We start from the raw sequence: 72089 nt of genomic DNA on the forward strand, positions 1-72089 counted from the left end.
ATAATTAACCTATTAGATTCCTAACGGGTCTTTTATTTAAGCCTAAGCTTTGACCGGTTAGTTTTAAGAATGATACGGTTTACGCACGATTAAGCGAAAGACCGGATAGAATGTGATTTAGACCCGACAAGTTTGAATACTTGTATAATATGGGTATACTAAATACATTCTGGATTTTGAAATAAAAATGATATCGTTTGACCCGTTTCGGTCAATTTACGCAAACTAGTTACGTAAACCGAACCGAACGCGAAAAGGGCGATACGGGTAGGCCAATGATTCAAATGCAAGTTCCCTGAGATAATATGCTTAAAATATGATATTATATCAGTAAGTTATGTTCTATATTGCCCGGAATAATTTTAAACCCAATTTATGCCTTAGAAGGGCATTTTGGTCATTTAAAAGATAATAAAAGAGTAAAATTAGAAATTCTGAGTTCGGGTCTGGTTCATACAGTAAATATACTTAATATAACATATTATATCAGTAGGGTATGACCCATATACCAAATTTATCATTTAAAACCAAACTATGCACCGTAGGGGTATTTTAGTAATTTCACAAGGGCTAAAAATGCCAAACTGGAAATCTGAGTTCATATACTTATACTTACTGTTTTATATGAAAATAAGCTAAACACATCAGTAGGTATAGGTCTTACATGTTTAAAACAAGTATAACGCTTACTATGCGCTTAAAACGCTAAATATGCGATTTAAGGGCGTTTTCGGGTTTTCAAATTAAATCAGAGATTTTTATATTTCCAGAATACTTAAAATAATGTATTCATCATATAAAATCAGTAGAAAAAGGTTTCGGGTCAAAAGGAGGTGTAAAACTCATTTTATGGCTAAAACGGTCAAAACCGACATAAGCCGAAATGACTAGGTGATCTAGGATCCGTTCAGCCAAAAATTAATTAAAAATCACCAAAATTCCCAGAATATTATAATACACCAGTTGGTAAAAAGTTTCGTATCAAGACGTGGCCAGAAACGGGTTCTATGCGAAAAGGACCGTTTATGTAAATTTATAATATAGTTTTACGCTAATGGCCATAACTCACAATCTGGACCACCAACTTATCCGAAATTTTCGGTGCAAGTTCATATATTAAAAATAAAGATTTCTATCCTTTCACTCTTCCAAAAATCCCGTTTTAAATCAAAAAGGGCAAAATAGTCAACTTTATGCATAAACCGGAAACATGCATTCGAATAGGCTAAGCATAGACTCAATCAAAGAAAATTCCAGAAAGTTTAACTAAAATAAAAATAGTCAAAATACTTTCCAATACAGATCTCGAACATGCATGTACGAATCCGAATCGATAGTCTACGAAATAATCGTTTTACTAGACTTTCGATCCCGATTCGTGGCTATACTATAGATTGTCGAGTTGATGATGATTAGAACACATTCTTATACGTATTACAAGTTATTTTTTTAATGATCAATCAGGTTGCATGTCATCTATATCATTAATCATGTCATTTTTCTCAAAAATCGTTTCTGTTGACTTTTTAGAAATAGGTTTGACTCGACATTTAGCATGCATGTAGTGGGAATCAGATAGTACCCTTTAGAGGGTTTGTTTCCCACATAAATACCAATCTATAACAAGTTTCAATTCGAGAAATGACTGATAGGAATCCGTTTAATCGGAAAGTCAAAGGTTATGAACACCCAGTTTGACTTTTATCAATAATCACAACAAGAATGGATTAAAGAACGAATTGAAAGCTTACAAAGGTCCTATAGGTGTTTAATGAACACTAGAAGTCGGCCTTGATGATCAGATTATCTCCAGAGAAGCTTTGAGAGCTCTTGCAAGTCTTGGTGTTCTTGTTCACAATTGTAAATGCCAAGAAATGAGATGAATTCGGATTTAAAGCAGAGTTTTTGAGGTTTACTGTTGATGTAGGCATGCAAGGCTTCTAATTGGAGCATTTGGAGGCAAGATACAACTGTAATGCACTTGAATTCGGACTCAATTTGACCCAAAACGAATTTCTGTTCGCTGGGCAACCCACGCGGCCCGCTTGGGCTTTCCCAGGCGGGTCGCCTGACCCTGGTTCAGCCAAACAAGTTTCATATATTGACAGTTTTGACCCCTGAACTTGTACGCGATGTTTCGGCTACTTTTCTCGACTCGTAAACCCCCAAACTTGGTTTTTAAGAACCTTAGGACTTTTACCAACATGGTAATGCCCTCGGATAACTTTGCGCTCAACCGAAAAAGCCCTGAAATTCGACGTTGACGCTTTTAGTCCCTTAAGTACGGTTTTGGCCATAACTTTCTCATACGTTAACGAAACTTCATGAAATTTTTACCACATATTCTAGTGAGTATATTTTAGCTATACAAAGCTTCGGGTCTGCCAAAAGTTCACTCAGAGGTATAAATTAAACATGTTGACACTTTTGGCCCCTATAGTTTACAATACTTCACTTTTGTGCAATTTCCGCGTCGTATGATCCATGAACCATCCGTTAAAGGTTATAAACATTATGTGGGGTTATCATAGAGCCTATTTATCCATTGTTGACACTTTGGACCCTTACGTTCCATAGTTTTCACTGTTTGTCACTTTTAGTCCCTCTAAAGTATGTTTTCACATAACGGAACCTTATGACACGTGTCAAGACATTATTGGACGAAATTTTTCGAGGTGTTACATCCTCACCCCCTTAAAAGAAATCTCGACCCCGAGATTTATTCAAACAAATGGGGATATTTCTCTTGCATCGTGGATTCCACTTCCCACGTGTATTCGGGACCTCTACGGGCATCCCACTTGACCTTAACAATAGGCACGTGCTTCCGTCGAAGCTTCTTTACCTGTCGATCCTCAATCGACAAAGGTTTTTCCACAAATTTTAGACTTTCGTCTTTGTGTATATCTGTATGCGGTATAACCAGTGAATCGTCAGCGAAACACTTCTTCAAATTACAGATATGGAACACATTATGAATAGCACTAAGCTCTTCAGGCAAGTTTAACTTGTAAGCGACTGACCCGACACGTTCGATAATCTCGAAGGGTCCTATATATCTCGGGCTTAGCTTGCCTTTCTTCCCAAATCGCATTACACCTTTCCAAGGTGATACCTTAAGTAACACTTTTTCACCTACATCAAAGTGAAAATCTTTGCGCTTAGGATCCGCATAACTTTTCTGCCTATCCCTGGCAGCTTTCAAACGATCACGGATCTGAACGATCTTGTCTGTCGTCTCAAAGACGATATCCGGTCCAGACAACTGGACATCTCCAACTTCTGCCCAACAAATGGGCGATCTACACTTCCTACCGTATAGGGCCTCAAAAGGCGCAGCCTTTATGCTGGAATGGTAGCTATTGTTGTAGGAGAATTCAATCAGTGGTAAGTTCTTATCCCAACTACCACCTAAGTCGATCGCACATGCTCGAAGCATGTCTTCCAGAGTTTGAATAGTACGCTCACTCTGACCATCGGTCTGAGGATGATAAGCCGTACTAAAATTCAAACGAGTGCCCAACGACTGTTGGAAACTCTTCCAAAAATGTGACGTATATCTAGTATCTCTATCAGAGATAATAGATATAGGTATACCATGTAGCGCTACTATCTTATCGACGTATAATTGAGCTAACATATCTGAGCTATACGTCTCTTTGATGGGTAGAAAATGAGCTGACTTAGTCAGTCTGTCTACTATGACCCATATGGTATCATTTCCCTTTTTCGTTTTCGGCAACTTGGTGATAAAATCCATTGTCACCATTTCCCATTTCCACTTGGGAATTTCAGGTTGCTGAAGCAAACCTGACGGCTTCTGATGCTCAGCCTTGACTTGCGCACAAGTCAAACATTTGGCCACATACTCGGCCACGGACTTTTTCAAACCAATCCACCAGTAGTTTGATTTCAAATCCTGGTACATCTTATCAGCTCCAGGATGAACGGAATATTTAGAGCTGTGGGCTTCCTGGAGGATAACATCCCGAAGTCCTCCATATACTGGAACCCATATTCGTCCGTTTAGTCGTAGCATTCCATCCTTGTCGTGGGATAACTGCTCCTCAGTTACTCCCAACTTTTCTGCAGGATAGTTAGCTTCCAGCACAGCTTCCTTCTGTGCAGCTAACACCCTTTCATTCAAGTTATTTCTTATCTCAATGCGCTTGGTATTGATTCTGATTGGCTTCACCCTTTCCTTTCTACTTAAGGCGTCGGCAACCACATTTGCCTTGCCTGGATGGTATCTTATCTCACAGTCATAATCATTGAGAGTTTCCATCCATCGCCTTTGACGCATGTTCAATTCCTTCTGATTGAACAGATGCTGAAGACTCTTGTGATCCGAATAAATTATGCACTTGGTTCCATACAAGTAATGTCTCCATAACTTCAAAGCAAATACAACTGCACCCAATTCCAAATCGTGGGTGGTGTAGTTCTTCTCATGCACCTTGAGTTGTCGAGAAGCGTAGGCAATGACTTTGCCTTTCTGCATGAGTACACAGCCCATGCCAGTATGTGATGCATCACAATACACCACAAATTCATCTATACCATCGGGCAACGTCAACACTGGCGCATTGCTCAGCTTCTGCTTCAGAATGTCAAAGGATTCCTGCTGCTTAGGGCCCCAATCAAACTTAATCTTCTTACGGGTCAACGAAGTTAGGGGCGCAGCAATCCTTGAAAAGTTCTCGATAAATCGCCTATAATATCCTGCCAATCCGAGGAAACTGCGAATCTCGGTAGGAGTCTTCGGCTCCTGCCAGTTCATGACTGCTTCTACTTTAGCGGGATCCACCTGGATACCACGCTCACTTACAACATGTCCAAGGAATTGGACTTCTCGAAGCCAAAATTCACACTTCGAGAATTTGGCATAAAGCTTCTCTTGATACAGAAGTTTGAGAATACAACGAAGGTGTTTCTCATGGTCAGCTTGGCTCTTCGAGTAGATAAGAATGTCATCAATGAAGACGATGACGAACTTATCTAAATAAGGCTTGCAGACGCGATTCATGAGGTCCATGAACGCGGCTGGTGCGTTTGTGAGCCCAAACGGCATCACTAGGAACTCGTAATGTCCATAACGAGTCCTAAACGCGGTCTTGTGTACGTCTTCGTCCTTGACCTTCAACTGGTGATATCCTGACCTGAGGTCAATCTTTGAGAAGTAGCTTGCTCCTTGCAACTGATCGAACAGATCGTCGATCCTGGGTAACGGATATCTATTCTTGATAGTGACCTTATTAAGCTCACGATAATCGATGCACAGGCGCATCGAACCATCCTTCTTTTTAACGAACAAGATTGGCGCTCCCCAAGGAGACGAGCTAGGTCTAATAAAACCTTTGGCTAAAAGCTCATCCAACTGCGTCCTCAACTCCTTCATCTCCGTTGGTGCCAATCTGTATGGTGCTCTTGCTACAGGTGCTGCACCTGGTATGATATCTATCCGAAACTCTACTTGCCTATCTGGTGGCAAACCAGGTAGCTCTTCAGGAAAAACTTCAGGATATTCCGAAATAACAGGAATATCTTCAATCTTCGGCTTCGGCTCATCCATGGCAACTTGTGCCATATAAATGACACATCCTTTCTGCATGCACCTGGATGCTTTGAGCATGGACACTTGCTCAGGCAATCCATGCTGGGTATCTCCTTGAATAGTAAGTGACTCACCAGACGGAGTCTTAACTATTACTTGCTTTCTATTGCACAGAATCTGGGCTTGGTTACTCGACAACCAATCCATGCCTATTACTATGTCGAATCCAGCTAACTTAAAGGGAAGCAAGGATAGCGAGAAAGAATGATTCCTAATGGATATAACACATCCATCTAGAACAGTCGAGGCGGTTTCTAAGGTTCCATCGGCTAATTCCACCTCATATTTCACGCTTAAGGTTTTAACAGGAAGGTTCAACAGTTTACAAAACTTATCATCTACAAACGACTTATCAGCTCCTGGATCAAACAAGACTCTAGCAAAAACATCATTTACAAGAAACGTACCGGTAATGACGTTATCGTCAAGGACTGCTTCCTTTGCGTCCATTCTGAAGACTCTCGCATTAGTCTTCTTCCCTTCCTCGGCCTTCTTTGCAAACTTTGGACAGTTGGGCCGAATGTGCCCCTTCTCGTTGCAACCAAAACAGGTTGCATCCTTCATTTTCTTGCAATCCACAGCTTTATGATCTGTGGACTTGCAGATTCCACATCGTTTCTCTGAAGACTGGGATTTCGTTTCTAACCGACACCTCCCAAAGTGGTGCCTCCTGCAGATCTTGCATCTGGGTTTCTCACCCGACTGATGATCACTTTTCCCAGACCCCGACCCTTTCCTGTGGTCGTTGTTCCCTCTATGTCGCTTTTCAGATCTTCGTGAGGTATCATCCTCACGTTTCCGTTTGTTCTCCTCAGAGCTCTTCATAGCTCTCAATCTTACCACGTCTTGAGTGAGGGAGAGGGATAGGTCTGCTACGGATCTAAATGTAGTAGGTCTTGAAGCTTTGACGCTGGCTTTAATCTCCGGTGCCAGACCCCCAATGAATCGAGCAATCCTACGCGGCTCCGGGGTCACCAAGTAAGGCACTAAACGAGACAGCGTGTTGAACGTAGTAAGATACGCTTGACAATCGAGGTTCTTCATGACTAAGGATACAAAATCCGATTCGATTCGCTCGACCTCGTGCTGCGGACAGAAGTTCTCTTTAATCAGGGCCACAAACTGTTCCCATGACAAACCGTACAGTGTGGCCTTACCGGCAGCTTGTAGGAGTGACTTCCACCATGCTAACGCATCTCCTTTGAATGACTGGGACACGTACTTCACGACGTCCCTATCAGCACACCCGCTGATATCAACCACAGTATCCATCTCGTCAATCCACGTCATGCAATCGACGGCTCCCTTTTCCCCAGTGAAATCTCTGGGCTTGCAAGATACAAAATACTTGTACGTACAGGACCTGCTGTACGTGTCATGTTTCAGCTTAATCTCCTGCTTTGGGACGCTGCTGTGGTTGGAGGAATGATTATCATCCTCAGCTTTCTTTGGCTCACTCTTTTTAGAAGGAGGCTTACTATGAGCCTCAGAATGAGTCTTGGGCTTTGCGTGCGTTTCTGTTCGGGTCCTACTCCGAGTACCACTAGATTCCTTGAACTGCCGATCCATAGCCTTGGCGACAGCATTATCTATTAGTGCTTGCAATTCTGCACCGGTAACGTGAATCTTTGCATTATCTGAGCGTTCCCCAGAATGACTGTTGGTTTCTTCCGATTTGGCCATCGTAGCTTTAAGCTACAATAAAGGACAAGGTCTTATTTAGAACCTAACAGTATTATCGTTCTAGACGATTTATTAACCATGGTATCAAGAACCTTAGCAGTTAATTTAATTAATTTCATTCAGGCTCTTATTAGCAATCAAGGAATGAAAATATATATATTGGCACCATAGGCCTAGTCACATGGACAATCACTAAATTATAAAATTTAGATTTTTATAGGATTATAAATTGTATAATTAAACAAATAATCCTTTACTAGACAGAGAGTCATAAACCACAACTGTCACTATATAACATAGTTATAACCCGTAGGTATCAAGTCATAAACAGACTTGTGTACAGATATAATCTGTAGATAATTCATTTCTTGGCAGGGAGTTATAAACCACAACTGCCACTATATGACATAGTCATAACCCGTAGGTATCAAGTCATTAATAGACTTGTATACAGATATAATCTGTAGATAATTCATTTCTTGGCAGGGAGTTATAAACCACAACTGCCACTATATGACATAGTCATAACCCGTAGGTATCAAGTCATTAATAGACTTGTATACAGATAGAATCTGTAGATAATTTATAAAAAAAAAGGGTGGCTTGTGTGATTTTACAGATCACGCTTAGCCAGAATGTTAACATGTTCTCAGATGTTAACAGGGAGTTGAATCCTTTCAACCAGGTTTTACCATCAGGGCCAGGCCTATTAATAAGGCATTCAAGCTAGGTTATACCTTACTAAGATTCTTATAAAATGGCAAATCAAATAAAGATTGATATTTTCCATTATTTTAATATTATATTCATGCATATAAATAAAATGATAAATTCAAATTAACCATTTTAAATTTCCAACAAAGTACTAGTACATATTTGCCCTAAACGGGACTTTGAAATAACATGGATAACATGAATAACATGAATAACATGCCCGCGCAGGGGCTAAACAAATAACAAAATAAAGTAAAGCAAACCCACGCAGGGGCCAATAGAACAGCATACCCACGCAGGGGTAGAATAAGATAGATATACCCACACAGGGGTAGAGTACAAGGATAGATGTCCACGCAGGGACATGAGTACATGAGACAATAATCGAAGGATTCAATGATCCCTCTTGCTCTTACCCTTGAGCAGGTCAAACACCTTCTTGAACATGCCACGGTTGTGTCGGCGATCATTCTGCAATTCCCGTCGCATGCTATCAATTCCATGCAGGATTTCCTGAACCTGCGGTGGCGACATCATAGGCGCCGGTGGCGGTGGCTGGTACTGCTGCGGCTGCGGCGGCTGGTACGGCTGCGGCTGTGGTAGCTGGTACGGCTGCGGCTGTGGTAGCTGCTGGTAACCCGGAGGGTAACCAAAAGTAGACTGCCCAGCAGCCCAAGTGTCTCCCAACGGACCACTAGGAGGGAGTGAGCTGTAGTTCACAACTTGCCAGTAAGGGTCACCTGTGTAATCATAACCCTGAGGGAATACATGCTCGAACGGATTGAACTGAGCGGCACTAGCATAAGCCGGAATCGGCTCTCCATAGTTCTGCGGCGGCAGAGGCGGGATCGGTATAGAGGTAACCTCCGATACGGGATGCTGAGACTCCCCTGTCTCGGACTCCCCGGGAAGAGACGTGTAGCGGCTGCTACTAACACGTGGAGGGGTGCCTATGCGAATCCCTCCGCGCGTAGACATGCGCGCGTTCCTCCTCGGCCTCTGAGGTGGAGGAGGTAAAACTGGTGGCGGCGGTGGTGACGGAGTGATCACGTCACGCCATAGGGCCTCAGATAGGTCCTGCGGTAGAGGCGGCTGCTGCTGAAGCTGCTGCGAGTGGTGCTGCGAGTGCACCGGTGAAACCTGGTGAGACTGAAGCATCGGAGAGTTGTGGCTGGGGGTGAAATACCAATCATGCTGCTTGAATCTCTCCTGAAAGCTGTCCCCACCATTGTAGGGTGATCCCCTAAATGGCGACCCATCCGATATCTCAATCGGATGGTTAGGCGTACCTGATGGCGGTAGCGAGGGGTCCGTATCCTCGTCGACGTCCATCTCGTGACCACCAGAAAAGTGGTCCTCCGGTCCAAGTGGGTTATGACCCACTGGCTCATCCGCAAAAGCATTAGGGTCATATAAACCCTGGTAGACTGGCGCTGGATACTGGTGCGGTGACTGGTGCAAAGGTATGTAGGATCCATGCGAACCATGGGGCCCGTTCTCCGAGTGGGGCCCAAACGAGTGGGGTAAAGACGGTGAAGTGCTGGCGGACACCGAGTGTCTAGCAGGCTCGGCGAAAGACCTCCAAAGGTCGTTGGCGGCTGTGTTGTGCGTGGCGGATGGTGCTCGCCTATGTGAGGGCCCTGCCTCATGGTCGTGGGTAGTAGCAAATCCTCCTCGACCTCTCATTCGCGGCGGCATAGTGATCCTGTCAAAAGTCAAACAAGTTGCACAACAAAATATATAAGACAATGCAATAATAAATAAAAATAAATTAAACGAAAAGTTGAACATTCCTAAGTTCTTTGTCTAGACTCGAACATCGAGGATTGTGCAATTGTGTAACTGAGATTAAACACATTAGGATAGTGTTTAATTCACTCAGCGTTGGCTCTGATACCAACCTGTCACACCCCCCATCTCCACATGTCACCGGTGGGCCCGGTGTGGGGTACAGTGACGTAGTTGGCATCGTCATAGACAATCAACACAATATAATAATGCACAGCGGAAGCAGAATAGAAACATTTCATCTTTAAATAAAGTGCAATAATAAATATCACAGTAGTTGAAATGGATCCACAGGCGGATCAAATAAAAATAGAAATAAATAGTTCAACAGATAATTGTCGTCCGAGCTTGCGAGACTATAGTGGACGCTCTTAGGGAACAACCAGCCTATTTCCGTATAGTACCTGCACTTAATCTTTTGGGAAAAATACGTCAGTTTACACTGGTAAATACAAATCGACTGACTCATTTTGAAAATGATTGAAAATTGATTTAAATGCACAAGGCATAAATATTTTTATTAACTTGGGATAATTATATAATATAAACTTGTGAACAAATTACATGCACTTATATCTTTGGTGGCCCGGGATCTGCTGTCCGGGCTAAGAATTAAATGACACACCACATTAAAGAGTTATACACGACGAGTGTACGCCTACACCCCGTGCTCTGGTCGTGGCCATCTCGTAAGATAATGCCAAGGATATCCGGGACACGGTCAATAACCCCCCAAAGCCTTTAAGTAAGACAAGACTGTTTAAACGAAGTCGCACAAGCTATTCAAGACTGTACACCCATAAGGAGCAGGACTTGTGCGCCCGATCAAGCGGTATTTTAAATACCGTACCCCAAGCCCGTATAGGGAAAATAAGTCAAAATGTATTTACCTGAGCAAGTATAAGTCACAAATGATAAGTGTTGGTAGCTTTTACCGGGCCTCCTAATCTGGAACAAAGGTTTATAATTAACCTATTAGATTCCTAACGGCCTTTTATTTAAGCTTAAGCTTTGACCGGTTAGTTTTAGGAATGATACGGTTTACGCACGATTAAGCGAAAGACCGGATAGAATGTGATTTAGACCCGACAAGTTTGAATACTTGTATAATATGGGTATACTAAATACATTCTGGATTTTGAGATAAAAATGATAACGTTTGACCCGTTTCGGTCAATTTACGCAAACTAGTTACGTAAACCGAACCGAACGCGATAAGGGCGATACGGGTAGCCAAATGATTCAAATGCAAGTTCCCTGAGATAATATGCTTAAAATATGATATTATATCAGTAAGTTATGTCCTATATTGCCCGGAATAATTTTAAACCCAATTTATGCCTTAGAAGGGCATTTTGGTCATTTAAAAGATCATAAAAGAGTAAAATTTGAAATCTGAGTTTCGGGTCTGGTTCATACAGTAAATATACTTAATATAACATATTATATCAGTAGGGTATGACCCATATATCAAATTTATCATTTAAAACCAAACTATGCACCGTAGGGGCAATTTAGTAATTTTACAAGGGCTAAAAATGCCAAAACTGGAAATCTGAGTTCATATACTTATACTTACTGTTTTTATATGAAAATAAGCTAAACACATCAGTAGGTATAGGTCTTATATGTTTAAAACGAGTATAACGCTCACTATGCGCTTAAAACGCTAAATATGCGATTTAAGGGCGTTTTCGGGTTTTCAAATTAAATCTGAGATTTTTATATTTCCAGAATACTTAAAATAATTTATTCATCATATAAAATCAGTAGAAAAAGGTTTCGGGTCAAAAGGATGTGTAAAACTCATTTTATGGCTTAAACGGTCAAAACCGACATAACCCGAAATAACTAGGCGATCTAGGATCCGTTCAGCCAAAAATTTATTAAAAATCATCAAAATTCCCAGAATATTATAATACATCAGTTGGTAAAAGGTTTTACATCAAAACGTGGCCAGAAATGGGTTCTACGCGAAAAGGGCCGTTTATGTAAATTTATAATATAGTTTTACGCTAATGGCCATAACTCACAATCTGGACCACCAACTGATCCGAAATTTTCGGTGCAAGTTTATATAATAAAAATAAAGATTTCTACTCTTTCACTTTTCCAAAAATCCCGTTTTAAATCGAAAAGGGCAAGATAGTCAACTTTATGCATAAACCGTAAACATGCATTCGAATAGGCTAAACATAGACTCAATCAAAGAAAATTCCAGAAAGTTTAACTAAAATAAAAATAGTCAAAAATACTTTCCAATACAGATCTCGAACATGCATGTACGAATCCGAATCGATAGTCTACGAAATAATCGTTTTACAAGACTTTCGGTTCCGATTCGTGTCTATACTATAGATTGTCGAGTTGATGATGATTAAAACACATTCTTATATGTATTACAAGTTATTTTTAATGATCAATCAGGTTGCATGTCATCTATATCATTAATCATGTCATTTTTCACAAAAATCGTTTCTGTTGACTTTTTAGAAATAGGTTTGACTCGACATTTAGCATGCATGTAGTGGGAATCAGTTAGTACCCTTTAGAGGGTTTGTTTCCCACATAAATACCAATCTATAACAAGTTTCAATTCGAGAAATGACTGATAGGAATCCGTTTAATCGGAAAGTCAAAGGTTATGAACACCCAGTTTGACTTTTATCAATAAACACAACAAGAACGGATTAAAGAACGAATTGAAAGCTTACAAAGGTCCTATAGGTGTTTAATGAACACTAGAAGTCGGCCTTGATGATCAGATTATCTCCAGAGAAGCTTTGAGAGCTCTTGCAAGTCTTGGTGTTCTTGTTCACAATTGTAAATGCCAAGAAATGAGATGAATTCGGATTTAAAGCAGAGTTTTTGAGGTTTACTGTTGATGTAGGCATGCAAGGCTTCTAATTGGAGCATTTGGAGGCAAGATACAACTGTAATGCACTTGAATTCGGACTCAATTTGACCCAAAACGAATTTCTGTTCGCTGGGCAACCCACGCGGCCCGCTTGGGCTTTCCCAGGCGGGTCGCCTGACCCCTGGTTCAGCCAAACAAGTTTCATATATTGACAGTTTTGACCCCTGAACTTGTACGCGATGTTTCGGCTACTTTTCTCGACCCGTAAACCCCCAAACTTGGTTTTTAAGAACCTTAGGACTTTTACCAACATGGTAATGCCCTCGGATAACTTTGCGCTCAACCGAAAAGCCCTGAAATTCGACGTTGACGCTTTTAGTCCCTTAAGTACGGTTTTGGCCATAACTTTCTCATACGTTAACGAAACTTCATGAAATTTTTACCACATATTCTAGTGAGTATATTTTAGCTATACAAAGCTTCGGGTCTGCCAAAAGTTCACTCAGAGGTATAAATTAAACATGTTGACACTTTTGGCCCCTATAGTTTACAATACTTCACTTTTGTGCAATTTCCGCGTCGTATGATCCATGAACCATCCGTTAAAGGTTATAAACATTATGTGGGGTTATCATAGAGCCTATTTATCCATTGTTGACACTTTGGACCCTTACGTTCCATAGTTTTCACTGTTTGTCACTTTTAGTCCCTCTAAAGTATGTTTTCACATAACGGAACCTTATGACACGTGTCAAGACATTATTGGACGAAATTTTTCGAGGTGTTACAAGGGATAACGGGAACATCTTCAAATACCACATCAGAAGTGTCGTCACTCTTAATGAAATCCAAGGCATACATAACTACAAACAACAAACAGACAGAACATAAGACATAAATTAAGAAAAACACAAGAAAAGTGGAGAAGAAAATGCATACCCGTGTCATTCCTCATCAAAACCGGATCCCGATTAGCCTTTTCCCATGACTTACTAACCCCTAACAAGACTAGCAAATGCTCAGGAAAGGGACGAACCCTTGAAGGGCATTCCTGAATGGCTTTCAGAAAAGCATCATTCAAATCGGATTCAAGGGGTTCCGGTTCATTGAGAACAGCATCCGGGTGCTTCCACACCATCTTGAAAGGGACAATAGAGTCAGAAACCCAGAAAAAACGGTCCTTCCAGGTACCAAGGGTGGTAACCATGGAAGAAATAAGGCAAGCATCGACCTTGGACGTTTCAAAGGTGAACCAGTCACCGTTCTTGGCTAATCGAAAAAATTGGCAAAAAAGCAAAAGCGAAGGATCATAACCAAGGGCACGGCACAAAACCTCGAAATGTAAAACCCTAGCCATACCCTTTGGATGAATCTGACCTAAGGAGACTCGATAATACTCCAATAAGTTCAATACAAACAGGGAAAACGGATGACGGAGGTTCGAAAACTCAAAGTGACGGCAATAAAGAGCAATAAAACCAACCGGACATTTGTCAATTGAAACATCACACGCAGGAGCAGTAGGTTTAAATTTAGTCCCAATACCATATTCCATACAAAACAACTCTACTTCTTCCTGGGTTAATCGAGAAAAGGATCTCGACAAATCCTTACGAGCACCCATTTTTTGAAAAAATACGAAGTAAGTAAGAAGAAAAAGAAGAAGCAGGGACTAACCTTGAAGTAAAGAAATGAAATTGCAGAGAGAAACTTGAAGGTAATGTGAAGAATGAATGACTAATCTCTATAATAAAAACCAAAATAGGGTCATAATGGTAAACAGTTAAAGACTGCAAAACCGCCGCCCTATGAACTGCTACACATCAATCAAATCAGTTGTCAGTTTTTAAATTCAAAAAATAACTGACTCCAACCTTTCAAGCCTTTAAGCTTTGAACACCTTGAAACCTTTTGTCAATAAAAACACATGTATAAAAGTCAGAAGTCTTTGAGCTCACATCCCAAACACCCCTGACTTGGGGGGCTGATGACGGGGGTAGCCCAAGACAATATAAAAGGACTAAAATACCTGAGTACTCAAAGGGTTAAAGGGTTCGAAGGTCAAAAAGTCGTAGAGATGAAATAAAGTAGTGTGAGAACAGTAGAATGTCACATCCCCGAATCACTTCACCAACCCACTAGCCGCAAAAGTAACGCAGGTCCCAGAGCACACTTTATTATCCAGGGGTCAAAAGGCTTTAATCCCCGAAAGGGTAAGCCCCTCACTGCAAGCAGGGACACTAGTCAAAAGCATTCTTCTTTGGGAGATGCCTTTTCCTATATAAGTGACACTTCATTTACTTTCCAGGACATTCCAGGCCAGTCTTGATTTCACTAAATCCCTGGCCATACATCACCAAGTACTTGCTTTTAGCAAGATACTCTTTTGTCACTTCCAACACACACATTCTGTTTGCTCCTTCACTCGAATCTGAACGAACTTCAGAGGAGGGATCATAGCAAACAACAAGATCAAACTAGTGAACCTCCTTCCACGTCTTGCAAACGTGGGGGGACCCCACGACCTACGTTAGGCAAGGTTAAACCCTTCAACCCTTTTACCTAGCCAGTCCAGCTACCATCCACGGTCTACAAATTGTTGCATCAACATAGGGAGTATAAACGTATAAAAGTTCTTAAAAAACTATGTAGGGGTAAAAAAAGTTCGCACAGGAATCATTTGAGTTCGATTCCCTGAAAGCTCGAATCAAGTCGAACTTAAACAAACTCGAACCTTAAAAGTACCTTGTTTAATAAACGAGCTCGAGGTTGAGCTTCATATACCTACCTCGGCTAGGCTTGTGTGTCTAAACGCCAATTGTTTATCTAACTAATTAATAAATAATAAATACATTACATGCTAAAATATTTTTGCCATGTATACTTGTAATAGTAGTAACTAAATAATCTTTCTATACTAATAAATAAAAATCCTTTTTGAACACGTGTCATTCTCTGGTAATTTCTCACCCTTATTTTCTTATTTATCTCTTTTATTAAATAATAATAACTAGGATTGTGACCCGCCGCAATGCGGCGGGGATACTTTAGTTATAATTAAGTCGATCAAGGACCAGCACGTTATGTTAAACCTGTCAAACGGGGAAAAATAGACGATATAAAAACGTTCACCCACACACGCATGCCACGTCGTGTTAACTCGCAAAATTTAGAACGAAATGTAAAAACATTAAACCAATGACGCACTTTGCGATGTGTTACGTCACAAAATTTAGAACCAAGCATAAAGCAAAAAATTTGCGGAAAATGAAAACTATAAACGATCAAAGTTGAAAATAAAAAGTTATGAGGATAGATTGCAAAAGATAAAAAGTTTTAGGTTAAAAGTAAAAAAAAACAAATAGTTTTGGGTTAAAAGTAATTTATGAAATACTTTTGGGTGAAAAGTTAAAAAAAATCATTTTTTTTAGAAAACCCCCCAAAGCCAACGTTATGACAACCACATGCATAACCATTTTTCTTTGAAACCTCCCAAAGCACACCCCGCGTTGCGGCGGGGCGTAAAACGGTGTCAAATAGTACTAATGTCACACAACCGTCATCGACCACCAACACTGACTCGACCTAGGATATGCGTGTTACGACGAACCTGTCAAACATGGAAAATAGAGGTAAAAACATTGAACCACAGATGCACATAGCGTCCTATTAACTCGAAAAAATTAGACCTATACGTAAAACGAAAATTTGCGAAAGATAAAAAGTATAAGTGACAAAAGTTGTGAAGTTAAATTGCAAATAATGAAAAGTTTTGGGTTAAAGTTAAAAAAACAAATTATGTAGGGTTAAAATTGAAAAAAAGTTAAAAACCTTGGGTTAAAATTAAAAAATCAAGTTTTTTTTTTTTTTTTGAAATACTCTCAAAGCACAAGATACAACTAATGATCCACAAAACACTTGCAAACTTATATATGGAATAATAATATTAAACATCAATTTAACTAAATCTAATTATCTCTTTTGTTTAATTGATTTATTTTTTAACTCTAAAGTTTCAATTTTTGGCAATTTAAGTCTAAAGTTTCAATCTTTGGTATTTTAACCCCTTTGATTAATTTGATTTTTCACTTCTAATTTAAAAGTTTTCATCTTTTGCAATTTAACCCCTTTAATTTTTTTTACTTTCAATCCAAAACTTTTCATCTTTTGCAATTTAATCTCAACATTTTTTTTTACTTTCAACTTTAGTCTCTTATATACTTTTCATCTTTCATAACTTCTCCGTTAAACGTGTCCTTCTAAATTTCTGACTTAACACGCCGCAACGTGCGTGTGGGGTTCAACGTTTTTTCATCTATTTTTTCCTGTTTGGCATGTCCGTCGCAGTGCGTCTATTTTTCCCCATTTGATAGGTCTGTCGCAACGTGCGAGTCAGAGATCGACTTAGTTGTTTTTTCCTTGGTTTTACACACAGGCTCGTGGTCATTTGAGAAACATTTGTCTTTCATCTAACATGATATATAACTATTGAATCCCCCGCCGCATGGCGGCGGGTGGTAAATCTAGTAATAATAATAATAATAATAAAACTTCATATCTATATCTATAGTTCTATACATATAATAAAAGAAACCAATTGATGTACACGTGTAAATATGAGAGGCATCTATTTTTTAGTTTTCCACCATAAATCTATGTTTATTTTTATCTTAAAAATTACAAGTTTTAAATAATTTATCAAGTTATCCCATATTTTAAGCCGACATTTATCTATAACTATATCTCTATATTTATATTTATCTTCTAATATAATCTTTATACTTATCTTTATTTTATTATTTTGCGAGTAAATTTCACAAAACGTCCTTTATGTTTCCTCAAACTTGCAGGTTCCAACCTTAATGTTTAAAACTTGCTAAAAACATCCTTTAAGTTTATAAATTTATGGGGCCATTTACATGGAGCAAGCCCCTTTTCATTCCGAGCTATCAACTTCCACTCGGAGGAGAGATCCGGCCCACGTTTCGCTGACTAAATGCCAAACAAGGCATATTTGCAGGTTGATAGTTAGTTTTGTATGTGATTTCAAATTGAAAAGTGCATATTATTTTTTATAATTGTTTTCCTCTTTAATTTTGATTACTTGATTGAGATTACATGTATTAAATAGGGAAGAATAAAAACTAATATTTAGGTACAAAGCAATGGGTCATGAATGGGGAAAGAAGAAATAAGTGGATTTAATGGACTGAATATATATTTGGGTGCAAAATTTGCGTTTCTTTGAATTGTGAATAGATTCATTTCATACTCAAAAGTCTCTATTGGCAGTGGCTGAAGGCCTTAGGCTTTTTATTTTTTACACTTAATAATAATAACTATTTAATATTTTATTGATCCGACCACATGCAACATAAACGTTTTTAACCTGTTAATAAATAAAAAAACAACAAAGTAAAATGTTTACATGATATCTATTCAAGCTGTGTAGTACACGTGTTTATTCAAATCATGTTATACACGGGTAATTAAAGATGTAACTTTTTTTTATTATACAAAAATATATTTAATTAACCCGTGTAATACACGGGGTTCTAACCTAGTATATTATATGTAGACATAAATTTTAAAATATATATGTAGATAAATTAATTAATTAATAAATAATAAAACAAGTAGGGCTCATCTTTTGATCAACTTTTGAACTTTGGACATAAAGCTCCGAATGAGTTTAACTTGAAACCACTAAGTTAAGGGAGTCAAGTTCGAGCTTGCGTAAGCTCAACTTGGCTCATTTACACTCATAAATTTGTCTAGTCATTTGATAATGCAACATTCACAATTTATCTTACACGATTATTTTGTTCATCATAAGTCTTTACATTTATATTATCACTAACTTTTACATTAGACATGATGTCGATGAGGAAATTCTTTGGATCAAGGGTATATTGAGATCTGCCCGTTCGTCAGTTCTTGTCAATGGTTCGCCTACGTTCGAGTTTCAATGTTATAAGGGTCTAAGGCAAGGTGACCCTATTTCGCCGTTCCTTTTCATCATGGTTATGGACGTCCTGTCTTGTTTGCTTGATAAGGCAAAGTCGGATGGTCTCATAAACGGGTTGCAGTTGCCTAACAATGGTCCTTGTATCTCCCACCTTTTTTATGCGGACGATGCGATCATATTAGGGGAATGGTCGGAAGAGAGTATTCTCAATGTGGTTCTTCTTTTAAGGATTTTTCATGTATGTTTCGGTCTTAAAATCAATTTAGAAAAATCGAATATTTATGGATTGGGTGTGGACGAAGAGAGTCTTGGTGATATGGCGTCGTTGATTGGATGCAAAGTAGGGTCGTTCCCTTTTTGCTACTTAGGGATTAAAGTCGGTGCGAATATGAATCGGGTGGAGAATTGGAGACCAGTGTACGAGGTGTTTGATGCTCGGTTATCTAGTTGGAAGGCTTCTCTGTTATCGATTGGAGGTAGAGTGGTGCTCATCAAATCCGTTCTTGAGAGTCTATCCAACTATTACTTCTCTATTTTTAAGGCCCCGTGTAAGGTTATTGCTGATCTAGAGGCGAAAATAAGAAGGTTTTTGTGGGGAGGTTTTGAAGGTAGCAAGAAGCTCCATTGGGTGGCATGGAGTCGGGTTACTCTCCCAAGAATCAAGGTGGGCTCGGCCTTAGCAAGCTCAAAAATATCAATGTTTCGCTTCTCTGTAAATGGGGGTGGAGGCTTAAGGTGGAACCAAACAAATTGTGGGTTAGGGTGGTGAGTGCTATTCATAGCACTCCGCTAAACTGGGATTTTATTCCGTACAGAAGATCTATGGGTGGTGTGTGGTGTAACATAGCTAAAGTTCTCTCAAAGACATCGGTAGAAGGTCGACCGTTAAGACATTTTTTTCGAGGTAAGGTTGGGAACGGAGAGGATACGTCGTTTTGGCTGGACCCGTGGTTATGTAATGAGCCTCCTAAAATCGTTTTTCCTAATCTGTTTAACATAGAAAAGGAGAAAAGGTGTAAGGTGGCGGACCGGTTCAATTATCGGTCGGATGGCAGCGGTTTAGTTCTTAATTTCGAGTGGGCCTGGGCCAGACCACTCTCGGCTGGTATGGAGGTTAATGAGCTGGCCGATTTGTGTGGGAGATTGCTTAATGTCAATCTTGTGGATCGCGCTGATTCGTGGGAGTGGATTGGTGCTGATGACAAGGTATACATTGTGAAAGCTGTCAAAAGGTTACTTAATAAAACTGAGGTGCAAAACGTTAGTCTGGTGGAGCCGCTTGAAGATTGTAAATGGATCCCAGATAAGGTCAATATTTTTATGTGGAGATCCGCGTTGAACCGAATAGCGACGGTGGAAGCTCTAAAAAAAAGAAACATTGAGGTTCAGGAGGAGTCATGTGTTTTTTGCAGGGATGGTGAGGACTCGGTTGAGCATATCTTCTCTTCCTGTTACATTGCGGCGGTGGTTTGGAACCTTATTAGCAGGCGGTGCAACACTCAGAATCTGTATTTTTTTGGCTTCAAGGATATTCTTCAGATACATGATCATGTGGGATTTCACGGAGATAAAAAGGAAGCTTTCAAAAACATTGTGAGGATCACGGTTTGGAACATTTGGAAAGCTAGAAACAAGGCAAGGTTCGATGATAAAGATATAAAGGCGGGCGATTATATGCGAGGTGAAAGCGTCGGGTTATTTGTGGTTCAAAAATAGATCTAGGTATAAAAATTTGTCTTGGAATGATTGGTGTAAATTTGTAATTATGTAGTTGGTTGTGTTTTTGGCCCCCTCGGTTTGAGGGTGTCGGTGGTTCTTAATGAAGTATACCTTTCAAAAAAAAACTAACTTTTACATCAGTTTTGATATCATTTTATTTATTTTAATAACCAACTTGGTTTCAATTTATAAACAAGAAGATATATATATTTCCTATGAAGTTCATAAATTTTATCAAAAATTCAACCGTAACTTAAATTTTATTGCTATAAATCAATATACTTATTTAATTTTTACAAGTTTATATATTTATAAATCTTATAAAATTTATATATAAATTTAAATTTAATAAATATAACTTAAACTATATTAAAAAGAAAAATAAATACAAGAAAAACTATATAAATAAATTATAGTTCACACAATTAGAGGACTAAGATTATTATTCTGACCAATATTCATAATTCATAATAAGAATAAGAATAAGAATAAGAATAAGAATAAGAATAATAATAAGAATAATAATAATAATAATAATAATAATAATAATAATAATAATAAATTCAGCTAAACATTAACATATATCCATTCACTTATACACACACGAAACGTTATAAAAAGACAACGAAGGGACGAATATTTCAGCGTACTTTTACATAATTAAAAACGTGACATACATATTTAATAATCACAACATATTTTTAATATACCATAAGTACAATCAATGGATACGCATTAATATTTTTAATAATAACGTGACCCACTTCAAATCTCTTTTCCCTCCTTCGCCACGTCACACTATATCTACGTACTTCATAAACCTCCCGTCCGGCCACCGGAACTCCAACAAACTCCCGTCAATTTCACCGATAAGCCACCGGAGAACGGAGAACCATCAAGTAAACTAACAACACAGTCAACAACTCTTCAGAGGCTTTCCACACAAACAGTCATTGTTAACAAACGACGACGCTTCAAGATGCTCGAACCACGAAACCGCCGGAATCGCTCCACAGAGATGATTATAACTCAGATCAAGGTGTCCGATATACGACGCCGACGCTATCGACTTCGGTATCGGTCCTTTCAGATTATTATGACTCAAATCCATCATCATGAAGTAAGATCTAGGCCCGAACACGTCAGGTATGTTGCCTTCAATAGCATTTCTGCTTAAATTTAATATGCTAATGCTTGAATTCATCAACGTAGCCGGTAACTTACCGGAAATTCTGTTTCCGTCAAGGTTTAATGTCGCTAAAACCGCCATTTTACCGAGAGATTCAGGAATTGAACCGGAGATCCGGTTTAACGAGAGATCTAGATCTGAGAGACGGTAGATGTAGGATATCGTGTACGGAATCTGACCGTAGATCCGGTTTCCGGACAATAAAGCACGGCTGAGCATCCGAAGCTTCCCGAAGTTTATAGGTATAGTTCCGGAAATCAAATTGTTACGTAGATCTAGATGCATTAACGACTGCAGGTTAGCGATAGATCTCGGCATTCTACCGGAGATCCGGTTATCGGCGACGTTGAGAACCGATAACCGCTTGAGTTTTCCGATATCGAACGGAATCTCGCCGGAGATTCGGTTTCCGATGAGATCTAAAATACGAAGAAACGGAAGAGATGTGATGCATTTAGGTATTCTTCCGGAAATACCCTTCCAGTCGGCGATAATTACACTGGATAGCCTTTTAAGATTACAAATAGCTGGAGAAATGGACCCGTTCATGTACCCGGTCCGATGCGCGCGTTGGAAAATCGGGTCTTCGGACTCTCCACGTAGGTTTATGTCAGCAACCCGTTTAGTAACCGGGTCACAACTAACGCCGTACCATTTGTTACAACAGTCGTTACCCGTCCATGACTTAAAGATGCCCAAGTAAGGCTCGTGTAAGGCAGCTTTGAAAGCCAGTAACGCTGCCCTATCTGACGGCGGGCAGGCGTTAACGTTAACGGCGGTCCCAATAACTAACACCAAAACAGCTGTAATCAACAATGTGGTAGTGTAACTAGTGTTACTACCCATATTTTTCTTTCTTGTTTAACAGACGTGCATGTGGGAGATTGAGGGTGTTGGTTTGGGAATGGGGGGAGGGGGTTTAAATAGTGATCTTAATAACTATTATAGGAGGTGAAATGACGAGTTTGACCCTCACGTGTGGTGTGTGAGGTGGGGTGAACAGGTCAACATGGTAGGGAAGATGAGAATGGGGGGAAATAATAATGAATAGAGGTGATGCAGACTGGTGAGGGATAGGGGGTAATATGGAACCGCGTGGCATGTGCTTATCCGAGTGAGTTCATGGATTACATGTGAATTTAATTAATGGAATTAGGGGACATGAAATTGGAATTGTTTATTGATTGTGTGTTAAAGGGAATTGTGGACTAAGGCTGGCCTAAATTAGGTGTATCTGGTGTTGCAACCTACTGATGAAATTAGGTGTATCTGGTGTTAGGGTGTACGGGGTGTAAGAGTGGAATGCATTCGGTGACCCCATTTACCTAAGGGGAACACTGCCGTCATCCCTTAGGTGAGTGGGTGAGGGGAGTGAAATGGGTGGGGGTTCACCGAAGAGAGGGAGGAGAGAGGGAGAGCTTGACCAATCAATGCTTTTCTTTCTTTTTTTTTTTTTTTTTTTTTTTTTTAAAAAAAAAACCAATTCACCTAAGAGGGGAGTGCCGCCATCAATTTAGGGTGTTAGGGGAGTTTAAGAGGGGAGTTGACGTGGCACACGAGGATTGGTTGGGCGTAAGAGAGGGGACTCACCTCTTAGGTAAGCACCCCTTACACCCTTATAACCTACTGGCTTCAGATCGGCTTGTGTTATCAAGTCATGGTCCCGAACCAACCAATGCTACAAACGTGCACTTCCGTTTCTGGCGCTAGTGTCACGGCTTTTGAACTAACGAGACACCTCAATACATAAAGAGTTAACTTGTATTAAATGTCTTGGCGCTACACATTACATGTTCTAACATGAAAGTGTAACCAGTGACATACGAACCAAGGATTGATATGTTGGTCCAGCGGATAATATCTTGGACCTCTTGCAAGTCCAATGGCGTTGTTTGGGGCGCTACAACATACGACAACAGACTCCTCGTTAAGGGTACACTTGTCTAGGGTATCTCTACATTAAAAATGTTCATCTCCCCGTGTGGAGGAGGGCATTCAAGACATCACAACTACTCTGCATTTATCCATTTTTACAACCCACTAAGGAAATTGGCATTGCAACCATTTTTTAGTCAATGCAATTTTGGAAGCATTGTCAGTTAGGTTATAGCCTAGTGGTCAAGAGGAATTATCTCTTGTGGGGAGACCAAGGTTCAATCCTTGAGAGGTGTAAGTATTTTAGGGGAAAAATTAGTTGTTCAAAAATAAAAAAGTCAATGCAATTTTGGAGTTGCTAACTCAGTTAGGGTGTTCCTTGTCGCCTATTTGGAGTTTGTTGTGTACGTTTTTTTTTTTTTTTTGAACGGCAAATTTGGATCGCTGACGGACCACTGGAGTATCATCGTGCCAACAGCAGAACCACCCGATCATATCTATCTCCACTAGGCAATAATGCATATACACCAATTCAGGAGGAAACCCAATAAATTTGGAAAAACCCCCTTTGTGGGAATCGAACTCATTGTGTACGTGACTTCATTAATAGTTGTGGTTGACGGAATATGCAGATAACCCCTTATTCTAGCATCTTGCTTGATTTAATGAAATTCCTGTTGATCATTAAAATATAAAACAAAAGCGAAAAACGGATGGTAACATTCTTTTCGGGTGAATGGTGTTTTATGTTCAATACATATCACTATAAAAGAGAAGTATGTGATTGTTTCAGTGGTTAAACCTGCTCTAACTATTGATATGTCAATTAAAAGAGAAGATACTCACCCTTCAAAAGATGAAATAGTCAACCAGAAAGAGATAAAAGAAAATCTTGGGATCCCTCTTAATGACGATAAATGATGGTGTAACAATATAGCTGAGGTAATTGAGATACATAACGCGTATGACTAAATTGAATTCATGATGATGCAAGTAATTCGCACTTGAACTTTTAGTTTTTAACTTTTACGTTTAAGACTCATTTTTCCTTATTATTCATGTGTTACTTTTGCATTAGTGATTTCATGATGTCGTACTTAATAGTTTATGTTTAAGACTTATTTTTCCTTATTCATGTGTTCCTATATGAGCTATATTTTAATTTTATGACGTATATCCACCACAATGATGTTATAATAAATATATATGAGTAAAAAACTACAGTAAACGAGTATAGCAATGCAAAGTGTTACCCTTGCTGCATCGTGCGGGTTTCCCACTAATTTTTATAAATGGAACTTGTTTAAGAATAAACTATAGTAAGTTTTTAAATATATGTTTGATTTTGTATATTAAATGTATACTTATATTTATTAGACCATGCGTAGTCGTTTGTCGAATAATGCCTCCATCCTGGGGCGTTTTCTGCCATGTGGCAGTCCAGTCAGTATGGGGGCATTATTGGGCGTTTTTGCAAAAGTGGCGTAGTGGGAATAATGTCCAATAGCGCCCCTTCCATTAATTACACAATTATTTTTTCTTAAATTAAATAATGCCACAATGCCCCATTGGTCAGTCAACCATTGCCACAAGCCCCATTGGTCAATCAACCATTGCCACAAGCCCCTTCAGCGTGTTTCAAAAAACGCCTTGGGCCTTTTTTTGTCGAATATCGCCCCAAAACGCCGGGGTGTAGTGGCATGGGGGCGTGATTCGGCGTTTTGTTCGAATTTTTTTTATAAAACACGCCCCATTACGGGCGGTCTTATGATATATAATATTACTAATCCGTTTGGGAATAGCCCACTAATATTGATGAGATAGATTAGGGTTTAGGATAGCAAAAGCTCAAGGGTTCAACCTAGGGGTGAGCAGGAAACCAAAATAACCAAATCGTAACCGAAATAACCGACAAAACCGAACCAAAAAACCTAACCGAAACAAAAGTCGAAGGTTTGGTTTTCGGATTTTTAATAACCAAAAATTTCGGTTCGGCTTCGGATAACTATTTTTAATAACCGAAAAAACCGAACCGAAAGGAAAAAAAAACATATATTTTTATGTTTAAGTTTAAGTTGTTTATCTCATGCTATTAAAAATTCGTAATTTTATTCTTGAATATTAAGTATTTATAATAAAAATATTAACGTGTTTATTTATAAATAAGATATTTTATTTATTGCGTACAACAAATAACAACATTTAGTATAAAAATTAAATAATCTTTAAAGTATTATAAAAGAAAATGTCTTAATAAAAACTTTGGAGACACATAAAAATAACTTAAATGTAAACATATAAGAAATATTCTTAAATTTTAAATTATACCTTTTATTTTTGAATCTTACACAACTTTGTTTCAAAAACCGAAAAAACCGAACCGGTGTAAAAGCCGAAAAACCGAAACCAAACAGTTTTCAAAAACCAAAAACCAAACGGTTTTCAAAAACCAAAAACCGACATTTCGGTTTTTGTTTTGCCCAAAAACAAAACCGTGCACACTCCTAGTTCAACCCTATGGTATGCAAGTTTAGTCGGTAAAAAAAGTAGTAATAATTATAAGTTAATTAGATTGTGTTCGGCCGTTCAAAAAAATTTAGATCGTGTTCGAGTTACTACTCAACAACCCATTAAACATGTTTAAACAAATGAGTTAACTAAGTCGTTCGAGTTATAAAACTTTAAACATATACAGGTTAGGGGGGTTATCTTGAGAACGCTAAATATTGCGAGAACCGTGAGAACGAATGAAAAAACCAATCAAAACCAATTTTTTAATACAAAACTCATTGTAATTAAGAGACAACATCAAAAAAAGAATTTACAACATCAAATAATTCATTTCTCCTTTCAAAATCACTGTTTTTAGATTTTTTTACACATGTGTAAATATAACACATTTACACATGTGTAAATGGCAAACTTACACATGTGTAAATTTTCTTTATTTACGAATTCACGTAAATTTAAACGTGTAAATTAAATTTCTAACATTGTATTCGAGTAATAATGATAAAGGTAGAAAATTTTTTTGAATTTGAATTGTTTTTGACCAAGTTCTTGCGGTTTTTTAATTTGTTGTTACGGTTCTCACAATATTTAGCGTTCTCATTTAAACCCTCCCTACAGGTTAGAATTATATATATTTTTTTTACACGAATAAAATTGTGAGTGATGTAATAGTTCAATCCAATCCGTCAGACCACCACGATTTACCCCTCTTGGATTTATGGGAGTTCGCAGTTTGGTGGAGCACCACATTTGTCCGGTTTTGCAAAAATGGGGACCAAAGAAATAAAGCTACTAGGTCCCACCAAACATGTACTCAGAGTACTCCATATATATTCACTACCCACAAATAATTAAAACCAAATTTAAGAAGATAGCACCAAAAATCTAACACCTCAGCATCATCGCATTGGAAAACCAATCAATTTGTCTCTTCCATATTTATTAAGATAATGTATCACTTTTCAATTTTTGTAATATGTTTGCTATAAAAACTAAATTGTTAAATTATAAAAAAACAAACATAGCTAGCAGACATGTTAACTTACCTTAAGTAAACAAGAACAATAAACATATACTCGGTAAATCCTACAAATAAAAAAATTACTGATAAAGTTTGAAAGAGTTGGAATATAGATAAATCTTACCCTTATCTCTAGAGATAGAGATACCACTTTCAAAAAAACCCAAACACTACTACCAAATAATAACTTTGCCTTAAGATATGGACATATACATCAACAAAATAATAGACAAAATGTTGTGGATGAGTAACATAGTAAAGTATAAACAAATATAAAAGTCATAAGACCACATATATACATAGATGTTGGAAGATAAGTACGTGTAAATAGGAACTCTAAGCCCCTCCAAGCAAGTTAGGAACCCCCCTCCCCCTTCCCTCTTCTTTTAAAAGTCCTTAACCTTAATCTTACGTCTCCATAGACCCCTATCATGTATCATATCCTCAGAGAGATACAACTCTGACAAATTTTGCTTATCGCTCATCACAAGTCATTTTGAACCTACCTTTACTCCTCCTCCCATACATAGTCATGGATTCCATGGCTCTAACTAGCGGTGTTAACTGCCTCATCTTCAATCAATCAATCATACCCAGTATAATCTCACCCATAGCCATAACAACTATTAGTAGGGTCTGGGGAGGTTGCGATGTAGGCACACCTTACCTTTATCCCAAGGGACAGAGAGACTGCTTCTGGTGAGACCATCAGCTCCAATGACGATTCCATATATAAGAGCCATAGCAAACATACAATTGCACACAGCTAGACAAAAGGTAGTTCAAAAAAATTATTGTATTGTCCTAATAAAAATCTTAGTAAGCTATCAGACAATTAACACACTCATAACACATTAGACAGGAGATGACATGCACAATCCTTTTAAGACACTAAGTAAACCTACTAAGCTCCTAGGACAATAAACTAATACAAAGAGGTAATACCCACTAAAAGTCTTTGACCTTAATACTACGTCTCCACGAACTCCTATCCTCAATCATGTCCTCAGAGAGGTGTAAGTGTAACAAATCCTTTCTAATTCGCTCCTCCCAAGTCAGTTTCGGCCCACTTCTACTTCTTCGCCCCTACATAATGAGACTTTCTATTTAAGCGCGGATGTCGCTTGTCTTCTCCTGACATGCCCAAACCATCTTAACCTTCCCTCCCTTATCTTATCTGATATACTAGCTACTCCTAACCTCTCCCTAAAAACCTCATTTCTTATCCTATCCAACCTAGTGTGCCCACACATCCACCTCAACATCCTCATCTTTGCTACCTCCAGCTTACGAGCTTGTGTCTTCTTGATGGCCCAACATTTTATTCCGTATAACATAGCAGGTCTAACTACAACCTTTTAAAATTTTCCCTTTAATTTAGTTGGGAATCTCTTGTCGCACAATACACCGATGGTTGCTCTCCACCTACACCATCCAACTTGGACGCAGTGAGCTACGTCACTATCCAACTCCCCATCCCTCTGTACAAACGATCCTAAATACTTAAACTTAGTTTTCTCTAGGACTACTTGCCCATCAATGCTGATATGAGTGTCCCCGTTGTCATCTATACCACTGAAATGACTGTCACGCCCCAACCGATGGCGGAAACATCGAAGTGAGACGAAAACATGATTGTTCATAGCGTCATAACACTAATTTTGTGACAATATAAATTAATCAAGAGTTCATAAATATTAGAATGTCATACATTGTTCCAAACATGATCAAATTGTATAAAACATAAAACCAAAACATTCTTTATTTCTAAAGTGTGTTTCTAGTCCACCCTAACTTGTTTCTTCAATAGCCTTATCATTCAACCTGCAACATGTATTAAAATAAAGTTCAACAAATATGTTGGCGAGTATACAAGTTTGAATTCGTAGCATAATAATAAAAATGTTTTAATGTGCTCATATCCAACATGAATAATGCATACAAGTTACTAATATGCTGAATGATGTAAACTATATGTCAAACCAAAGTTTCCAATGCTATCGTGATTACCCAACGTCGTCGAGACGAAGAGGGTGTAACATGTTTTACTTAACAATACCCAAAGAATCAGGGCGGCGCGTTAATCTTATAGCGCTATAATTGTTAAGGTAGGCTAGCAAAGTTAATGAGCATATAAACACAATGTATACAGAGCATATGAGATTAACATGTATAACATGTTTTCATGCTTAAACGTGGATAGAGTGTGATTTGAATAAACAAGTCTTATAGTGTTGTGTGTTTTTGTATAATATACATGTTGCACCCAAAGTGTTTAAAACGAAAATGGGATCGAGTATACTCACTGTTTTTGTGTAAGGTTCTACTTAAACCGCGAGCGGAGTTAATGAGGTTTCGAGCACCGAGATTACACTTAAATGTTTAAACGAGAGTATAAGTATTCTGTCGCAGAGGGTGTTGGATCAGATTGTTAAAATACGTGAAATGTACGGGATAAAACGAGTAACAGATTGATTCGTACGGATGGACATAGTCCATGGTGCGGATCAACGTTTTTAGTAAAAACGGACCGGACTGTTATGGTTTGATACAAACTGATTTGATTGTAAAACAGTAAAGTAAATCATTCAAAACAGTAAATGAAGTAATCAGGTGCAGTAGCTTATGTTAAAATTGAAGATAAATGATTTTGTTTAGGAGGTTGTCGGTTCGTGCCGATGGACTTAGTCCGTTCGTGCGAACCGACTGTAAATGTCGTGAATAGTTTAATTTATAATCGGATTTAATTGCAACCGTTGAGTAAATTGTTTCAATTATTCAAATCAGTAAATAAAACGATCAAAGGATGACGATCATGTGTGAAAACATAAATTAAAATCAAAACATGAAACACAGAAGATTGTCCGTTTGTACGGATGGACTTAGTCCGTCCGTGCGAACCCACTGTTATGATCATAAACGGATGTTTGATCCATTTAGCCAGATCATTTCTTGATGGAAGTTAACCCTTAATGCAAACCCTTAACTATGGTGTCACACCCCGGCCGCGTATAACATGCAACCGCGGCGGAAACGCCGGGGAGTGTTGGGACAGAATTAATTGTTTCACAACTATGGCATACAAAGTTATATTTTATTTATTAAACACGAGTGTTACATCGTTTCAAAACAGGAAATAAAGTGTTTATAACATAATTAAACTAGTCTATCTTCGTTTTATGTCTCTAAGGCACAGGTCCGCCCTAATATCACATTCATCATCCTAAGCGACAGTTCCTGAAAACATATATGAAAGTAGGTACGTCAGCATAAAAATGCCTGTGAGATACATAGGTTTTGTGAAAATGGGATTCATGACTTGAGTTTAAAGAAAACGTTTAATAACAGTCAGTCATGAACCTTGTAAATCGTTTTGTCTTGTAAATCATTTGAAAAACGATAAAACCAGATGATATGTATAAATAAATGTAAGGTTAAACGAATAACCAAGTAAAATGATTTGTATAAGATAAGTTGTTGGTAAAAATAATGTCTTGGGAAGAATATGTTATTTGTGTAAAACGTAATATGTCTAACCTGAAATGATTTAGATAACGCTACGATATGTAATATTATACAAACACTTATATATAGGAAGTACCAGCGGCATATCCACCATGTTTGTATCGTATTACACCTGTTTCGTTACTTAAATCATTTACCCAAACCAACCACCATGTAAATTGTTCATGTATAAGTTAATTGTCAAGTGTTATTGTGTAAACCATATCGAAATGTCTATGTTCAATGTAACCCACCAAATGTGTATATAAATGTCAAAATGTTTATGTTTAATGTAGATCATGTAATGTGTACCCAAAATATATCATGTATGGTAAGTGAAATATATCAACTAAACCATATGTAAAATGCACAAAAACAAGGTATTGAAGTAAAACATGGTTTAAATCAAAGTTATGTTTTGTGGAACAAATGCATGCTATACTGATACAAACATTTATGCAGTATTGTGAAAATGCATACATCCAAGCCTTGAGATTGTGGCGATAAACCCTTAAACAAATTAAAGGTTTATCTAAGTTATGTGAATCGAATTCGGTCATTCCTTTCATCCAAACCAACCTAGGATGTCCGGAACGGGAGTTGTCAATTCCTATGGTACCACTACCTACTAACGGGCGGCATGATCGGTGTTAATGAATGTACATTGTATAATTTAAACAAACCAAATGTCATACCAAAATGTAGGCATGGGATGAATAATTGTACTAAGTACGCACACAATGGGCATACATAGCATAAAATGTAGTGTAAAATGATGTACTAAGTACGCACACAATGGGCATACATAGCATAAAAGTCATGCAAATCAATGTGCTACCATGCTCAGTCAACATACATAGCAGAAAAGGTAATGTAAAACAATGTGCTTAATATGCTAAGTAAACATATGTAGCAGAATAATGTATTGTAAATCATGTACTAATCAGTGTACTAAAGAACATAGCAAGTATATGATGTGAAAACAGGAAAGCATGAAAGTAACAAGTAGGCACATGTGTTTCACCCCAAAACAGTTTGGAAAACAGTAAAAGAGGGGTTCAATGTACTCACCTGAGATTGCTTTGAAGTTCTTGTATAATAACCAAATAATGCTAGAGATCACGGGATATCAAACGGCACCTAATAGGTAGCTATGTTAATATACCGGACCTAAATCGGAGGATCGGATAGTATGCGGGTTCGTAAACCAAACGAGTATGGAGACTCGTGTAATATGGTTTAACAAAGCCTACATACTAAAATGAAACCTAACCTAAGTGCTTACGACCCGTTTAGGTAGCTTATGCTACCTTAACGCGTCGTTCCCGTAGAATGCGTTTGGAACGCCTAACATCGTGACCATAAGGTATAACCTCGGAAGGTTACAGCTATGGTCACCTAATGTGCTTGGTCGGATCCTAATGATCGACCAAATGGGTCGGGTTCGAAAGTGTAAGCGATTGTTTAGATCGCTTACCTTACGACCCTATATAAGCACTAAACTAAAAGTGACGAGCTAAGCATGTTAGAACATGCTTAACTAAGTTTAGAAAACAGGTTTGGTATCAAAACAAACGGTTTTGATACTCACGAGTAGTTTGGTTACAAAATACGCAAGAATGTGCATTTTGGCCGAAACTACGACTCGTCACTGAGCTTAGATAACGTGGTAATCAGTAGGTATAGTCACTACGGACTATAACCATCATGATCACGCTCACGTTATGAAGTTCCAACGAACTTCGTGTTGACCATAAGCTGGTCAACGCAGAAAGTCAAACAAAGTTTGACTTTAGCACTAAAAAGCGATTAAAAGAACGAAAGAACACTTACGAATGGTCCCCGAAAGCTAAACTTGATCCAGGAGCTCAGGTATGAGGCAATGGCATCAACTTAGAGCTCTTTGATCAGTTTTGTGGGTTTTAACACAAATGGGGGGGGTATTTATAGGAAAAGCAAGACCGTTAGGATCGTTTCTTGAATATCGTGCCACGATCTCATGCGTACACTTGTCAAGATGTTGTGGTATCATATAGTGACCCTAACTCCAGAGATTGTGAAAGGGCATTGCCCTTTGGAGTGATTAAAAGGCCAAATTCAGCCAAAAAACGAGTTTCTGCATCTGCAGGGCTCACGCGGCCCGCGTCAGCATACAGGCAAAACTCAGGCGGGCCGCCTGGCCTTGTCTGATCTGCACAACTTTCAGAAATGACAGTTTTAGTCCCTGTTGCATATTTAAGCCATTTCCAACACTTTTAAGGCCCGTAAAGCCAACTTTAAGGCCCTAAAATGATGCCTAAACATTGTGGACATGAAACATGCTCAAAAATATTCCGGATGTCAGTTCGTTTGGTCGTACGAACGCGATGTTCGGTTAATTACGACGGAATGCGCATAAGTGCGAAAGACGATCCAAATTGCGCGACAAATGGATTTTTCTCATGCCAAACACTAAGGAATAATATAAGGATGCTTACATAAATTTTTGGATGTCCGGATGTATTCAGAACGTAAGTTATGCGCGAAAGTGCAAACTTGTGCACTTTTTGACACTTTTAGTCCCTGAATGATCCAAAAGTTTATTTTAGCACACCGAACACCTCAAAGCCAATTTCTAAGCTTTGTAAAGGATATTTATGGTATGTTTAACTTATGGACATGTTCCGGAATGTCTGTTTTAGTACGAATCGTCATACTTTTGCAGTTTGTCAGGTTTAGTCCCTGTAAGCGAATCAACCTTGTTTTTGCCATACCAAAGCCTTCAAAACTTATTTCTAAGTTATGTAAAGGTTATTTAAGGTATGTTGAGTATATGTTGATGTTCCGGAGTATTTGTCGCATTAAACTGAGTACGTTTACGCACCAGTTTGCGTATAATTCTCCAGAAAGCAATGTAGAGTTTAAAATCGAACAGAAGTCAAAACATGAAAAATGTAAAACACAACCAAACAAACATTGGGATCAAATAACATTGTTTTATTGATAATTGAACTGTTCATAATGATTTCGAGCACAAATGTTACAGTTTCCCCTACTTGTGGAAATTTCGTCCCGAAATCTATTTAGAGGAAACTCGTGGAAAAAGATGCGAATATTTTGCCTTCATTTGATCTTCGCGTTCCCAAGTAAACTCGGGTCCACGTTTAGATTCCCAGCGAACCTTGACCAAAGGAATGCGCTTGCGTTTAAGCCACTTGACTTCACGTTCCATAATTTCCACCGGTTTCTCAACAAATTTCAGTGTTTCATCAACACGAATTTCGTCAAGCGGTATGTGGATGTTCTCATCAGCTAAACACCTCTTGAGATTGGACACGTGAAAGGTTGGATGAACATTTCCAAGTTCAGGAGGTAACTCAAGTCTGTAGGCTACCTTACCGATTCTTTCGACGATCTTGAATGGTCCAACGTATCTAGGTGCAACTTTTCCTTTCTTTCCAAATCTGATCACACCTTTCCAAGGTGAGAACTTATGTAATACTTGTCACACCCCAACCGATGGCGGAAACATCGGGATGAGACGAACAAATTGCTCAAAACAACATAACACTAATTGTGACAATATAGATTAAATCAAATTTCATAAATGCTAAGATGTCATAAAAGATTCAAACATTGTACCAAAAATAGTTCAAAGCATTGTTTATTCTAGATGGGTTTCTAGGTTCATCCTAGCTTGTTTTCTTGATCACTTCGTCTATCAACCTGCAACATGTATTAAAATAACATCAACAAAAAGTTGGCGAGTATACAAGTTTGATACATAGCATAAAGTAGAATAAAAAGTTTAAGTGCTCATATCCAACATGAATAACATGATCCAAGTTACTACTTTGCCTTTCCCAATAGACTAGCGGGAGGTTAACACGTTCAACTTGTTCAATACGATCAACTTGTTAGATACGTCCAACTTGTTAGATACGATCAACTTGTTAGATACGATCAACTTGTTAGATACGATCAACTTGTTAGATACGATCAACTTGTTAGATACGATCAACTTGTTAGATACGATCAACTTGTTAGATACGATCAACTTGTTAGATACGATCAACTTGTTAGATACGATCAACTTGTTTTAATACGATCAACTTGTTTTAATACGATCAACTTGTTTTAATACGATCAACTTGTTCAAATACGATCAACTTGCATAGCATATGAGATTAACAAGCAGCAAAATGTTTCGTGTTTAAATGTGGATAGAGTGTGAATATAACAAGTTTCAAGTGTTGTGTAATTTGAATATGGAATACATGTTGCACCCAAAGTGTTTAAAACGAAAATGGGATCGAGTATACTCACATTGGTTGCGTAGCGTTGCGATTTCTTGTAATAGTGCACGAGTAAGGATGGAGAATTCAAATGCACGAGAGTGATTATCCTAGATATTTAAAATGGCACATAACGAACTCGTTAAAAGTTATAGGTTAAAATAAATTAATTATTTAGGTGGTTTTATCTAATTATTTTAGGATTCTATTATAAAAGAGATTAAGGAGTATTTATTTTAATAATTTATGTAAGGGTTTTATTGTGAAGATTTCATATTTAAAATAACTAATATATGACACAGTTTGAAAACGTTGAGTTTAAAAATCAAGATATGAAAATCTGCATTAGTGGTTTCACCATTATGAGCTACCAAATAATACAATAAAATACTAGATCATATGAAAACTTGAACATTTAAAAGCATGTTCCTAGTTATTATGAAATAAGTTCAAAACTGTATAAAGGTTTTAAACTGATTCAAAGAAAACCAACGGGAGTGTAATTTGTTCCTAAATGTGGATCAAGAAATAGAGCAGAATTAAACACATTTATTTGAGAACACAAACATACATAACTAGAAGCTTACTTACAATACGCACAGTAACCTTAATGTGATAAAGACTCAGATTTAAAGTGTGGGTTAGATGATTATCAAGATGAAAAAAAGGTTATACCAAAACAGTGCGGCGTAAGTTTCCGATTGAACTTCGACTCCGGCGAACAACTGAAACGTGATCTTCGGGTCTCCGGCACGTTCTGGTACCTCCGGCGTCATCTGCGTTGTTCCGGCGAACTGTTATTGAAACAGAAAGGGTGAGAGGGTGGCAAAACGTATCGGGTTAGTCTCCGATGTATGCTCCGGGATCGTACTAGTGTTCCGACAAGCTGTTAACAGAGAGTTTGTGCAACGTGCCATTGATTCGAAAAGGTTGTGGTCGTGTCGAGAGGGGATGAGAGGTGTGTCGAAACAGATTTGTGGGTTGTATGAGGATGTAAAACGGAGGTGAAGGTCCTCGGCTTTTATTGACTTCACATGTATCGTAAGGATGGTAATGATTTGTGATGGTTCGGCAGAAAAGGAAACGCGTTTCTTGTTTCGGTAAATTACTGATTTCCGAAATTAAGAGAAAGGAAACCTTCAATCACGGCCTTGATCAATCGAAATTGGAAAGACAGCTAATGGTTTGCTGTTTCCTTCGCTGTGCATGGCTGGGCGTCTAAAAAGGAAAGGATTTCAAAAGATCCGCAGCATGTTATGTTTAAAGTGAAGCTGACAAAGATCATATGGAAGCAATGGCGTAGTGGTTTGTGGTGCGCGTTTTGTTTCCGAACCGGGTGGAGACCCGAGTTCGAGTCTGGGCATTGCCCCCTTTTTTTTTTAAGATTCAAGTTTCAAATTTACTAAACAGTCCCTAAGATTCAAGTTTCAAATTTACTAAACAGTCCCTGAGGTCCCTGAGGTTTCATGAACTATATTAGCTGAATTAACGTATTACACTAACCTAGTTAGTGCATAAAACACTAGTAAACTAGTTAGTTATATAACTAAGTTTGCCAACCTCGTTTATTAACAATATTAGTTTTAATTTAGATTAAGAATTATTATTATTATTATTATTTTTATTATTATTATTATTATTATTGCTTTTAAAATTATTTGTTTAACTAGACTAACTAGATTATAAAAGAATAAAACTTTTATTGCAAACTTAGCTAATTTAATTAGTTAAATAAAATAAACAAGTAATAATATTGATAATTATTTCTTTAATAATTGAATAAAGGATTTAAATAAATATTGAATAAATATATAAATAAATAAATGATTAAAAATGAATAAATGATTTAAATAAAAGAATAAATAATTAATAAATAATGTATTTTATTAAATAAATGAATAAATAAATAATTTGATAAACACGAAAAATTACGGAGCGTTACAATACTCGATCACCGACTTGAAAATCCAAGGGCTTGCGTTTTAGGTCCGCGTAACTCTTTTGACGGCTTCTAGCTGTCTGAAGGTTATCACGAACTTTCTTAACCTTATCTGTTGTCTCTAAAATGAGGGCAGGTCCAGTAAGTTGAGCCTCGCCGATCTCATTCCAGCAGACTGGTGAACGACATTTTCGACCATAGAGAGCCTCGAAAGGAGCCATGTTGATGCTGGAGTGATAACTGTTGTTGTAGGAGAATTCAATCAATGGAAGATGTGAATCCCAACTACCACCAAAATCGATCACACAAGCTCTAAGCATATCCTCCAGAGTCTGGATTGTTCTTTCAGATTGACCATCCGTTTGCGGATGATAAGCTGTGCTCAGATTAAGTTGGGACCCCATAGCAGATTGCATGGTTCTCCAAAAATGAGAAGTGAAACGAGCATCTCTGTCAGAAATGATGTTCAAAGGAACACCATGTCGAGCTACAATTTCATCCACGTAGATTTGAGCAAGTTTATCAGCCGAAAAATCCTCACGGATTGGCAAGAAATGCGCTGATTTAGTAAGACGATCGACAACTACCCAGATGGCATCGTGACCTTTCTTTGTGCGCGGAAGTTTAGTAATGAGATCCATTGTAATGTTTTCCCATTTCCAAACTGGGATCTCTGGTTGCTCAATAAACCGGAAGGACGCTGATGTTCCGCCTTCACCTTAAGACAAGTAAGGCATTTTGATACATATAAGGCAATGTCTTTCTTCATACCAGGCCACCAATACTGAACACGAAGATCCTTATACATCTTATCTGAGCCAAGATGAATAGAATAACGAGACTTATGGGCTTCATCCATAAGCAAGGTACGAAGATTATCTTGGCTTGGGACCCACAAGCGGTCCATGAAGTAATATGATCCATTGTCCTTCAGTTCCAGAGCAGGAGTTATGTGATAAGGAAATTCCTTATCCATCAAGCCTTGCGAAACACAAGATTGTTGAGCCTGAGAAATACGGGCTTGGATATCGGATTGAGCTTGAATAACAGATTGGACACGAACACAATGAAGCTTAGTACGTTCCTTGCGACTCAATGCATCGGCTACGACATTCGCCTTTCCAGGATGGTAGCGAATTTCGCAGTCATAGTCGTTTAGAAGTTCAACCCAAAGTCGTTGCCTCATGTTGAGCTCTTTCTGATTGAAGATATGCTGAAGACTTTTGTGGTCAATGAAAACCACACATTTCGTACCGTACAAATAGTCTCTCCAAATCTTAAGAGCGAAGACAACTGCACCCAACTCAAACTCATGAGTGGTGTAGTTCTTCTCATGTACTTTCAACTGCCTTGATGCGTATGCTATGACTTTGTTTCTTTGCATCAGGACGCAGCCAAGACCCAATTTAGATGCATCGCAATAAACGACGAAATCATCATTGCCCTCAGGCAACGTTAGGACAGGCGCGTCGCAAAGCTTTTGTTTCAAAGTCAGGAACGCTTCCTCTTGCTTGAATCCCCAATCAAAGGGTTTGTTCTTCTGAGTTAGAGCAGTTAGAGGAACTGCAATCTTCGAGAAATTTTCTATGAAGCGGCGGTAATAACCCGCAAGACCAAGAAAAGAACGAACTTCAGCAGGAGTAGTAGGTGTATCCCAATCCTTAATCGCACTGATCTTGGAGGGATCCACATGAATACCTTGTTCGTTGACAATATGTCCTAAAAATTGGACTTCTTTAAGCCAGAATTCACACTTGGAGAATTTGGCGAAAAGTTGTTCTTTCTTTAGGAGTTCCAAAGTAAGACGAAGATGTTGCTCATGATCAGCTCGCGTCTTAGAATAAATCAAGATGTCATCAATGAAAACGATGATGAACTTATCCAAATAAGGCTTGCAGACCCTATTCATCAAGTCCATGAAAACAGCAGGAGCATTAGTCAAACCGAATGGCATGACTGTGAACTCATAATGCCCATAACGAGTACGGAACGCTGTCTTGGGAATATCTTCTTCATGCACACGGAGTTGATGATATCCAGATCGCAGATCAATCTTTGAAAAATAAGAAGCGCCTTGCAATTGATCAAAGAGATCATCAATGCGAGGTAGGGGATATCGATTCTTGATGGTAAGCTTGTTAAGCTCACGATAATCGATACACATCCTAAAAGATCCATCCTTCTTCTTGACAAAAAGAACGGGAGCACCCCAAGGTGAAAAGCTAGGACGGATAAAACCTTTGTCAGAGAGTTCTTGTAGCTGCTTAGACAACTCTTGCATCTCAGACGGTGCAAGACGATATGGAGCTCTGGCAATGGGATTTGCACCAGGTACGAGATCAATACGGAACTCGACTTGGCGTGCTGGGGGTAGACCAGGTAATTCTTCAGGGAAAACCTCTGAATAATCCCGAACGACAGGAATATCTTGAATAGACTTACCTTTGCCCTTATCTGCTACAACATGTGCCAAAAAGGCCACATAGTTCTTTCGCAGATACTTCCGAGCCTTAAAACAAGACATGAGTTTGAGACCACCAGCAGGTTTCTCACCACGAACCTATAGGATCTCACCTGACGAAAGCGGCATGCGAATGATCTTCTCAAAACAAACTATCTCTGCGTGATGCTTGGCTAACCAATCCATACCCACAATAACGTCGAAGCTTCCAAGTTGCATAGGCGTGAGGTCAATTGGAAAAAGATGGTTGTTAAGGTTCAACTGGCAGTTGCGGAGAACAGAATCAAGAACAATGGGTTCACCGCTCGCCACTTCTACTGTCAATGGTTTACCTAGTTTCGTTCTAGACACTCGAAGCAATGGTTCAAACGATAACGACACAAAACTCTTATCGGCACCCGAATCAAAAAGAACAGATGCTGGCTGATTATTAATAAAGAACGTACCGTTCACCACATTATCATCTGCATGTGCCTCTTGTGCGTTCATGTTGAAGACTCGACCTCGAGCCTGGGCCTGATTCTGGTTTGCATTCTGGTTGGCTAGCCTCGGGCACAAGTTTCTGTAGTGGGTCAGATCCCCACAATTGTAGCACGAACCAGGAGGAAAATGAGGTCGTGCAGCTTGACCTTGTTGCTGAGCAAGAGGCTGAGCTTGGTTCTGGTTAGCAGGAATGCGGCAGGTGGCAGCAAGATGACCATTTCTTCCACAGTTGGTGCATTGATGACACTGAACCTGTGGTGGGTGATGGCTATTACACCTGTTGCACAAAGGTACATTGCCAAGATAAGGCTTCTTGGCTGGAGGCTGTGCAGGTTGGTCGAGAGCTGCCTGGTTAGCTTGGGCAGTGACAGCATAGTTTTGGGAAGCCTTACGCTTCCTTGCTCTTTTCGATGAACCAGAATCCTTTCCATTTTTGTTTTGACCTTTCTTGCTATCTTCCTTGTCAGACGACTGTTTCTTGCCCTTGTCACCCTTCCTGTGTAATTTATTGTTCCGAATCTGCGACTCAATCAATGTTGCTGATAACTCGATCGCCTGACGGAGTGTGGTAGGGTTACTACCAGTAATGATGTCTTGTACCGAGTCAGGCAGGCCGTCGATGTACCTTTCGATAGCCTTGTCGAGTGGGGCAACCATAGTCGGGCAAAGCAGACTCAACTCCTCAAACCTATCAGTATATGCCCTGTGCTCGCCACTATCTTGTTTCAAGTCATCAAACTCTTTCTCCAACGCTCGTTGCTCATGACGAGGACAAAACTCCCTCATCATAAGAGCTCTGAGTTCAGCCCATGTCTGTGCTAGAGCAACTTCTGCACCACAGTCTCTCATTACCCTATTCCACCATGTAAGAGCCCTCTTCTGAAACACGCTCGAAGAAAACTCGACCTTGCGATTATCCGGACACTGAACGTGGCGAAAAGTATTCTTAATGCTCTCGAACCATTGAAGAAGCCCTGTTGCTCCCTCAGAACCACTAAACTTGAGTGGTTTAGCCGAGTTAAAATTCTTGAAATTGCATGGAGCATTGTTGTTGTTGTTAGCTTGGTTCCATTGAGCAAAGAGATTTGGGAATTGAGCAGCCATCTGCTGTGCAATAATTTCTGCCAGCTCGGCAGTAGCTATCTGGTTTTCGCTTCGAGGAGGCATTCTAGAAGAGGAAAAACATGAAAGTAAACGAGTGAGATGATTGGATGAAGAGAATGAGATGAAACAAAATCAACAAAAGCAAAGATGGTGGTTACGCATCGCAAAGCAAACAAGCGACACGCAAAGTCTGGTCAAAGTAAATGGGTCATAAATAATGTATCGCGAAGACATGTTCTCCTATAAGTGAACACTCACCCCAAGAGTTCCCAGGTAAGAGTGACTGGTCCGATTATGTGGATTTGTACGAACACTCTAGCCTTAGACAGAAAACCCGGGGTACAGGCATTCACTCTTCCAGTTCGCACGTGTTCACACTATTAAAACCCGAAAACCTTGACGAGATTTTTGAAAATCCAAAGGGGTTCAAAACCTTATAACAGAGAGTTCAAAACCTAGTAATCAATCATCCTTGAACAGACGATTAATTTTCAAAGCGGATTCGGAATCGAAGTTCCCGTTGTGATTATCACCTAAAGATAGGTGATGTGCATGTTTTAAAATCTAAACACAAGATAACTTGTGTTAGGGTCCTAGAAAGTTATAGTCTAGGTCAAAGCATTACTAATAACCTAATTCCCTATAACCATTGGCTCTGATACCAACTCTTCTGTCACACCGCGGCCGCGTATAACATGCAACCGCGGCGGAAACGCCAGGGAGTGTTGGGACAGAATTAATTGTTTCACAACTATGGCATACAAAGTTATATTTTATTTATTAAACACGAGTGTTACATCGTTTCAAAACAGGAAATAAAGTGTTTATAACATAATTAAACTAGTCTATCTTTGTCTTATGTCTCTAAGGCACAGGTCCACCCTAGTATCACATTCATCATCCTAAGCGACAGCTCCTGAAAACACATACGAAAGTAGGTACGTCAGCATAAAAATGCCTGTGAGATACATAGGTTTTGTGAAAATGGGATTCATGACTTGAGTTTAAAGAAAACGTTTAATAACAGTCAGTCATGAACCTTGTAAATTGTTTTGTCTTGTAAATCATTTAAAAAACGATAAAACCAGATGATATGTATAAATAAATGTAAGGTTAAACGAATTACCAAGTAAAATGAGTTGTATAAGATAAGTTGTTGGTAAAAATAATGTCTTGTGAAGAATATGTTATTTGTGTAAAACGTAATATGTCTAACATGTAATGATTTAGATAACGCTACGATATGTAATATTATACAAACACTTATATATAGGAAGTACCAGCGGCGTATCCACCATGTTTGTATCGTATTACACCCGTTTCGTTACTTAAATCATTTACCCAAACCAACCACCATGTAAATTGTTCATGTATAAGTTAATTGTCAAGTGTTATTGTGTAAACCATATCGAAATGTCTATGTTCAATGTAACCCACCAAATGTGTATATAAATGTCAAAATGTTTATGTTTAATGTAGATCATGTAATGTGTACCCAAAATATATCATGTATGGTAAGTGAAATATACCAACTAAACCATATGTAAAATGCACAAAAACAAGGTATTGAAGTAAAACATGGTTTAAATCAAAGTTATGTTTTGTGGAACAAATGCATGCTATACTGATACAAACATTTATGCGGTATTGTGAAAATGCATACATCCAAGCCTTGAGACTGTGACGATAAACCCTTAAACAAATTAAAGGTTTATCTAAGTTATGTGCATCGAATTCGGTCATTCCTTTCATCCAAACCAACCTAGGATGTCCGGAACGGGAGTTGTCAATTCCTATGGTACCAATACCTACTAACAGGCGGCATGATCGGTGTTAATGAATGTACATTGTATAATTTAAACAAACCAAATGTCATACCAAAATGTAGGCATGGGATGAATAATTGTACTAAGTACACACACAACGGGCATACATAGCATAAAATGTAGTGTAAAATGATGTACTAAGTACGCACACAATGGGCATACATAGCATAAAAGTCATGCAAATCAATGTGCTAGCATGCTCAGATGTAAGGATGCTTATATAAATTTTTCTCATGCCAAACACTAAGGCATAATATAAGGATGCTTATATAAATTTTTGGATGTCCAGATGTATTCAGAACGTAAGTTATGCGCGAAAGTGCAAACTTGTGCACTTTTTGACACTTTTAGTCCCTGAATGATCCAAAAGTTTATTTTAGCACACCGAACACCTCAAAGCCTATTTCTAAGCTTTGTAAAGGATATTTATGGTATGTTTAACTTATGGACATGTTCCGGAATGTCTGTTTTAGTACGAATCGTCATACTTTCGCAGTTTGTCAGGTTTAGTCCCTGTAAGCGAATTAACCTTGTTTTTGCCATACCAAAGCCTTCAAAACTTATTTCTAAGTTATGTAAAGGTTATTTAAGGTATGTTGAGTATATGTTGATGTTCCGGAGTATTTGTCGCATTAAACTGAGTACGTTTACGCACCAGTTTGCGTATAATTCTCCAGAAAGCGATGTAGAGTTTAAAATCGAACAAAAGTCAAAACATGAAAAATGTAAAACACAACCAAACAAACATTGGGATCAAATAACATTGTTTTATTAATAATTGAACTGTTCATAATGATTTCGAGCACAAATGTTACATATGGAATGAGTTGAGGGCCTGATGGGTTCCAGATTCCTTCAAGATCGTTTAGTAATCGAAAAGGATGTTATAATTAAGTTGTAAAATGTTTAGATTTTTTTTATCAATCTTGATTCGATCTCATATGTGTGATGCTCCAACAGCAGCTTGCCTAAGCAAACTAGTTGGAAACCATCCTTGAGATAGGTCGGATCAAGAAGGTTTGTGAAAAGTTGAAGAACTCATGATAAAAATGCAAGGAAATGTAATGAAAGGTAATTGAAAATGAAAGAAAACCCTTACAACAAGTTCTGATCGCCAAACGAAAGCTTGAGAGTGTTTGCAAGAAAGTGGGCGGGTGAAATATTTGAGTAGTGTGCCTATTTATAGGCTTCGGGGAAGATTAGGGTTTCCAAGATTTAGGACAGATGGACTTAGCGCGTATCAACAGGTTCGTGCGAATCTACTCGATCCGTGCGAACCGAATCGATTTCAATGTTTTTCGTTTCAAGTTTGATTATTTTATATGTTTTAATCGATTTTTCGAGTATCAAGCATCAACGTGTATCGTGAAATCAAGGATCATATATAATATAGCATTCAAAATGTGAAATATGAGTACGAGTTTGAAAATAATTTTAACATGAATAACATGAATATGATTAAAAGTCTTGCGTTTTCATTATGATCTATTGTCTCGGATTACAAACTGAAACGAAATACAGTACAACAAGTATACAAGTGTCTAAAAATAGAAAGTACAACAATACATGCTAAATCGGGAAAGTACAAATATGCGAAGCGTTACAATTACAGTATAGATACTCAATCTTGGAACGACAAATCCTTAAACCTTTGCCTTCTAAGGTTGCGCGCCACTCCTCTAACCTTTCATTTAAGCTTTGTTTACTATCTCCAACTAAAACAATATCATCCGCAAAAAGCAAACACCGTGGAACTGGCTCTTGAATCGACGGCTTTGATAACTCATCCAGGACAACTGCAAACAGAAACGGACTCAACGCAGACCCTTGATGGAGTCCTACCTCCACGGGGAAAAAATCTGTATCCCCAACAAGTGCCCGCACACTAGTTTCAGTCCTAACATATATATCCTTAATTATATCTATATACTTTTTAGGAACCCCTCTACACTCCAAACTATCCCAAATCACCCTACGTGGTACAATGTCATAAGCCTTTTCAAGGTCAATAAACACCATATGTAGATCCCATTTTTCTCTCTATGTTTTTCCATCGATCACATTAAAATGCATATCGCTTCTGTAGTTGACTGCCTCCTCTTCACATGGCCAAACTATTTCACTCTCCCCTCTTGTATCTTATCTTATATACGAGTCACTCCTAACATTTCCCTGATAACCTCATTTCTTATATGATCTAACCTTGTATGCCCACACATCCATCTTAACATCCTCATCTTTGCTACCTCCATCTTGTGTGCCTATGTCATATTGATGGTCCAGCAGTCTGTTCCATACAGCATAACAGGTTTGACTGCAACGCTATAAAATTTCCCCTTTAATTTAGTCGGAAACCTCTTGTCGCACAATAACCTAGTGGTTGCTCTCCACCTACACCATCTAGCCTGGATGCAATGAACAACATCACTATCTATCTCCCCATCCATTTGTACAAACGATCCTAAATATTTGGACTTAGTTGTCTGCGGAACCTTATGACCGTCAACGGAAACATGAGTATCGTCGTCGTCATTTACCTCACTAAACTCACAATAAAGATACTCAGTCTTAGAGAGACTAATCCTTAAACCGCTGCCCTCTAAAGTTGCTCGCCACTCCTCTAATTTGTCATTCAAGCCTTGTTTAGTCTCTGCCATTAACACAATATCATTTGCGAAAAGCATACACCAAGGAACTATCTCTTGAATCGATCTAGTCAGCTCATCCAACACTACTGTGAAAAGAAACGGACTTAGCGCATATCCTTACTATATCATAGGCATGAACTTACGACTCTCTAATTTGATGGATAATTTTAAAATAATGCCAATTACTAGTATACGAGCATGAGGTCACGATGTGACGTCCTAGAGGAAGATTAATTATCGAAAGCCTATAAGGGGCAAAGGAGTAATTTTACATGGTTGTATTTAATGGAAATGGCAAACCTTAGCCATTCTTTATTGGTAAACTTTCCTTTTTGTGTCTAGAGAAAGAGAGAATAGTTCTAGAGAAGGAAAGGGAGATTTTGGAGCCGTTTTAACTCGGGTTTGAAGAGAAACATTTGGAGGTCATTCTTGAGCTAGTCCCAATGAAAATAAAGGAGTTTGGATCTATTTTCAACTCGGGTTCAAGTGGATTTTGAGGGTTACACAAACAAGGTAAGAAACTCGTTAAAGTCCATGATTTTGCTAACGGTTTTGCATGGGGACTTCATATACGTTTATTACGAGCCATGGGGATTCATAAAGTTCGAAACTTGAGGCGTTTACAAGTTTCCAACATCACAACTACCTCTATAACCTGATTCTAGGGTTTTGGTAGCTTATGAGTACTCTCACAAGGGAGCATACTAGAATACTCGCGGTAGTGAGCATACGGGAATACTTGCGATAATGAGCATACTAGAGTACCCATAATAGTTAAATTACCTTTTTTAACGTTGAACATTGCCTAGGTTTGACCTATCTGTGTGGGTGTTTAGGAAGAGTTATCTCAGCAAGTTCATAGTCCACATAACCTCATCTTCATGTGAGTTCTATGTGCGATTTTTTAAAGTTTTAGGGCTAACATAAATGGGTAATGATAATTTCTATACTTATGTGAAAGAAGTTTTACAAATGTATGCACTTGTTCTAAGTTAATATATTATGTATGATGTTTTTATTGTATGAGGACCTATTTTATGTGAAGTTATTTGATGTTATGATTTTTACGGGTTATGCATGATAGGGTTAACTTATTGATGTCTTTTTACGGCGAGAAGTACGCCTATAGTTCGACTATTTGAGGAAGTCGTCTTTATGGGGAAAGATGATGAAGTCCTCTATATGAGGCACATAGATTCCTTGATCAAGACAATTTTGGAAGAAGACCCGCATAGTACCACAACAAGTCATTATACCTTTAGACGCAACAACTTCAAAACATTAGTGTTATCATTAGCTCTAGAACATCCATGCCACCATGAACTCGCACAGACAAGGCACATCTCAATCCTAGCATTTGGTAAATATCATAGGGAAATATCGAAGATACACTACCAATGGTTAGTTCCTTGTATCATAGTATGCTCAACAATGGAGTGCGTAATGTGGGATAAAATCAACAACCGTACTAATTGGTGTACGATACAACATGATTTTTGGATCACGTGCCAATTAAGTTTTAGTATTTACTTTCAAAGTATAGTTTGATCTCACAAAAACCCCCAAGTTACTTGATGTGCATAAAATACAACATGTAATTATATCAAATACGGCGTAAAATCAACCCTTTTTCGGTACTAATGTTGGAAAAAAGCTTGTTTCTTTGTTCTTTTTAAATTACAGGGTCAAAAGAGCTTAAATGTGCAAAAGGAGCAAGATAACAGCAAAAACCAACATAAATACAAAGAAGGAGGATTGACGCAACTCGCCAAGCCCAATCCACATCCAAACCAAGAAAATGGTAAGATCAGAAGAGCTGGCATGGAGCCGTGTCCACCAGACACGGGCTGTGCCCAAGACTGGAATCTCTGCAGAAGAAAAGACAACATCAAAGGACAAAACAGACAACCAACACGGGGTCGTGCTAAAGCAACACGGGGCATGGTCAACTCCAAGATTTGCATAATCTGCGATAGTAGAGCAAGTAAATTGGCCACGGGTCGTGCCGTTGACACACGGGGTCGTGTTAGTACAAGACTTTACACTGCAGTTAATGAGGAAAGGGGAGAGAAATGGCCACGGGGCCGTGCAAGGTGGGCACGGGCCGTGGTGAACGTCTATCTTCAGCCTATAAATAGGGGTGCTTGTTTCCATTCCAATCCACCCTTGGCAAACCACTCTCTCTCACTTACCACCATTCCACCACCACTACAACACCAACATCCACCACCATCATCAATCTTCCATCATTTAGAGTGTGTAGTAGTCTCGGGATCCAAGATCGATCATAAGAGTCGTTGTCAAACAAAGGCCATGTTTGGCTAAACTCTTACATCAATTGGTGAAGACAAATATTTTATGTATTGCTTTTTATTTCCAATCTTTGGCTCCATTTTAATTGGTTATGTATTAATGACTTTAATAACTATTTTTTTATATTGAAGGCGAATTTATCTAATCATTCTTCATATGTCGTTGATTCACATATTCGTGTCTTTACGGTCAATATAAAGCACGTTAATTGCCTGGAAGGGGTTAGAAGGGTGGTTGGGTAAATTCTATGTCTCGTTTAGTGTATAGATCCTACGAGAACCTGGTTCAAGCTTAGTACTACTTCACGAGCGGACGGTCTTAACCCTCACGGGAGAAGTAAGAACCGCTTAGATCCCTTATTTATAAACTACTATTAAAACTTTAAACCAACCCTGCGAGGACTGTATCCATGCTGACTCAGACCAAAGGGTTAAGGGTAACGCTGCCTGGAAAGGGGCCTACCACTTTTCGTATTAATAACTTACTTAATTATCTTTCAATAACCGGACCTTGCGGGAGTGTATCCTTGCTGACTCAGACCAATAGGTTGAGGGTAACGTCGCCTGGAAGGGGGCCTACTACTATAACTTAAAGATAATCTCTTAAAATGTCCAAAGTGCGGAAATCATCAAAAAGATACATAAAAGAGGAGTTGGAACCAAGTGATTCCTTCTTGTCTATTTGTTTTTCATTATATTTTATTTTTGCTTTTCGGTTTATCTTTTTATAACTTTCAAAATCTTCCAATCAAAATTTGGTTCGATTAAACGTTAACGATAAGCCGGTATTAAAAACTCTTGTGTCCTTGGACGACTTCGGTATCTTGCCATCACTATACTACGTTCGCGATGGGTGCACTTGCCCTAACGTGTGTGTAGAGTGATAGTAGAATATCGTATTTTATAAATTTAAAACTTGAATCGGCGAGTAAAAAGAGCTAAAATATACATTAAAAATATATACACACCCGCACACGTCATTACTGTAAAGAGACTAACAACTGTAACATATGCTTCCCTTAATGTGAAGGAGGGCACCTTTAAGGGTTTTAATAAACCAAAATGCAACTAAAACAACCAACCAGTCATTAAGTGACATCTGATTTCAACCAAAATTATCAAAACCCATCCAAAATCAAATGCGGTGGTGTGTTATACCATTAAGATGAACCCGATTCTAATTTTCAACCTTTTCCTGTTTTTTTTCATTGTCAAGCTCGGCTTCACTATCCCAAAATCCCATCCTAAACCATTTAGGTTATGTTCCATTTGGTACCAAATTAACCAAATTCCCTAAGTTTTTTTTTAACAACAAATAATTATTTCAATATATTTAACAATTAACTAATAAAGGTAATCATAACACACATGTATGTATATATATTAGAAACAAATAACCATTTACTTTATATGTGGTCCAACTTTATATATGGTCCAAGCTAATTAATAAACTGAAAATTCAAACATTTTCAATTAAAATAGTCTACTTGAAGTAAAACTTTGATGAAAATATGTTCTACCTAACTATTTATATAGTAGAGGGTTTCTAGACATTAGCATTTAACACAATTATTTTAAAGTAAAGGGTTTCTAGACATTAATTAACATTAACACAATTATTTAAAAGAAGTGAATAGTAATGTGTCACACATGAATAAAGATATTTTAACTTAACAAGGTGAGAAGTAAACCCTTTTTAACGGTAAATTTTATTTTTACTACTTGTAGGACTTAAATCCATAATCTCTTCAACCCAATGACCTCGTGCACCATCTTGTTTTCATTATTTCTAATAAAGTTTATTGATAGTGAAAAGTAGTTTTAAACATTAGGTTTCGTAAAACCTCATATTTAACAAACCGATAAATTCAAACAAGACAACAAATGTAATATCATATTACTAATGTTACTAAGATGGTCTATTCCGTACATATAAACTCTAATATTCTCTCTCGTTCAATGCTCTATAATCATAAAACTAGTAGTAAAACTCGTGTACAAATACGGGTGGTTTTTAGAAAACCATGCATAATACATTTCAATAGAAAGTATAGATAGGTATATAGATATTGTACCAAAACTTGTTATTTATTATAGATAATAGACAACTATAAACATAGGTCATCGGTTATTATATCAGTTACATACGACTATATCCATTCTCCTATCCAAAAAAACGAGTACCCACCCATTGACAATGTAAACTGTTTATAGACATAACTACATATAAAGCATGTCTACGAAGCTAAATTAGTACCACCGAGGAACCAAATGTACAACCACAAACAACGATCACATCAAACATTGTTTATAAACCTCCAATCAACACAACACTCATGAAGAGGGCTTAATCTTTGTCACGAAATGCACAATTTTTGTTAGCTTCAGCAACTGAGCAGACTTGTGAAATTCAAACGAAAGTTCATTACCAAAAACAATATTTTGGTTCTTCAGATAACCAGGCCATCCAACAATAACGTAGCTGAATCCAGTATTGGTTTTTTGAGACCTTATAAATAGTTCCTGAACTTCACGTTTTAGATTTTGGATCTTAACAGGCTTAAGATTATTGGTATCCAGATCTAAGGCAGATGATACATCTGATGACAGATGCTAAAATACAGAAAATTGAATAATGAATTTTATAAAATATTGATTTATAACTGAAATTGTTGAAACAACGAAACAAAGTAAGAACTTCAAAAACTTACAAGCCTATCTTCAGCTTGTGTGGTGAAGTGTAAAACTGGCTCTGAAGTGGATGATGCTTAATAGTATAGGATCCGATAATGAAAATGATAGTAATATTTCCTTTAAAAGAATAGTTTAATAAAAACCATGAGATATGGTATTATTATTAGATAACAATGTCCCCATCGATGGACCAAGATTCAGTAACGCACATGCATCGGAAGTATCAAGAAGAAAACTAGATCGCCTAAAACGAAAGGTTTGTTTTCTTGTTTCTTTTTTGTTCTTTTTATTTAGTTCAAACAGCTATATATAATACCGAAAAGAATAATTTTGTCCGATTTACCACTATATTTGACCAAAATAAATAAATCTAATTTCTGCCAGATGTAGACTGCAGCACGGGGCGTGTTACCCTAACACGGGGCCGTGTCAAACTCACAATTTGTAGGAAAATAGTAACCGTCTGATCCTGGCAGTTAAAAACTTTCTGGAAAAAATGGATTTTTATGATTATTTTTACCTCGCCACTCTTACGGTGCATGGTGCGGTATTGTGGGGAGGAGCATGAAGAATCGGAATGTGGCATTCTAAACTTCACTCCCCACCATTTAGCCTCATCGTTTTCTTGTGACGAACACCTTAAGATGGGCGGGAGTAAAAATGAGAATGAAGTCCATCTACCTGAACTCCATCAACCCTCTCACCTAGACGACATAAGTCAAATAGAAAAGAGGATTCTCAAAATAATTAAAGAAATAGAATCCTTGATGAAGGCGCGATGTTCATCAAGGATCACAACCGAAGGAGAATCGATGGAAGAAAAATCAGGTACAAACAACATCAAGACCAACCAACCTACCCTAGACGCTTGCGAAGACGAAGGCGATAGTCGTCCCTGCTTCGATTTCGCGATGATGGTCCCCTTTACAGAGTGTGAATTTCACACCGACGGTTTGGACATGAGCGAATCGACTCATACCTTCTTTAACAGGAGCCCAGATAAGGTAAATAAGGGATGGTTCCGTTTTCGCATTTTTATAGTAGGCTTCTACCTTTCTGACAACCTCTTGCGTTTTTGTACCTCTCGTGTTACACCCCGATATTTCCACGTATTACCGGTGGGCCCGGTGGGGAGTATCGTGACGTAGTTGATATCAACATAGTCAAATAATCACAGTTTAATGCACATCGAAAGTCTAAAATAATAATACAAACCGAATTGAAAGTATAATAAAATATTACACAACGGTTGTAAGTGGATCCACAGCGGATCTAAAGCAAAAAGAAAATATTGTTCAACAGACTTTAAGTATTAAAAGCTTGCAAGACTCTTTATTTAATACTCAGGAGTTTCCAGCCCATTAAGCGTAGTACCTGCACTTAATCTTTTTGAAAAATACGTCAGCTTACACTGGTAAATACAATTAACTGACTCTTTTGAAAAATATTTATAAAATTGGTTTGGATGCACAAGGCATAAAATCTTTTATAACTTGGGACAATTATTTAAAATAATCTTGTATACAGATTTCTATGTTTGTCGTACGTTCAGGACCGGAATAGAAGAGACGGTACAAGATTAATAGACACACCACAAGTATAGGCCCACAAGAAGTTTCCTCACGAGTGAGATACCGTTTATACATACGCAACTGTCAGGTGTATGCCTACACATCGTGCTTAAGCCGTGGCCATTTCAAATGAATGAGCCGAGGATATCCAGGACACGGTCATATTAACCCCCAAAGGCTTTATATTAAACAAAACAGATTAAAACGGGTTATCTCAATGATTTAACCACTAATCGATTAAATATTCAATACCTGACCAAGCGGTAATAATTTACCATATCCCAAGCCCGTATAAGGAAAAATAAGTTAAAAGTATTTACCTGAGCTAAAATGTAATTTATTCTCAGCCGTATATTCTAATCAGCAAGTGCAAGTAGCTTTTACTGGGCTCCTAGTCTTGAACGAAGGTTTTTAATAACCTATTAGATTCCTAACGGGTCTTATTTAAGTTATAACTTAGACCGGTTAGTTTTTAAGAAAGGTTTACGGTTCAAAACGCAAGAGTAAGCGAAGACCGGATTAGAATGTTATTTAGACCCAACAAGTATGAAGACTTGTATAAAATGGGTAAACTAAATACATTCTGGATTTTGAAGTAAAAATGATAAGGTTTGACCCGTTTCGGTTAATTTATGCAAACTAGTTACATAAACCGTACCGAACGCATATATGCATAACGGGTAACCGAATGAGTCATGTACAAGTTCCATAAGTTAATATGCTTTAAATATGATATGATATCAGTAGGATATCTTCCATTATGCCCAAAATGAATTTAAAATCAATTTAAGCCCCGTAAGGGTATTTTGGTCATTTTAAAGTTTATAAAAGAGGTTAAATAGCAAACTGAGGTTCTGGTCTAAAATATACAGTAAGATATCATACATATGTGAGGTTTATCATTTATGGCCAAACTATGCACCGTAGGTGCATTTTGGTCATTTCACATATGCTTTTAGGGTCAAATTTGGAAATCTTAGTTCAAGACTTATACTTACTGTTAAAGTATAAAAAATTATTTATAAAATCAGTAGGTAACAAATCTTAGGCGTTAAATATGGTTTTAAACCATACTATGCGCCTAATTATTGTAAAAGTCGGTAATTGACGGTATTCAAGGTGTTTATCAAATTCTGAAGTTTTGATCAGTCTCTAAAGCTTAAAATATTTTATTTAACATATGATATCAGTAGGAAAAGGTTTGTTATGCAAATTATATGTTAAACTCATTTTATTAACAAAAAGGGCATTACCGTCATTTACCGAATCTATGCTAGAACTCTATGTTATGATCAGTATAAAATTTTGACAAAAATTTCCAAAAATCCCTAAATATTATATTATAATAGTGGGTAGCAAGTTTGGTGCCAAAAATTGGGTTTAAATATGATTTATGCTGAAAATGCCATTTAATTAACAAAAAGCTTTTGTTTTACGATATCTTGCATAACTTTCATTTGAGACCAGAAACGGATGTCAAATTTTTATGACACACTTATAAAACAGTAATAAAGATTTTGTCCTCTCACATTTTCAAAAATTTTGTTTTTATAACATAAGGGAAAATGGTCAACTTTTAAGCATTTAACGGAAACATGTAAATGATTCAGATTTCTATGGGACCATGTTGTATAACCTCAGAGGGTTATACTTACATATAACATGGTCACAAAGGAACCCTAAGGCATAACTAAACTAAGCTAATTCGGGTCAGAACTGAAAGGCAAAGCAAAAGTCTACTTTTGCGACTTTCGGTTGCGAACCGAGCCTAATACTCAGAATTGTCGGGTTGAACATGCCTAAACATGTTCTTATATTATTTACCAAGTTGTTTAAGTGATAAAATGTAATTTATAGCTTCTACATTATCAGTTGTGATTTATTTTGCAAAAATTGACTCGTTTGACTTTTCTGTTAAGTAGTTTGACCCGACAATTGACTGAGATAACATGATAATTAGAAGGTGCCCTTTTAAGGGTTTAACACCTACTTAATTACCAACACATAGACACTTTCAATTCGAATAATGGCTGGACCGTTAGTGATTAATCACAAAGTCAAAGCGTAATTACGATATCTTTGACTTCTGGTCATTACACTAATGCAAACTTAACTACAGAGGCTAAGAACACTTACAATTGTCCTTAGCACGAAAATTTTCACTAAGAGAGCTTCCTTCTAAGTCATGATGCTCCAGAGAAGGTGTTTGAAAGCTTTAGCAATTGAGAGTAAAAGAATTTTGAACTTGTGCAATGAAAGAAACCACCCCAAGCCCCTATTTATACTACAAGAGGTCATCACAAGATCATTACAGGTGTTAGGGCTCTTCAGAGATCATTACAGGTGTTCAAAATGGTTTTGAAAACCAGCAAAAGCCCATAGAAATCGAGTTAAGGCATGCAATGGTGAAGAAATGGCAGAACCTGCACCTGTGCATGGATTCTGTCCAGTTTAAGCCGTCGCGTCGCGCGAAGGCAGAAGGGTGGAGGTGTGGCGCGACGCCACCCCTATGGTGACCAGCAAAACAAGTTTCAAACATGGCAGTTTCAACCCCTGGACCTTCTAAAACGTAATACTTCCATTTCAAGGACATTTAACCCATAAAATTTATATTTTGATGATCCTTAGAATATAACCAAACATCGTTAGGTCCGGTTTCGTTAAACGATAACCAAAAACACAAGTTTTGCCTCGTTGACGCTTTTAACCCTTTATTTACGAAAGTTAACGTATTTAATATCAAACGATATCGAAACCTCGTGAATTTTTCGTCACTTGTTCTTAAGAGTATAATTTATCGTTACAAAGCCTCGGGTTTGTTAAAAGGTCACTCAGAGGTAGTAATTTAACATGTTGACACATTTAACCCTCGCGTCTTGTAAACTTTCACTTTCTTTCACGAACGGCTTCATACGCTTCACAATTCATTCGTTTAAGAGTATAAACATCGTGTAGGGTTGTTGAAAGGCAAAGTTTTCAAATGTTGACACTTTGGATCCTTTCACATACATACTATCTTCGTTTGTCAACTTTAGTCCCTCGAAATTAATTCGTTACACGTTTAAAATTCATGACACGTGTCTTTATTATATTGGACATGATTTTGCGAGGTGTTACATCTCGCCGGAGCCTAAGGTATATCCGGCAATACGGTGTTGTTCCAACCAGTAAGGAACCACCCGATAACAGATAATTCCTTAAAAACCTAGACAAACTTCATAAATTCCCTGAAACATAGGGTCGTGTTCCTTGAACACGGGACCGTGCCCAATCTTCATCCCCAACATAGGGCATGTTGGACTAACAGGGGTCGTGCCCACCACATTTTTCCAGCACAGGGCCGTGTCAATGATGACGTGGCCCGTGTTTCACTTACGGACAACATTCTCTGACACATACAGACGGCACGGGGCCGTGTTGCCCAGGCACGGGGCCGTGTCAGCGTGCTGTCACTATCTATAAAGTCAGCCTTGAGGAGAATGTTTGGAACCATTCTAAAAAGGGAGGATCCTCCAGATTTCTCACACATACTCTAAAAGGTATGTTCTTGAAAAGGTTTCACTTGACCTTCTTGTCTTTACTCCTTTTGGTCCTTTCCTCTTCTTCCTTCCACCATGAACTCCATTGAAGCTTGAAGCTTCAAGTTTAAAAAGCTTCAATAGGAGGTTCAAAAGCTTGATTCTTAGCTCAAAGTTTTGCAATTCTACTATAGTAAAACATTATTTTAAGTTATTTACGTTCGGAAAAGTAAAAATCAAACAAATTTAACTTAAAATAAAAAATTTTTGAGCTAAGTATCCAGAACAGATGGAGCAGCACAGGGCCGTGCTGAAGGTTCTGATATTCCATAAATTGTTAACGGTTAGCCATTTTTCCTAGAATGTCGAGCCAGCAAAGCGGGACTTCATCAACCAGCTCCAGGAATAACAAAAGGGGGAGGAGACTCTCCCTTGAGGCTACTCTTGTTAGATACGTGAGTGCTTTGAGGGAGTCTCTCGATGAAATGTCCTTGGTGGAAGAAGTTCTTATCGACCGGGTGAACTACCTCTCAATGGGCCTAGAGGATTGCTTTAGGGAGATCAACCTTTTGCACCAAAGGTTGAACATCTTGGCCATGCCTCCGATGGAACTATAACACCCCGAAAACGGGTTTGGAAATTAAACCACGTTAATACTAAAGAACGTGTAAAATACCGTTAGTGGTAAAGATTAACCCGGTAATTATTAGGATTTAAATAAATAAACCTAATAATAAATAAAAGACAGCAGATGCTTTTGAGGAAAATAAACTGTATAAGAGGCCCGAATTAACAGGACTTAAAAATAAAACGGGTTATGACTTCCCTGAACCCACTAAGTAACTAGGACTATCAACCTAGTTAGTTGAATGTTTTTAAAACAATAAAGGAAACATGAAATAGTTAAACCTTTTACAAACTTGAAACCTTGAGGGACTAAGAGGGGTAAAACATGAGAGATGTTTTAATTAAACAAGTTAAAAACCAAAACACACACACAAGTGTGTGTTTGGTCAACGTTTTCCATAGAGCAGGAGAGGGTTCTTCCCTTCAAACCCTAAACTCATCAAATTGCTCAAAATCAAAGGGGAAATCAAGCTAAGAATTTGGGGCTTTAACTAAATTCGTGATCACCTAAGCTAGGAGATCACAAGGTATATCAAATTTTGTAATTTGGTGATGTTTTGAATTTATGATAAACACTCATAATCGAAATCCTGGAGTGAATGTTGAAAGTATGAGTGATATTGACATGAGTATAAGTCTAGGAACGAATCCTAGATGTAAACTTGTTAAATTATTGCCATGAATTAGTGATTCGGTTAGCTAATCATGTATGTGCTAAGTGGGTTTTATGACAATATGATGAACACTTGAATTAGAGTGTTAAATGGATGAACATTGATGTTGTGATGCAAGTTCTAGATGTAGTTCATGAACACTAGACATAGAGGTTGGATTTTCAGGTTAAAATTGGTTAAAAGAATGACCATGAGATTAGATAAAAGAGGCATAAGAATTTTGCCCGCAAGGTGTTTGTTAAAATGCCCGAATGAATGTAGATATGGATAAAATCATGAAAGAAACGCATAATTGCCTAATTTGATTAATTACGTGTGATATTGGATAATACGGGTTCTAATCATGATGTTGATTTAAGTTAATTGCACATATCATATGATTAAAGGTAGTTGACTTTTGAAAGTCAAACTAACCAATGATGAAGTCGAATTGTAGTTTCGACATAAAATCCGTAAGATGGAATGGTCGTAAATAAGGATGACTAATCTAACCGTCTTACGAATTATGATGATAGTTTGACGCTTAACAAGCTAGGTGAATCTTGGGAAGGAAGCGGGTCAAACGAATCAAGCATGAAGGAAAAGTGTATTTGGAATGCAAGGTAAGTAAAGCTTACACCTTTTTTGTAAGATACGTACTTATTTATAGGTTATAAATACGACAAGGGTTATATCCGAAATATGGTTCCGACACGAGATGATACGGGTCGGAACATATAAAAAGATGAAAGACCATTTAATGGGAAAAGGGGGTGAAATGGTAATTGGGTCATGAGATGACATAAAAAAATGAGTTTTCGAATGGCTACTTTATAAGTAAGCCTAAACAAATAAAAAGGGTAAAACGGTGATTTAGTCACATGTAAACGGATAAAGGTTGAAGTTAAAAACGACACCATGTGGCATAAGCCATGTCGGGTTAAACGCGTAAGAAACGGATTTAAGAGATATACTAAATGGTGAGAAATCCGAAATGAGTTAATTAACAAAATGGTAAATAAATACCATTCAAATATAAGCGCAAATTGTTTGGTCGTTTAGACCAAACGGGTCAAATGGTAATGTTAACACCATTTGGCAAGTAACGACTAATAAGTGCTTGTCGAGTCTAATGGTCACAGGGGGGAAACGGCTTATGGGATTTTGCATTGCTATTAGCAAATTATTGAGGCAAGGTATTAAAACGGGTCAATACTTTGACCCGAGCCCGGTACGCATAGATAAGATTATAGTTAAACGTGCGATTTTGGGTCAAATAGTTAGTGAAAGTCCTTAGTCGTAAAATGAGAGACTAAAGTTGACCAACCCTTGACCAATAAACCGGGCAAACGACCTTTAAAAGCTATTGCATAATCCTTTTTGGGTCAAACGCCCAAAAATGGGTCTTTTCTATAAAATTAACTAACCGAATGGTAGACTTCAGAATAGGTAGATTACCACAGTAAATCCACCACAAATATAGTTGTGGTGGAAGGCAAATAGATATCTTAATGTAGAAATAAGATGCGAGTAATGATAAGCGAAATTTATGCTTATATGCTAAAAACCTCTAAACGGGTCAAAATAAAGTAAGTGGTTAAATGTTGGTTTAATGTTTAGAAAGATACAAAATAAATCGGTCAATGTAAAAGCGCACGCAAACCATGTAGTGGGAGCAAAAAAGCTGAATTTTGATAAGCCCGGAATGAGTAACATGACAAGAAATGACCATTTGGTATATAACATGTAGTGTAATGTTAAAATGAAACGGGTCGAATAATCATACAAAGGATTTATAAGCCAATAGCTTATAAATCATATTTTAAATTGCGAACCGAGGTGATAACCGTATCCATAATTGTATTACGGTCGCGTAGAAACAAGAATCGTGTAAAACGGATGTTAAATTGAAAGTTATGAAAGTTTTAAGTTGTAATGTTGTTAAAATCATAGCTGGGCAAATATGCAGCTCTAGTACAAGAACTTTCTGTCTAAATGTGGTTGTTGCGCTACGCGACAGCAAACCAATAACAACGTCATGTTGCGTCACGCGACACTTCTCACGGCCCGCGAAAGAATAAGGCAAGTCTCTCGCGGCACGTGAGAGGCCCTGCAACATGCAAAAATGTTTAATTTGTTTGTTTTGATATTGGAACTTGCTTTAAAATGTTTCAAAGCCTTCATAACTAAAGTTTATGTTGGTTTTGATTCTAGGTGAATATTTTAGGCCTCCGGATGAAGATCAAGTGACGAACGAGAACCGAACACACATCTAAATGAAGCTTCCGTATTAAACCTTGTTTTGTTTCGTTAAGAGTGAATTATGTAAACACTCATGACTATGTTTTTGAATGATTTAAACATGTTTGAATACTTAAGACACAAAAGTTTTATTAAGTGGCATTTTTGATGTAAAATGCTTACTTTAATGATATAGAAATGTTTTAATTAAGATGGGTCTTACAGGAACCGATCTGGCCGCAAGAAGATTGGAACCTCGCAAATGAGGTCATTCAAACCACCAGGTGGGAAGATGAGATCCCGGAACCTCCCCCTCTTAACATTGCCTTTGAGGTTCCGATGAATCTCGCTCCCACTCAAGAAGAGATCGAAGAGGAGCCCTACATATTCCTTCCAATGGAGATCGAAGAGATGTTCAAGACCTCTAATTAAGTACTCCCAGGAATAGCTCAAGTCCTCCAACATCTAACCTTCTTAGATCTAGGAAAGTAGCTATAGGATTTTTAAATAATGATCTCGGGGAGGCATTCCTCAAGAATCTATCTATCTATCTTAGGTTAATTTAGGATTGTAATCTTTATTTTTTTGTACTTGTCTTTTATTTTCAATGAAATGGAAGTATGGTTGATGATGGTTTCAATAAATGTGTTAAAAAAATTGGAAATGCCAGAAAGGTGACGAAAAATGGAACCCATGCACGTAAACAAGGGCCTCCCGACTCGAAAAACTGCAAAACAGTGTCTGCAGCACGGGGTCGTGCTCACCCAGCACGCCCCCGTGCCCAACCTACTGATGTCCAGAATCTTCTGTCCATAAGGTGGCACGGGCCGTGCTCACCCACCACGCCCCCGTGGCCCACCCACTGTAAGTCTTCAGTTTTTAATTGTTACTAGCACTTTGGACACTGGGTCGTGTCCCCATAGCATGCCCCCGTGATGCAAGTGCCAGTAACCAAAAATTTTGCTATTTTTCACACTTTTTACACATTTAACCAAAATAAATCCTATTTGTGAGACATTGAGTGCAATGTGTAATTTAAGTGAGGGGATGATAAAACCTTGAATCGTTTGTCCTAAAACAAGCCTTACACAAAACTCGCATTGGAACCGCTAATCACCCCAAACTTTTTAAAAAAAATTATTTTTCTTTTACTTATCTTGGTTTGGTTGGGTAAAATAAGTTCTAAAAATTATGTTTTTACGAATTTACACCTGATAGTGTCGTGATAAAAAGAACCAATTAAGAAAATTACGAAAACGGGCATAACAAATTTTGTAAAATTTGATTATGTATACATTTTTACACTACAACCCTCTTTCCCACAAAAAGTGAGTTTTGTGCCTTTACCGAGCATATAAATACATATCTATACTAATTGCTCAATTTTCGTTTCTTTTGTGAATAGACCGTTTGGTTCTCACGAATCTAGAGCTTGATAATGCGATATGTTCCATGTCCTCACCGACAAAAATCCAAGTAAGTAAATGATGGAGGCATTAGGATCAACCCATTTTTCATTACAAAATCTTTATTTTTATTTTCTTTACCAAAAACACCCCCTAGATAAAACCCTTTGAACCTTAAACCCTTCATTTCTAAAACGACAAAAATAAACCTTTTCATTTTTCATCTTTTATTTTTGTAAAGATATCGGTTATAAAATTACGATTATGGCTCAGTTTCAACTTTGGCAATAAAAAAATCAGAAAAATTTGCCCAGAGTATTTTTTGCTAAACCACAAAGTAATAGAAAAAACCGATATCTTTACGCCTTACACCATTTCCATAAAACATACCAAACCCGAACCACAACCTACCCCTTAAAAGTCATCTTGATATTTGCAAGGATTTAACGTCAAAAAGGAGGAGATTTGATTGATTGTCAAGTCTATGGTAGGAGTAAGTTCCACAACCGGGCACGAGCGTTCTCACTTACACAACTTCGGCTGAATGTTAAGTGACCACTTGTGAGGTGTGTAAATTTGTATATAACTAAATGGAATTTTATAAAGGCATGTTATGCCCAAAATAAATAATTTTTCTTAATTAGCATTTTAAATAAATCATGACGAATAAGATTGTTAATAAAATAAAAAAAAATTAAAATTAGAACTTAAATGTGCAAAAGGAGCTTGAGGACAAATCAAGATTCAAGTGTGGGGGTATTTGATGTGCATAAAATACAACATATAAATTATATCAAATACGGCGTAAAATCAACTCTTTTTCGGTACCAATGTTGGAAAAATTTTGTTTTTTGTTCCTTTTTAATTTACAGGGTCAAAAGAGCTTAACTATACAAAAGGAGCAAAGTAACAGCAAAAACCAACATAAATACAAAAAAGGGGGAATGACGCAACTCGTCAAGCCCCAATCCACATCCAAACCAAAAAAATGGCAAGATAAGAAGACCTGACACGGGGTCGTGCCCACCAGACACGGGCCGTGCTCAAGACTAGAATCTCTGCAGAAGAAAAGATAACAGCAAAGGACAAAACAGACAACCAACACGGGGCCGTGCTAAGGCAAAACGGGACGTGGTCAACTCTAAGATTTTGCAGAATCTGCGAGAGTACAGCAAGTACATTGGCCACGGGTCGTGCCGTTGACACACGAGGTCATGTTAGTACAAGACCTGACACTGCAGTCAATGAGGAAGAGAGAGAAATGGCCACGGGGCCTTGCCAGGGAACGTCTGTCTTCAGCCTATAAATAGAGGTGCTTGGTTCCATTTCAATCCATCCCTTGGCAAATCACTTCTCTCTCACTTGCCACCACTCCACCACCACTACAACACCATCATCCACCACCATCATCCATCTTCCGTCATTTAGAGTGTGTAGTAGTCTCGGAATCCAAGATCGATCGTAAGAGTCTTTGTCAAACAAAGGCCATGCTTGGCTAAACTCTTACATCATTTGGTGAAGACAAATCTTTTATGTATTTCTTTTTTATTTCCAATTTTTGGCTCCTTTAGTTGGTTATGTATTAATGACTTTAATAGCTAGTTTTTATATTGAAGGCGAATTTATCTAATCATTCTTCATATGTCGTTGATTCACATATTCGTGTCTTTACGGTCTATATAAAACGCGTTAATTTCCTGGAAGGGGGTTAGAAGGGTAATTTGGGTAAATTCTATGTCTCGTTCAGTGTATAGATCATGCGATAACCTGGTTCAAGCTTAGTACTACTTCACGAGCGGACGGTCTTAACCCCCGGGGGAGAAGTAAGAACCGCTTGAATCCCTTATTTATAAACTACTATTAAAACTTTAAACCAACCCTGCAAGGACTGTACCTTGTTGACTCAGACCAAATGGTTGAGGGTAACGCTGCTTGGAAGGGGGCCTACCACTTTTCGCATTAATAACTTACTTAATTATCTTTCAATAATCCGACCTTACGGGACTGTATCTTGCTGACTCAGACCAATAGGTTGAGGGTAACGTTGCCTGGAAGGGGGCCTACTACTGTAACTTAAAGATAATCTTTTAAAATGTCCAAAGTGCGAAAATCATCAAAAGGATACTTAAAAGAGGAATTGGAACCAAGTGATTCCTTCTTGTCTATTTGTTTTTCCTTATATTTTATTTTTGCTTTTTAGTTTATCTTTTTATAACTTTTAAAATCTTCTAATCAAAATTTGGTTCGATTATACGTTAACGATAAGCCGGTATTAAAAGCTCTTGTGTCCTTTGACGACCTCGGTGTCTTGCCATCACTATACTACACCCGCGATGGGTGCACTTGCCTTAACGTGTGTATAGAGTAATAGTAGAATATCGTGTTTTATAAATTTAAAACTTGAATCGGCGAGTAAAAAGAGCTAAAATATACATTAAAAATATATATACAACTGCACACGTGTAAAGAGACTAACAATTGTAACATATACTTCCCTTAATGTGAAGGGGGGCACCTTTAAGGCTTTTAATAAACCAAAATGCAACTAAAACAACCAACCAGTCATTAAGTGACATCTCATTTCAACCAAAATTATCAAAACTCATCCAAAATCAAATGCGGTGGTGTGTTATACCATCAAGATGAACCCGATTCCAATTTTCAACATTTTCCTGTTTTTTTTTTTCAGTGTCAAGCTCGGCTTCACTATTCCAAAATCCCATCCTAAACCATTTAGGTTATGTTCCATTCGGTACCAAATTAACCAAATTCCCTAAGGTTTTTTAACAACAAATAATTATTTCAATATATTTAACAATTAACTAATAAAGGTAATCATAACACACATGTGTGTATATATTAGAAACAAATAACCTTTTACTTTATATGTGGTCCAATTTATATGTGGTCCAAGCTAATTAATAAACTGAAAATTCAAACATTTACAATTAAAATAGTCTACTTGAAGTAAAACTTTGATGAAAATATGCTCTACCTAATTATTTATATAGTAGAGGGTTTCTAGACATTAATTAACATTAACACAATTATTTAAAAGAAGTGACTAGTAATGTGTCACACGTGAATAAAGATGTTTGAACTTAACAAGGTGAGAGCTTGAGTCTCGTAAACCCTTTTTAATGGTAAACCCATACCCTCTTCAACCCAATGATCTCGTGCACCATCTTGTTTTCATTATTTCTAATAAAGTTTATTAAAAGTGAAAAGTAGTTTTAAACATTAGGTTTCGTAAAATCTTATATTTAACAAACCGATGAATTCAAACAACACAATGAATGTAATATTATATTACTAATATTACTAATATGGTCTAGTCTTTACATATAAACTCTAATATTCTCTCTCGTTCAATGCTCTATAATCATAAAATAAGGACGATTTGTTTAATAGTCCAGGATTCGATAATGAAAATGATAGTAATATTTCCTTTAAGAGAATAGTTTAATAAAAACCATGAGATATGGTATTATTATTAGATAACAATGTTCCCATCGATGGACCAAGATTCAGTAACGCACATGCATCGGAAGTATCAAGAAGAAAACTAGATGGCCTAAAACGAAAGGTTTGTTTTCTTGTTTTTTTTGTTATTTTTATTTAGTTAAAATAGCTATATATAATACCGAAAAGAATAAATTTGTCCAATTTACCACTATATTTGACCAAAATAAATAAAGATAAAGCAATTACTTGACCATAAAATTTGGTTAAAAATAAATGAAATAGAATTGTAATTCAAGTTTGTTTGGTTTAGTTTGGTATGTACATGTACTTTATAAATTCACTAATATTACGATGAATTAAAGGTGTATATAAATAAAAGAAAGACAAATACTGTGTATTTTTTTTTTTTTTTTTGAACGGCCGACACAAATACTGTGTATTAATAACTAGAAGAAAATAGCAGAAATAAATGTTAAATACAGTGATATTAACATATACGACAATTACAATAAATTATAAAGAATTATAAGTAGAATATATGTTAATCGTAATCGTAATACAAATAATAATAATAATAATAATAATAATAATAATAATAACAATAATATTATTATTATTATTATTATTATTATTATTATTATTATTATTATTATGACTAACACTCATTTTTCTGGCTAAACATGAACAATATAATACGATTATCAATGAGTATTTGTTTTGTTCAAATATGAACTAGATTAGAACCCCGTGTATGACACGGGCTGAATAAATGTGAATTTATATACTAAATAATAAAATAATATATCTTTAAAAACTTTGTTTATTACATGGATTGAATACATATAATTTTATATACTAAAAAATAAAAAGTTATATCTTTAAAAACCCCTTGTATTGTTATACATGTTGAATAAATTTAATTTTATACATCAAATAATGAAAAAAAATACTAAATAATAAATTATTTATATATTTAAAAAACTCTGTGTATTGTACAGGTTGAATAAATCTAATTTTATATATCAAATAATAAAAAAAGTTATATTTTTAAAAACTCATGTATTACACAGGTTGTATAAATGTAATTTTGTATAGTAATTTATAAAAAAAAAATATATCTTTAAAAAACCCCTTATATTACACGGGTTGAATTTATATATCAAATAATAAAAAATTATATTTTTAAATACCTCATGTATTACACGGGTTGGATAAATGTAATTTTGTATAGTAAATGATAAAAAAAGTTGTATCTTAAAAAACCCCGTGTGTTACATAGGTTGAATAAATGTAATTTTTTATAGTAAATAATAAAAACTTATATCTTTAAAAAACCTCGTATAATACACGAGTTGAGTTATGATAATTTCAGATTTTGATTTCCTACATTTTCTCTCCTATTAAATAATAATAATTTTTCTCTCCTTAAAATTACATCTTAAGTCATATTCTTATTTTTTTAAAACATATTTAAAAAATATATAATATTTTATTTAAAATAAATATATTTAAAACATTTACTGATTATAAAAAGTTAAATATATTTAAAACATATTACTGATTATAAAGAGTCATAGACAATTTAAATATGTTACCTAAATTTGGATGTAAAAGTATAAACGTAAATATTAAAATAAAATCTCTTTACGATATAATAAAACTATAATGTAACCTATTCCTATATCTAAGGAAATATATTATAAAATAATAATTTAATATTAATAGTATATTTTCTAAATAAGTTTTTAATCTATACTATATCTCTACGTATATCTCATAATTATATATATTAAATAGTATATCTCTACGTATATCTCATAAATAATTATTTAATTTTAAATAATTTTTTTAATTTTAATAGGCTAAAAAATAGATGGCTCCAATGAATGACATGTGTCTCCAAAGTGGTTTCTTTTATTATATAGTATAGATTCTACTAAAATTCAAGTTGACAAAAGCGTGCAACGTAAATAAGTATAAACCTAAAGTTTTTATGATTTTCTTAAATCTCTATTGGGCAACACCCAACTAGGCCAATCCAATGAGTTCAAGCCTAACACATATGGTCCAACAAAGATTTTACCCCTTGTATCACCTATAAACAAAGGTCTCAAACCTCCATTTGGGATATTCCCTTCTCAAACATACCCATCTAGCTTACTTTACATTAATTTACGAGTTAAATGCCATTTTAGTCCCTGTGGTTTGGGTCATTTTGCCAGTTTAGTCCAAAGGTTTCATTTTTAACCTGTGGGTCCAAAAAGGTTTCACCGTTACCATTTTAGTCCACTGGGTTAACTTCATCCATTTTTTCTGTTAATGAGAAGGTCAATTCGGTCATTTTATATGAAATTTTGTTAACTAGAAGGGCAATTCGGTCATATAAAATGACCGAATTGGCCTTCTCGTTAACAGAAAAAATGGATGAAGTTAACCCAGTGGACTAAAATGGCAACAGTGAAACCTTTTTGGACCCACGGGTTAAAAATGAAACCTTTGGACTAAACTAGCAAAATGACCCAAACCACAAGGACTAAAATGACATTTAACTCTTAATTTACTCTCGTTTGACATATGTGCTCTGATTATAAAGAAATAGGTTAAAACGTCGTGTATTACACGAGTTAAATAAAATAAATATATTTAGAGGGTGTTTAGGATTGAGTTTGAAAATAATTTATTAATTTATTGGCTTTTTCAAAAACCCAGTAAGTTAAAAAAGTGTTTGGCATTAAGACCATAGGATGTAGTTCCTTTTCCCCGATGGCCACCTCACCTCCACATCATCACCTTCTTCTTCTCCTTTCTCTTCCCCCAACCCTAAGAAATGGTTTCCCCGTCCGTCCCCATCCATCTCCATCCAATCAAAGCTAGAGAGAGAGAGAGATAGAGAGAATGAAGAAGGGAGCAAGCTTCCGGACGAACGGGGATTATTTACCGATTACGCCGATCGAAGGACCCGGGGGGGGCGGTGTTCCCGTTGGGGAAGGACCTCCACATTAGCCTCCCGATGTGTTTCCCCGATACACACCCCATCGTCTAACAAATGTGCTTTTCATTTTAGTTTTTTGAGAGGAAATAAAAAAGTTGTTTTTCAAAAGCCAGAAAATCTTGGCTTTTTAAATAGCTTTCGACTTTTTAAACATAATATTATAAATCTAACCTCACCCTTTAAAATAGCAACTAAATATGAAAACTTACCGTATCTTTTTTCGCCACACTATTTCCTACCATAATCCAAACATTTTTTTAAAAAAGTTATCTTCAAAAATAATATGTCAATAAGCACTCCTAAGAAAAAGCACTTTTAGAGTTAAATAAGCAATCCCAAACACCCTTTTTAATAATGAAGATTAAAATATTATAAAACGATAAGATATTATTGATTTTTTTAAATAAAATTTTAAATTTGAATAATAGAATCTGGAGGAGAGTGAACCAAGAGATGAAACAAATCTTCGGCTCACTGAATAATAACATATAACGCATAATGATGATGATCATAATAACAATAACAACAACAACAATAATAATAAAGTATTTTATCCAATTTGGTAGATAATTTGTAGGAACACATTTATCACACGTCATAATAGCGCTAGGCTATAAGCCGGTCATCTTTTATGTAGTTTCATTTGTGTAACAATTATGAACCACATATATAATAATAATAATAATAATAATAATAATAATAATAATAATAATAATAATAAAATCATGAATGAATTAAATTTTCTTTAGTTGGAACACAAAAGAAAAACATCACCTTACGAATTTTAATTATATTATGAAATTTGTAAAGTAATCAAATGAATTCAGTTAGAAAATATATAAATAATATTTGAACCTAAAAAACGTAAAATAAAAAAAAACTTATCTATAATTATGTCTTATCATTTATCAATTAAGAAATATATAATAATATTTAAACCTAAAGAATACGTAAAGTAAAAAATAAAACTTATTTATAATTACGGCTTATCACTTAACAGTTAGAAAAAATATAAATAATATTTAAACCAAAAAGATATTAACTAAATTACCGAAAAAATATTTAAGCCTAAAGAATACTTACAATAAAAAATAAAACTTATCTATAATTATGGATTATCACTTAACAATTTGGAAATATATAAATATTACTTAAACCTGGCGGAAAAACAATTCTGAGGATGCATAGTAATACGACACGTTTACCCATAAGTTTACTTTATTATATGAGTTAATTACACAGATGGACCCTGTGGTTTATAGCCAGTTTCACCTTTGGGTACTAATTTTTTTTTAACAGGTTTAGGTTTTATGGTTTCAATTTTGTAACACCTTTGGGTACTAACACCAAAATTATCAATATAATGATTAAAATACCCTTCCATTTTTTTTAAATTTTATCAATGTAACACCTTTGGGTACTAACACCTAATTTTATTTAAGTTTAAATAAATTTACAAAATCTATTTTTTTATTTTCATCTTTTATTATATCACAAAGGTGTTACATTAATAAAATTAAAAAGAATAGAAGAGTATTTTAGTTATTATATTGATAATTTTGGTGTTAGTACCCAAAGGTGTTACAAAATTGGAACCATAAAACCTAAACTTGTTAAAAAAAAAGCTAGTACCCAAAGGTGAAACTAGCTATAAACCACATGGTCCATCTGTATAATTAACTCTTATTATATAGTATAGAAGATAGGATACTAACTTGAGCGTTGGAGGGTGGTTCAGAGACTCCGGTCTCTGACCCGTTCTAACGAGCTGTTCATATTATCTTGCAACACCCGCTCGGAGCAGAAAGAGGAAGAGAATACGAAGTGTGCTCCATTTATCTCCTTTAGTGATGCAACAATCGAATTACCCCGGCGGAGGATTTTTGCATCTTCAACTGTCATACCCTTTTATGTGGAGCTACTGAATTTTTTAAGTAATGCTAAATCTTAAAAATAAGAAAACGTATGAACCAATCCATATGGTAAAATTAAACAACCAAGGCCGTGCTAATGACATTCTTTGAGTTTCACTTTCTGTATCATTCTTCAGTCCATATCTTATGTGGCTCCATATTCTTACACCAAATTATTGCACATTTGTAAATACTTATATACATATAACTTATAAGATCCTTAAAACATTTTTTATCAGAATAATATGGGCCAGAGTGAAATGCCTTTTGTGAGTTGGATACTTGGATGCTTGATCACTTTGTCTTTGATGAGCATTTGGTAGCTTGGACTCTACTACGCCCACTTGTAAGAAATATGGATTTATGGGCTGATCCTATTCATGTAAGGCCCATGGTATATGAAACGCACGATTAGTATGTGAACACGTTTGACTAGATGTGCACAAGCCGGGTATTTTTAATAACCGGTTCTGTTTATGGAATCGATTTCAGATTCTTGTTTTAAGAGTTGTAACCAGTTATTGCTATAACCGGTTCGGTTTCGGTTCTTAAGAAACCGGGTATTAAAATACCCTATTTTCGGATTTTCCTATACCCTATTTCTGAGTTTTTTAGTACCATATGTTCAGGTTTTTTTATACTCTATATCGTTTTTATTACTTTGTTTCTCGTCTTTTTGTTTATTATTTTTAAATATGCATTGTACAATGTAAAAAAATTAATATAAATGCACTAACATAAATTTAAAAGATAGATATTTGAATCATGTATCAGGTATAGCCTGATATAATCAGTTCCGATTTCAATTCTTGTCCGGTTTCAGGCATTAATCGGGTATGATCGGTTCTGGTTTCAGGTATTGAGATCAAAATGTATACCCTGTCCTATTTTAACCCTACGGGTAGGGTCGGTTTCAGGTATAGAATACCTGGCTATTAAAAAAACCGATTCCGGATTTTTTTACTGGGTACAACTTTTTTGTGCACCTCTACGTTTGACTGTTTGGAACTTCATTGACAATGTGGATGACTTTTATGTGGAGGCTAAAGTTTGGCAGCATTATTGAGCATAGATTTAACTGCAAACAAAGTATTACTCAGATGCTGAAATCTGACGTCGTGATTAACTGATGAGATATATAATTCTTGTAGCTTGACCGGCGTTCAAGTGTTCAACGGGAGAGAGTGGGTCAGTGTTAGTGGGCCACTTTTATACATTTTGGCCCAGTAAGATATAAATAATCAGCAACATGAGCCCAATGTTGTTTTTTAAGTTGAGAATGGGCCGTTCTAAAATCCACAGTAGAGATCCATACAAGAGGTCTTTTCAAGATAACTACAGTCTACACGCCTATACATTAACCATAACTACACACCTACATGTTAACAATTTTCTTTAGAACAAATGACAAATAATTTAACTAATTTAAATCTGTTATTCAATTACTCTAAGTTGGGCCAACTATATTTTCCTCCATTGATTTTGTACTAAGCTTATAAAATCGTACTTTTTAGAAAGCTATTATGTATTAAGCGATACGAACTATGCAACAAAAAGATTTTGGCATAACGTCCAGGGTGCTACAGAAGTGAAGGTGACACTTTCTTCGCACAAAAAACATCACATAGGATTATAGGAAGGTGATAGGGAATAAGAGCACCCATAACATGGCTTCAAGGATAAACGTGATCGCATACGAGTTTTAAAGATAAACGTGGTGAGTGAGGTCGCGTTTTTATAATTTATAAAGGGTGAAGGGTTGTTTGGAGAGTTTTAAAGGATATTCTTGGTTACGTGAGGAGCTCAAAAAATAGAAGAGGCATCCCCGCTACTCATATATGTTTTATTGAGTAAAAATAGAAGACGAATGATTGTAATTTTTTTACCGTCTTTATTCCTCCTAAATTTATATATTTGTCTAGTATCAGGTTTGAACCCTCAACTTCATAATTAAGAAGGAACCCATTATCCGTACACTTTGGTACCCCTTAGATACAAACAAACCCTTGGTATAGTTTATTTTTTAATATTTAAAAATTGGTGTACCATGAAATCAGCGTGAAGTCACATGCTCACAGTTGCTCTAAAAGCGTACATAAAACTTTTTTTGATTTTCACAGCCATTTGTTATATTTTTTTTCGTAAATTAGAGTTTTTGTCCTTTAGTTATACAACAAATTTCATTTTTCGTCCTTAAACCAAGAAAATAACAAAAAAAAATATACGTTCATCGTCTGTAACAATTTTGACCTCTAACGCATGTTTTAACTTTGTCTTTTAAGTCCAATCATGTGCCTTACACATAACGTCAGTTTAGTCTTTTCGTCCCATTCTTTTTTGTCATTAATAGTTTAAAACCTCAGTGGCAACACGGTATGGAGCAAGCATTTTTTATTTTCATCACCAAATGAAAGGATGAGGTGGCATTCTGTGTTGGCGAATTACTGTTTTACCCCTGATTCACAAGTCGGTGATCAGGGGAGGTTTCCTACACGAGTTAGGTGTCTGGAAAACTAAATTAATTAATCAATTAAGTGTTTGAATTAGTTTGGAATTGTTTAGTGTGTAGTTAGATGATTTATGATAGCTAATTCTAGTAGGATTAGGATGCTTGAGAGAGAAGTAATTAAGTCCTATAAATACTTGATTGTAATCAGTTTTTATGTACAATGATTTTCTGATTAATACAACTTGGGAGTTAAGCCAAAGCTGTTTATCATCTACTCTGTTTACCAATTAAACTTTGAATTGGTATCAGAGCAAGACGAGGGACCTGCAAGAGTTTTGAATCTGCTCACCATCGAATCTTTGAAGATCCGCGAACCAGAGACCGAATTGCCGATCAAGGTGGGTTGAGGTTTCAGGTCTGAAACCGTTACCTGCAGATTGAAGAACAGACCTGCAGCAAGAAGAAAGCGGTTGACTTGTGTCTAAAGGAGTCTGCCGATCTAGGGTTTTGAAGAATTTTCTTCGAACCTGTGCTGTGGCGTTGCTGATCAGAACCTGCGAATTAGAAGCGCTGTCGTATTTTCTTTTCTCTTGATTGTTCGAGACAGGAACAAAAGGGCTGGAACCACAAACAACTATACCCAAATCTCCTATTACTCAGACGTATAATAGGAAAAAATCGAAGTCAAGCATGGTTGATACGACAGAACCTCCGGTAACACCGAAGGAGACGAACCCGTCGTCCTTTCAGTGTCCGATGCTTTCGTCCATTAATTACTCTGTTTGGGCTCTTCGTATGCGAGTCATCTTTAACGTTCATGGAGTTTGGGACGTTATCGAACCGGGTAACGAAGATGCCAAGAAAAACAACATTGCAACCGCGTTGTTATTTCAATCGATTCCTGAAGATCAGATTTTGCAAATTGGTAATCTGAAAACAGCTAAAGAGATGTGGGAAGCGTTGAAAACCCGACACCTGGGAGCCGAACGGGTAAGGGAAGCAAGACTTCAAACACTGATGAACGAGTTTGAAGGATTAAAGATGAAGGACACGGGAACTATTGATGATTT

General features: G+C 37.0%; 2 protein-coding genes and 1 long non-coding RNA gene across 3 annotated transcripts; all 3 read right to left on the reverse strand.

Annotated features, from left to right (window-relative positions):
• Positions 1-20892: 20892 nt before the first annotated feature.
• On the reverse strand, positions 20893-22457 carry LOC110898880 (DNA damage-repair/toleration protein DRT100). The gene has a single exon (XM_022145737.2). It carries the CDS (start codon positions 22376-22378, stop codon positions 21260-21262), a length of 1119 nt encoding a protein of 372 aa, XP_022001429.1. The 5' UTR covers positions 22379-22457; the 3' UTR covers positions 20893-21259.
• An 11491-nt stretch (positions 22458-33948) lies between these two features.
• LOC118486708 lies at positions 33949-35901 on the reverse strand. Its single transcript, XR_004879623.1, has 3 exons — positions 35393-35901; positions 34749-34827; positions 33949-34148 (listed from the first exon to the last, which is right to left on the reverse strand). It is a non-coding gene; the product is annotated as an uncharacterized LOC118486708 (long non-coding RNA).
• Positions 35902-44099: 8198 nt separating this feature from the next.
• LOC110901434 lies at positions 44100-45187 on the reverse strand. The gene is made up of 3 exons (XM_022148263.1): positions 44904-45187; positions 44733-44817; positions 44100-44570 (listed from the first exon to the last, which is right to left on the reverse strand). Exons 1-3 carry the CDS (start codon positions 45185-45187, stop codon positions 44100-44102), a joined length of 840 nt encoding a protein of 279 aa, XP_022003955.1.
• Positions 45188-72089: the final 26902 nt, after the last annotated feature.

Source organism: Helianthus annuus, chromosome 14 (assembly GCF_002127325.2).
Source record: "Helianthus annuus cultivar XRQ/B chromosome 14, HanXRQr2.0-SUNRISE, whole genome shotgun sequence".
Taxonomy (NCBI): Eukaryota; Viridiplantae; Streptophyta; class Magnoliopsida; order Asterales; family Asteraceae; genus Helianthus; species Helianthus annuus.

What these genes read in the sequence shown, in the direction of transcription:
- LOC110901434 (XM_022148263.1), bottom strand. Translation starts at nt 45,187, where the DNA reads ATGGCAGAGACTAAACAAGGCTTGAATGACAAATTAGAGGAGTGGCGA. An exon ending in AGGTGGAGAGCAACCACTAG is followed by an intron (nt 44,818 to 44,903) that starts GTTATTGTGCGA and finishes TGTATGGAACAG; the next exon opens with ACTGCTGGACCATCAATATG. An exon ending in TGGATGTGTGGGCATACAAG is followed by an intron (nt 44,571 to 44,732) that starts GTTAGATCATAT and finishes GGAAAAACATAG; the next exon opens with AGAGAAAAATGGGATCTACA.
- LOC110898880 (XM_022145737.2), bottom strand. Translation starts at nt 22,378, where the DNA reads ATGGGTAGTAACACTAGTTACACTACCACATTGTTGATTACAGCTGTT.